This window comes from Amphiura filiformis, chromosome 7 (assembly GCF_039555335.1).
Source record: "Amphiura filiformis chromosome 7, Afil_fr2py, whole genome shotgun sequence".
NCBI lineage: Eukaryota > Metazoa > Echinodermata > Ophiuroidea > Amphilepidida > Amphiuridae > Amphiura > Amphiura filiformis.
In genome coordinates this window covers 9658800-9730888 of record NC_092634.1, presented here as the reverse complement: position 1 = coordinate 9730888, position 72089 = coordinate 9658800, and the positions used below count along the sequence as shown (strand labels likewise).

Sequence of the window (72089 nt, the reverse complement as noted above, 5' to 3'; positions counted from 1 at the left end):
AAGTCGGCAATTTCAGTGGTTTTATTTCGCACCGACTGCGCGTTCCACAAATGTATGTCAAGGTGATGAGGGGAATGTTTGGGAATTTGAGTTAAATTATTAAGGCCTCTGTTGCCCAAATAAGACTTGGCCTTGGTGCCAGTCTTCAAATTAATATTTTAACATGGTCACTTTTACACCCCATTTTGAAAGTTGTGGTCCAATTTTATCTGACACAAAGCAACTTTAAGTCCAGTCACAGACAAAGCATTCTTCAGTACACATTTGTGCCCTTTCCTTACTGGTCTTGAAATGAGTGCCTGTGAAAATTTGAATTTTATTTCAAGGCCTGCACTACGTTGAACAAAAATGACTATAAAAGAAAGCACAACTTTATAGAGTCTGGAAGCCACTCCTGTCATGGCATACACTCTCGTATCCTTCTTACCTTTAAGCTCTGAAGTTTACTGTAATAGTTACAGCATCAAAGGTTGTGTTGGGTATTGCAACTTGCACTCTGTAGATGGATGTATTCCCTCTGGCTCTGGCTGGGTACACAGGTAGACAGACCTACAGTAATTAAAAAAGTTTTTGAAGATTAACAAAGAAGGCCAACTTTGGAATCAGGTAGCCACTCCTGTCATACACCCTCCTATCACACATCATTAACCCTAATGCCCTAGCTGCTTTTTGGCGAGGGGGGAGAAGGAAAGAAGAAAGAAAGAAGAAGAAGGGAAAACTATTTTCTTGGGTGCGGTTCTGAACCACAGACCCCTCGGGTGCCAGACACGTACACAGGCCTACCTTGCCACGGGGGGTGTAGCTTTGCCGGCCAAGCTTTCTGTGACCATATGACTGTTCTCATGATGACGCAATCGCATCACGTGGGATACCTGCCTGTGCATATGCTTTGTGAAGTGTGGTTTTGTGATGTTTGGTATGGTTAAGGTTAATCCGAGAACAGTGCATACTCATGGAATAAAGCCAAGCTCACGGGTGGCATACCTTATTGTAAAATCTAGCCAAAAGAAATCTATCAATTGGTTCTTACCTAAATAAGCTCTGAAGTTTATTCTAATAGTTACATGATGTGTCTGGGTCTTGCAACTTGCACTATGTGAATGGATGTATTCCCTCTGGCTCCAGCTGGGTACACAGTTAGACCTACAGGTAATAAAGAAAAAAATTCTTTGAAGATGGATATCAAATGTGTTTTGGTTCTACGGCACTAGACTAGAGACTGTGAGGTGTGTACATGTATGTGCACGGGTGTGCGTGTGTTGGGGTGTCTGTGCAAGTGTCGGACTGGGAATGAGGTGTGTGAATGCTGTGTAGAAAATGCATTTAAATATTATAATGTAGCGTACTAAGGGGCTGTGCAATAATTATGAGCCCTGGTGGGAGGGTAAAATTGGGGGGGGCAAGAATTTTTTTTGGCGAGCCGAAAGGGGGGGTCAAGCAATTTTAGCAAGCCAAGAGGATGGGGCAAGCGATTTTTGGCACACATTCATGGGGCGTCTTTTAAATAAAATGCTCTAAATGGCTTAGGAAAACAGAACGGAAATGCTTAAACAAATTGCTTACAATGCAAATTTTCATGCTCGCTGCACTTGCAACATGTATCTAGACCATTTAAAAGTTTGCTAATTGGGATCCAAAAAATTGGCCATGTGCAAAGGGAGGGGCCAAAGATTTTTTGGCAAGCCAAAGGGATGGGGGGCAAGCAATTTTTGGTTTTGGTGAGCTGTTTAGAAAAATTATTGCACAGCCCCTAAATGTTTAGAAACAAAAATCACTTGTTTCTATGGACCCTGGGGGACATTCATGTATTAAAAGCATCCGCATGAATTGACTTTCAAAATTGACCCAAAGCGAGGATGTCGAAATTTTGTCAAACTAGCCCTAAACGAGGATTTTACTCAACTAAAAAGACCCTAACCAAGGAATTGATTTGAAATTTGTCCAAAACAAGGAGAGGCATTATAAAAACACCCTAAGCAAGGAATTGGCTTGAAATTTGCCCCTAAACAAGGAAAGACATTGCGTGTGTCGGTATGAGTGTCATTCAGTGATGAAGATCGGCTATTCCTGGCGATGTTGAAGTCGGCTCCAAAATTTTTATATCTGGTTTGTAAAAGCGCACTTCAAACCACGGCATTAACCACTAGACCATCACAACCTGCTGTACTACAAATGTATACTCATATCTTTTGCAATCTTATTTCTCATTCAGGGACTCGATCAACAATAATATTTTTAAAACTGCTGTTAAGTTCAGTCAAATGAGGTGATATTACTTTTTATAATATTGACTTCAATATTTTGCAAGTCAAGGCAGTATTTTGCTTGAATAAATACATATCACTGTACGAGTCAACTGGACGATTCTGACTATTATTTTTCGATAATATAATCAACAAGGCCGGCTGCCAGGGTCTTAGCCAGGATTTGAAAGTTACCCGTCCAAAAATTAAAATTATGTAAAAATACAAACTTTAATGTTTTAAGTCCTTGTGCGCGCGAAGCGGGCACAGCGAGCGCCTTGGCGGGAAGCCGTGAACGGGTGGGGTACAGGGGCAAAGCCCCTGTTAGGGGTCCAGGGGGCGAAGCCCCCGGACGCTCTGAGGATTTAAGCTAATTTAGGACGAAATTTTGATGTATTTGGGACCAATTTTTCTGTTCATAAATCAAAATGTTACATACAAAAATTAGAAACGATCGTGAAACACATTGCAACATCAAACATTTAGGCCTACATAAAATCTCAAAGTTTCAAACTATTCAAGTTGCCGTACGTGTCAAGGTTTATCTTAATTGCTTACCTTTTAAATTAAATCACTCATTTCTCACGAAAATAAAGCTGTTTGTAGCGTCTCAATCGCCAGGCTCAATCGGTCCCTCGGAAACCCCCTCATCGTGAGCATCGAGTTTATATGCCACGTGGTGCAATTTACTACGTGCAAAATAATGCTTTAGACGAGCGAATGAATTAAAAAAAATTCATTACAAAGTAATAAAGGTCTGTGCAATAATTACGAACTATGGGGGATTGCAAATGCAAACGACTCGCCAAAAATTGCTCTCCCCCCCTTGGCCTGCCAAAACTCCCCTTCTTGGCCTGCCAAAAATCTTTCCCTCCCCTCTCCCGGGGGCACTCAACTTTGAAGTGACGGTATGTGCCTGTCAATAGGCCCCTCTTTTGAAGTCGACTATACCCGATGACCCCTTTTTTAAAAGCCATACCCGATGACCCCCCTTTTTTAGTTGCGGCTACCCAATGACCCCCCTTTTTTGGTTGCGGCTACCCAATGACGCCCTTTTTTCTAGAATAGCATCATCAAAATGCAACAAAATATGTCGAAACCGTCAAATTTTGCTCCATTTTTTCAAAATTATGCCGAAATTTTCAAAATTTTGCTCCATTTTTTCAAAATTTTCTACCCGATGACCCTTTTTTAAAAATCTTATACTTGATGACCCCTTTTTTCAAAATATTGTACCCAATGACCCCCTTTTTTATTTTGTTTGTACCCAATGACCCCCTTTTTTAAAATAACGCTTTGTACCCGATAGGCCCCTACTTCGCAACTCCGGTAGGCACATACCCGTCACTTCCAAAGTTGAGTGCCCCCCCCCCCCCGGGCCCCCTCTGCACATGCCAATATGTGGGTTCCTAATTTGAAGAAAAGTTTGCATATATTGAACGTTCCTGTAGCGTTTCCCTAAGCCATTTTAGAGCGTGCGTGTTATTTAAAGGTGGTCCGTAAAATGTGTGCCAAAATTTACTTCCCCCCTCCCTCTCGGTTTGCCAAAAGATCTTTGACCCCCCCCCCCCCAAAAAAAACCTCTCCACCGGGCTCACAATTATTTCATTGGTTGACAATCAAATCGGTCAATGTTTGAGATGTCATTTATTACCTGTGGATTTTGTGATCGTGGGGCAGTAATCCAGGCTTCACCCAGGTGCATAATTCCCTACATAAATTAACAAGCACGTGGAGAGACTTTATTGATTCTTTTACCCAGTGGCAATTTTGTGATCGTAGTGCGCATGGGCAGTAACACAGATGCATAAAATTAAAAAGCACGTGGCGATCGAGGCTAGGCGTGAATTACTGAATACATGGTGTACCTGGGGATTTTCTTGGGAGCAGTTACCCAGGTGCATAATTCCATGCATAAATTAACAAGTAGGCCTACGTGGCGTAGTGAGGTATACAAAATGTAAATAGAAATGAAAATTCAAACATCACGAAAGTGTGCATAAGAGACGCACCATTAGACTTCAAGGGGGGGTATAGGAAGTTTTGAAAAAAAAAGTTTTGAAACTACATGAGCATGCTGTATATAAATGTTATTAACCGGGCGGGCGATGTCGGTGTGCCCCACACACACACCCCCACACACTATTTAAATTGGATTTTTGAGGAGCGCACTGGGTAAAACAAATTTGGGTCAACAATTCACAACTTCCGTCGGCAAAATTTTTTTCTTCTGTCGGTAGAGTTACAAGTTGTGCCCCCCCCTTCACCCAGGTTCTAAAACCTGGCTACGCCACTGCTGATTCGTAGCCTACATTTCTTTTTAAAATTCATATTAAAACATTCCCAGTTTCCCACGTAATTGAGAACATGGCTAAACTCACACCTTCGGCCTTGGTACTGTACGCTGCCCGGGAAATCCCCTTTGAGGTGAGGAGTATGGAGTTGAGCGGCAAACATCTAAAGCAATGTTCCAATATCTGTGGGTACAATAATGGTACAACTTAACCGCGCTAAAACAGCTTTATAATTTGATTCTGTTTGTTTACATCAGAAAAAGGTTCAGGGCCTGGCGAACTGTGATCTTTGCCGCGCGATAACAAAGGAGCTTAGTTTAATCCCGACCGGGGTTTGATCATTTTATTTTGATGTTCTGATTACATCAAAAGAAAAGATTGACGTTATAAATTTTTTTTTTTTTTTTTTTTCGGCAAAATTCTCCACAAATATCAAAACTTTCGAAATGTCATTTTTTCACAGCAACTTTGTGCGCAGGATGATCAGCATGCAGCATTGAAGAGCTCTAATCTGGTTCATGTTATATAATATACTTTGTTTACGATATGCTTCACGCAATACATGCGCCTCGACTTTGTACTGCCCGTCTGGAATATTGACTGTTGTTGCCGCTTCATCATTAAATCCTCGGCATTATAATCGCATCGGTGGTGTTAAAAATAGATCACAACTTTTCCCAGGAACTTCACGAAAATCTTTGCTGCATGCGCCCAAACTGGGCGTAAACATAGCGTAATAGTTAGAAAGCTTTGTGGAAGGGGTGGATTTCTGGGTGCTTTTGTGCACACTCGAAAATAATGTGAATGTTGCCGTTTCTGTGCCCATCAGCCCCGCCCAATACACGATGACGCTGACAATTTGGGCGTGATATGTAGATGTACGTACACCGCAGACTCTGGTAAAAATAACTTTCCCAGGGATTTCATCAATGTTTGCGAAAAAAAATAAAATAAATAGGACTGATTTGGGGGTTTTCTTTTAAATATAAATTAGTTGACAATGAAATTTTTTTGTGAAGCGGAGACATACATGTAACATACGGAGTTTGTTGCATCATTTGTGAAAGCCTTTATTTTATTTTTCTTTGGTTGTGAAACTGCCCGTCTTTTAGACGGCTTGAGAATTTTTCTATCCGTCCACTTTTTTAATTACCCGTCTTGAAGACGTGTGGACGTATCGCTGGCTAAGACCTTGCCGGCTGCTATTTTGCTTGTGACACTGGTCACTAACGGATTGCGACACGGGCCGTTGTGAGAGTAACTTTCAACCTACGACTCCACCCATGATTTTCGCTGAAAATTTGATACAAGCTCACGTTTTTAAATATCTATCATTACAGAAAAGCATACGACCGGCGTTTACTCACTGTTGTAGATATTATAAGGCCATGGGAATTAAAGTAGTAGATTTGCATCCAGAACTTTTTGAAATCACATGCAGCTTTTTTTCATTAAATTCATTATTTCTATTCTACTAGGCACAAACAAACTACCCCCATTCACGCTGTACAAAGTTAGAAGTAAAGGAGCCGGTTAGCACGCCAGGCACCACAGAGCATGCAGAGTGCATAGCATCGGAATTTTGGTGATCCCTGTCATCTTTTTTTTACCGTTTGAGACAGTATCGCGCTGCTCATTAAATATTCATTAACCCGTTCAGCGATCACGTCACATTCACGTGGTCTTAATTGGAAGCTCGAGTGGTTGGGATCGACTAGGCATGTTTTTATGAATGAAATTATGACCTTAACAGGGGTCAGGCATTAGCATATTCATTGGGTGTTTTTTTTTCAAGATGGCTGCTGGCTACCAGCGTTGCCTGGCCTGGCAATGCTTGTTGTACTGAACTACACGCCCGGGACTCACAGTGAACAACCAACACGGGTGAACAACATCATTGCAGACTCATTTTCACGGTTTTTACGACTGTTTTATCGACTTCTACATTGTAACTTGCTGATTTTATGTTTGAAAGCAATTTTTTCATGTTTCTGGTAAATAATGAAAAAAAATATGCGGTCTATACTAGGTTTTGGAGCATGCGGGCGCCGGGCGGTGGATGCAAATCTACTACGGTACTTTAATTCCCATTTTTTCATTTTCCTGGCTACTTTGGACATGTTCAAGGGAATCATCAATCATGCTTCTTTATTTTCATTATAATTCAACTTTTACTCGTTTTTTTGTTGCTTTACACAAATGTTTGGTATCTGATCCGTGGTCATGGTACGTAATTTAAGCAAAAAACGACCCATGCAGGGTCAGAATTTCGGCATGAATCAGATAATCGATTCTCGAAAAATTCTTTTGTAGCACAGAAGTTGATTTGCGAGAATCAAATGATTCCCGACAATTTATTCTGCAATTGCAAGAATCAAGATTGATGCCCTTTTGAAATATTACAAATTGCCGTGCTGCCTTGCCTTTTCAGTGAAAATCCACGGCAATTATCAACTTGCCCTAAAAAAGTTGCCGTGCCCCTTCAGATCCTTAATTCGAGGGCTGTATATGATTGAAGACAGGTGTACAGACGGCTTGACGTGAGCCTATGATTTTTTTTTCTGGGGTCTTGTAGGTGTACGCTGGTTATCATCGATGTTGAAGTGCCTATAATAGTTCAATGTAAGAAAATGAGCCAATAGACGTGATGAATAAAGATCGGATTTTTGGATTATTAGTTTATTATTTTCAACAATAATTCATACTGGCAGGCTACACCAATAAGTGCATTAGTGCAGATTGATATTTTTCGGGATACTTTTCCACAGGAGGAAGCACATGGCAAAAACTATTGCCCTGGGTGCCATTTTGGAAGGTCACGTGATTTTTGACTTCAAATACTCACTGTATTTCATATCTTATGCTTGTCGTATCTTTCCTTTGTATTATCGATAGTTAGTCCCAATTTCGCCATTACTATATCAACAAGACATTCCATTATCAAATTAAAAGACTTTCTTGCAGAAACAAATCACTGTGGCCTGATGGGATCATAGTAGTTGACCCACTTCCGCCGGTCTAACCTTGCTTGGGGAAGCGCTTTTTACTATCTTCAACAGGTTCGATTAAGCTAAACTTACGGCACCTTTATGTGGTGACCTCAATCACATGGGCTGAGTAAGAGTTGATGTGAATTATTCATAACCGATCGATACCTTGCCTCACTTTGTTGAGAGCAAGCCAACAAAATTTCCATAGGTTTGCGTGGCTAAATAAAAGCCGTGAATTTAGTGTCACCCCCCTGCTGTGTGTCATTTTAATTGTCACTGTGTGTGCTAGTCACGATTATCGCACTTTCAGTTTCCCACGCGTTTGAACGGGAATTGGATTGCGTATTTTTTCGATGTCTAGTGAGCAAATTTTTTCAATATTTTGAGAAAATGATGTCAAATTTTCTATTCTGTATTGTTTGGTAATAATGTCTTTTGCCAATAGTATGTTTAAAGTTGTAATTTTGTGTTTTTGATCGCAAAGATCGGATATTTTCGTCCCGATTCGAATTCTGGACCCTTCGCAAGGGTGCCGATTTCGCAGAACTTTGTCTTTGACGATAATTTTGCCTTTTGGACACTAAAATGCTTTCGATCCTTAATTTTGTTTCAACCGAGTCTTAAATTAGCAAGCACAATACAGTTAGTACCACTTTTATATACATTGATGAAATTTTAAAGATTTTTTTTCAAGTTTTTAACCGACGCAAATCGTTAAGTGTGTATTTCCCATTGACATCCAAAATGGGAAATACGAGTCTGATGGACATAGGAACGGCGTCCATGAGACTCAGCGAGTCTAGTGTGTGCCGAGTCAGCAGCAGAGAATGATAAGCGGTTTTCAAACATCAATAAGATGACTAAAATAATTCCATTTTGCACCTAAGAGCCTCTCTAATTTAACTTACACAGAAACAGAATCTATTAGAAACTTTCAAATGCAATTTAATTACTGAAATTAAATAAAAATAACAGCTTTAGAAATGGCTTTCTTACCAAAATCAACCTTGCAAATGTGTGCTCGGAAGTGCCTGTCGCTTGTTTACCTTTGACCTTTTACCTGTTAAAGAGAGCTCGTAGCCTATTAATGCAACGTTGGATGAAAACAACACATCTGACATCACAGCCAAGTGCCACACTGCCAAATACCTGTCTCGGATACCTGCAGATAATAGCAGCAGATGATCATGATCATTGTTTTTATGCCCATACAATAATGTAGGTGAGTGTGTATTCATACAATAATATTTAGTACTTTCTAATATAGACTACTGACTAGTCGTAGACGTAGAGTCGTAGTCTTGAATGACACTTGATAGACTGCTGCCCTCAGTCGTCAACCATCTGGATTGACGACTGAGAAAACTACGTGGAAAAAAAGTGACGGATTTTGCAACAGGATTCCTGTGGCATAGAGAATGCCCAGTTGTGTCCAAATTGACCTTTTGACCGAGTTTGTTGTTTTTAGAAGTTCAGAGCGCGATCTTGTCACAGCGGCGGCGGTACAGCGACGCTGTACACGCGGCGCCGATAGTCAGTCGCGGTGATACGGCGCATAACCAAAGTCGCATTGAATAGTTTTCAGAAGTCCGTCATGATTTGGGCTGTAAGATAATCAGTCGTCACTACGAAGCATGACAGTACATGCGAAGTGTAGACGGCTGATTGGAATTAGTCTAGACACTTGACAGGACTTCATCATGGTCTACTAAGAATTTGTATAGAACGTAGTAGAGGAACACCCTAGTCGCGCCCTTTGGTGTAGTTCCAGTACCCGGGGGGGGGGGGGATACTCAAGTTTGGTTTTGGTAGGGACGTGCCGCTGAGAATTTGAAAGTGGACCCATAAATATACCAATTTTTCAAGAAATTTGGACCCATTGATATACCAAAAGTCAAAATTTTCGACCGAATTTAACCCAAATTGTCATAGTTTTTACAAATTTTCCCAAAATTTTGGGAAAATTTTGAAAATTTTAGGAAAAATTGGGCTATTTTCCGAAAAAATTGAGAAAATTTTGAAAAAGGACCCATTCATATACCAAAATAGGCTTTGAAAAAGGGTCATTGATAGGTTGAAAATGCTACCCATATTTGCGGCACGTCCCCGTATGGTCATTTGTATTGAGTACCCCCCCCCCGGGGTTCCAGTAACTGTACGCATGCTCAGTATCTTTATTTTATATCATTAGGATGTTATTAGAAACTGCATGAGTTGCGCTATATTGACATCTGTAAGAAACATCACAATATATGTGGGCTCATTTTGGGCTTCAAGGATGTAGCTGAGCAACTGTTTCAAGGACAGTTTGGGTGTGCATGGATGATTTAAATCCCATTGTACTAGGGTTTGGTTGAAATAATTGATCTCATCTTTTGGGTGTGTTCAACACTCCCTGAGTTGGCAAAACCGTCAATCTTCTTGGGCGTAATTTACTTAGTGCAAAAGTGGTCAACATATTGGTCTGCAAATTTTCTTAATTTTCATGATTTGGATTTATCATATTGGGCTCACTCTCCTTGTGTTGTTTCTAGACTGTGTATATTTCTTGATGCTTGAACTTTGGATTTCTTTTAGGGTACTACACCCATTGCATTTTTTTTTCTTGTGTTTTTTGCATTTTGTGAAGAAATGAGAAAAAAATTGGACAAAGTGGTATATGTAAAAAGAAGGGCAAATCTTCTCGTTCTATTGATGGCATCGGTATCAATGTAGCTTATATGCTTATAAAGGTAGAAGCCAAAAAGTGGTAAGGCTTATCTACCTTTGTGTGCTGACTTGTAGGAACTTCTGACTTCTGCAGTTTGTGAAACTTTCCTCATACAGTATCTATAACAAATTACCGAGTTGCAAAACTTTTCGGGATAAAAACTCGAACGGAGGTGATGCAACTGCAAATTTCACTTTTGCAAACCTAATTATTCACCGAAGTTACGCTGCATATTCACCTCATTTTTTTTTTCAATCTTAGTGATTAAAGTCTAAAAATTAGCAAAAATACCTTTAAAAATATCCAGGGACCTCAAAATAGTGAGCATCAGTTACTATGTCCACCTAACAACTACATCGCGCCAAACATAAAAATTATGCGTCTTCGGCAGATCAACACGCCTTGGCGTCAACGCGTATCATTTAGTTCGCGTCATCTCGCAACATCGCGTATCAACACGCTGCCTCTCAAGCAAGGGGAATAATAAACACGGGAAAATCAAAATGAGTGAGGAGAGTGCATGGGTGCCATGGGTTGGCGATATGTTTCACATTCACAACTTTTGTAGCAGTTGACTATAGGAAGAAGTACTAAAACCATGATAATTACTAGGGACAGATATGAGGCAGAGCGGATAAGAGGGAGGAGAGGGATGTGAGCTAAAGGGGGAACAGTGGAAAGAATGGGAGGATAGGGGACAACACGGGGTGGGGGCAACAAAGAAGAAGTTGACTAAAATGAATTAAATGAAACGACTGATCAATCGGTAATAAATTAGGGAGTTGGTAAAATTGTTCATAATAAAAACTCGGAGGGTGGTGATGCATTTGTAAAATTGCATTTATTTACGAACCGCGAAAGACGGGTGACCGCTAGTAAGACAAATTGAATTGCCCAAAATTGAGTGATTAATACACCTGACCTGAGTGACCTGGAGTGAGACTCCATGGCTCTGTAGTATTAGTGAGTGAATGGGTCTTTCGCTAAGTTCACCCAGCTACCACTAGTGAGTTTGTTTTGCCAGTTTATTTTGTCTTGCATTTTACGCCCCTTACACCCCCATATATCACACTTTAACATAAAAACATCCTTGAACATGGGAGTGGGAAAATGTGACAGACAGATCAAAGACATGTTATGAGACAATAATATAAATCTGCCTATTCTGGTACCTTTTTGTTATTTTGTTCATATACAGGTGTCCCACAAGACTGGACTTTCTCTACCATCTTCACTTGATGACACCAAGATGTAGAATCACACTCACAGCCTGATGTATCGCCAACCAATATTGCACAAACTACTAACACCCAGCAGAACTATCCGGTACTGATTCTTCAATCAAGCAGTCAGAGAAGTCTGATCGAGGTATTTATCGTGTTTACAGCAAATCTTTCATAGGATAGATGGTTGCAGAATTGAGATTAAAAAATGGAGCATGTGGAATCTGATATTGTTAAGGACGCAGATCGTGCTCATGATATGACAACATCGGACGGACAAGTGAATGAGCAAACTGTAAACTTATCAGAATTTGAGGACATCATCTCAACCCATGGGAAGAGTCAACTGAAATGTTTACATTGCAACATTAGATTTGAAAAACAAGCAAGTCTTATCAAGCATTTAAAAACTGTGCATATTTCTCAGATAAACAACAAAGAAACATTTGATTGTCTTCTTTGCGATGAAACTTTTGATACATGTTCCGATCTTGCTGTGCATTCCAAACAATATCACTTCTTTGATGGATACAGGTGTGGCGTATGTGGCAGATATTATCAAACAGAAAGTGAAATTCAGAAACATGAAGATAGACATTATAATGAGAGTGACAGGAAGTGGTTTGATTGCATATTCTGTCATCAACAATTTCACAACTCGAGAAATTTGTACGATCATTCAGTTGAAATACACAGTATTTCTAAATTTACCTGTAGTGTTTGCAGATTGTTTTTCCAGAATGTGGAAGTGTTTCAGAGACATAGAGACACACATTCTTTAGAGGAATTGGAACAGTTCTCCGATGGTGGATCATGTGAAAAAAAGTATTTTGAAAAGCAAACTGGAAGATTTGATTTTGATGCACGCATTGAATCAGAAGATCCCAGGAATCCGCTAATGTGTGCTTTATGTGATGTCAGGTTTGGGCAAAATGTGGACTTATCGATTCATTCTAAAACTGTTCATGCTTTAAATGGGTTGGACTGTGACATTTGTGGGATATTTTTTCAAATTGAAAGTGAGTTCAAAGAACACCAATCTACTCATTTAAAAACAGGTGAAGATAGAGAATCTTTGGGCGGGGCAATGTGTGAAGCTGGTGATGAGGCATCTGTGATGCATAGAAATTCATTTGCAGATACCAGCAGTGATAAACAATCATTGGAATTCTATGGACACCAGAGTGATTCAAGCAGTCTAGCGACTCATATTAAAATTGATTTCTCTGAAGGTGAAATGGAGCCAGTTGATCAGAATACCACTAGTATGGATATCTCTCAACAACATACGGGTATAGACAGTCATCGTTACATAGCAGATGGTGTTAAAGTTACAAACAACTGTGAGGACCAACTATATGTAGAGTCATCCAAACAGAGTGGCAGATCAAGTGATGTAAAGGTTGAAGAAACAAAGCATCAGATTGGGATGGGGTATCATGATGAAATCGAAGAGCCAGTTGATATGAAGCCACTTCTATTGAGAGATGAGGTCAAGATATGTGATGAGGATGAAGACAATGTGAGCTGCTCATCTTCCGATTTGGTTGATTATCAATTTCCTGATGATGAGTTTAAAAACAAAGAACTAGAAGATAACATCAGTGGTGCTACATCAACTAAAGACATCAAAGAAGTAACTGAGTCAAATCCATTTGTGAATATGGAAGATTTAAAATGTGACCCGGAGGATCAGGTAGACAGCTCATCATTATTAGATGATGATACGACACATAATAGTCACCGCAATAATGTGGGGAGTACAAACGAAACCATCGGAAAAAGCTAAACTGTAGGCCTACACAGTGAAAGTAATGATCAAATGGATAACTTGGAATTGCAGTGTAACCACTGCAACAAGCAATTAACCACCAAAAAGCACAAGAATAGTCATGAAAAAATATGTGGACTTCAATGCAAGTATTGTGATGCCATTTTCAAAACAACCGGCGGGCGAGAGAGTCATGAAGTGCGCATCCACACTCACAAGTATATAACTTGCGATATTTGCAGTTCAAAGTTATCCAGCGAAGCAAGTTTTAAAAATCACATGAAGCGTCATAATAACAAGCAGGTATACAAGTGTGAAATATGTGCAAAAGAGTTTCCATATCTTAATAGTTTAAAGGACCATAAGATATGTCTCCACACGGATGCAAGACCTTTTATATGCTCCTTCTGTGGAAATAGGTTCAAGTCTAAACGGATGCTCGCATTTCACAAAAAAAAACACCAAGGTTATAGATTTCCCTGTCGTATATGTGGTAAGGATTTCAAGAATCCAGGTCAGAGGGCTAGACACACACAAGATGCTCACACAGGGGGTAAGAAACATAAATGTAATGTCTGTGCAAAGAGGTTTTACCATAAGGCAGCGTTACAAAAACATGAGATGATTCATACTGGGGAGAAACCGCATAAATGCCCTCTATGTGATGCAAGGTTTAATCGTAAACATCATGTGACACAACATCTGAGAAGACACTACAAGGGTACTGCATGATTAGGCAACAAAAAAAAATTGTTTGGTTGCCCTTCAAGACAAAAATTTGGAGGGTCAGTAGGTTGATCCTTTTTTTTTTTTTTTTCTTGGGCTCTTCCTCCATTTTCCCTACAGTTTGAAAATTGTGCATTTTGGACTGAATTTAAATGGAAATACTTCTTGTTTTTAATTAAATATGCATGATTTAATAAATAAAATGAGTGAATAACAAATATAAAATGTCCTTGATTCTGTCCAGATTTAAGGTTTCTACTAAAAAACTGATTGAAAAAAAAAAGAATGACCCAAGATTTCTAATTGTTTAGGTCGGTCTCTGAGGGCAACCAAACATTTTTTTTTTTGGCCTTATCTGTCCAAGTTACATGAAATGCAATCCTTTTTGAGGCAATCCTTTTATATAACAGCACAGAATTGATCAATATGAATTGACTAACTTGTCTATAATGACATGAGCAGTGACATAACCAGACCACTGAGCAATTGCTAATTGATTCATTACCACACAGTATACACAAGAGAATGGAAATTTTAAAAGCAAAATTCGTCAAACTCAGTTCAAAATTGGTATGTGAAATTTATAGTTCAGGTAAATGATTCTTTCATGTTTACAAAGCTAAAAACTATTTGCCGATGGGAATAAAATCTGTCAACCAAAAGACCCTCTTTTACCTGTTTGCAGCTCTAAAAGAACCCCTTTTACCGATACACTGTCAGCTCCCAAAGACTGCCCACCACCTTAACATACCATTCCGATGGAACATACCCACCAAATATTTATGTTATTATTGAACTTTAAACTTAACCTATTTCAATGCCTGTTTGATTTCTACTGCACTAAATGGTAGCAGATTGACCAGCAGGTTGGTTAATAACTATGCAGGAGGTTGGGTGTCATTTTGGTCCATTGTAGGTGACACAAAGACATACATGGTGGAATCATCCCAATGCCAGAGAAATAAAGGATTGCTTGATGATGACAACACAAGAGAGTATGTGTGTGCCCCCACTCTTTTACCATAATATGATTAATTCAGGCCTGTATGCAGTGGGGTGGGGTATGGCAGCATCGCACCAAAAAGCCCACCAAAAAGTCCATCCCGAGTGTGGACAATAGTCCACTTATCAGGTTAAAATGGTTCAAATTGACAAAGGCACCAGTTTCATGAAAAACCATTCAAAATAGCCCACAAAAATCCACCTTTAGGAGGTTGAAATCCATTTTTTGCTTGAAGGTGATTTTTTTTTTGGGGGGGGGAGGGGGTTGGGGAGCCTGGTCCCGACATTTGGGAAATTCCTCACCCCTCTAAAAAAATCCTGCATACAGGCCTGGATTAACTGTTTGTGATATGAAATTGGGGCTGTCAACTCTCATGCCGACTCATGCAATATTAAATAATGCTTCTTCAATTAAGGGACATTTGTCAATTTCGACTTCTGGATACCTGTTAGACATCAATTAAAGACTAGTCTTTCAATAAAATATTAATTTTAAGTGAAAAACATTGATTTTTTGAACAAATCTGTAAAAATCATCATTCAAAAAAAAAAAAATGCCGACCCTGATTTTGCAGGATTTAGGGTCGGGCGGTTGAGGGCAACACAACAATTTTTTTTTTGGCCTTAGAGAGAATATGGTAGGTTAGTTAAAATTTATATCTTGCGTAAGTTTCAAGGAATAAATTGTGAATAAAACCCGAAATGGAAAGTGTGAACATGTATTATTTTTACAATGTCTTAAGCATGTTAAGGGGTGGGGTATGAACCTTTGGACAGTATTTATTAGAGCACATCAGACATATCGAATTGCATTTTGAATATGAAGAATGTCCTTCTGATATCAAATAATTTTGATTTTTTGAAATTCGCAATCATATGAATTTGTCATGTTCACTCAAGCTTCATTTTCAGCGCGACTTGTTTTCGGGTCAGAAAAGGCTTGAAAACCTTGAAAATGACCGATTTTGCACGGTTTTGACTCTGTTCTTTTGAATGGAAAGGTCTTTTTTCATGGACGAAAAGGGTTTGTTGAAGCTTAGTTTGTCACCGATCTTTTAGTATAAAATTTATATTTATATCTTGTAAAAATCCGTCTTCATTTAATTTTTCCTGTTCCCAAGTTTCGCCAAATTTCCTGTAGCGTGATCATTTTTTAGTCCATGGTGACCGGCCTCCTCTGTGTATAAATACTCCGGCGTGTATTATTTATTATGGACGAAAGCCCTATCATTTTACTGACAATCTTTGGGAAATGCTCATATAAAATTCTTTCTGATCGGTTAAAATAAAGCACCGTCGAATTCTAAATCTCAAAATATTAACCAATACGAAGCGGTGTAATATCAGCAATTTCCATAGCGTTTGCATGGGTGCCCAAATTACTTACAAACTCGGCCACGGGACTCAGCTTCCTCCGCTCAAAATAACTTTGCTGAGATATATACACAATATTATATGTACAGAAAACTGAAAATGTGTATGTTTTTACTGTTGTTTTTAAATATTATAAAAATAAATTATTGGGGGGCTATGACGAAAAAAAACAAAAAAGTATGTGCCACAATTTCTAACTGTTTTCCGATCCAGTAACGCTTTGTGTGCGGAATTTCGTATCGAACAATAGAAATGTTGTTTGCATTGCTTTGTGTGTATTAAACAGTAGATGGTGGTCAGAGAAAATCGATAAATGCCCAGTAAATTTACTATACAATTTCACTGAACAAAATTGCATTGGAGAAATTCATATGGTAATACACATTTTATGGCAAATGATTAAAAATTGATATTTTTGATATTTAACAACAGTACTCGAATTAAACTTTATAAATCTGATGATTTATACTTAAAGTGTATGTAGGACTAGGTGGGATGAAAAGCCGACGATCAATTGAAAATTTTGACCTTTCTTATTGAAGATATGGATTTTTTTTCCCAAATCGCCAATAAAAATTAGGTCTTTTTGGGAAAAAAATCCATATCTTCAATATGAAAGGTCAAAATTTTCAATTGATCGTCGGCTTTTCCTCCCAGGTACATACACTTTAAGAATATATCAAGTTAGATTTATAAAATTTACTTCGAGGACTGTTATATATCAAAAATGTGAAATATATCAAATTTTAATAATTTGTCATAAAATTTGTATTATATCATCATGAATTTCAAAAAATATGTCTGATGTGCTCTCATGTCCCACAAAAAATACTGTCAGACGCTCATTCCAGATCCCTTAAGGTCATGTATGCAACAATATTATAAAACCTGGAACAAGTTGCCAGACCTTTTTTTTTAATTACTTCTTTAGGCTTGTAAAGATGATATAATGTTCATAAAAAATTTCAAATAATTGAATTCCTAATTTCATGGTATTTTCACTATGGGAATAAGTCGAATTTCAAATCCTTGAAAGGACAAGGGGTCCATTTTACGAAGCTTTGTAAGTCTCAAAATTGTCCATTTCACTAAACTTACGAACGGTACCCTTCGTAAGTAATAGGAATTTACTACGTACAGGGACCCTTCGTAAAGTTACGTCTAGTATTGGGTATTCGTAACTTTACGATTATTGAGTTACGAAGGGTTAAAGGTTTAGTGCAATGGACCCCTGGTCACAAACAGAGGTCAAAGGTCATTTGAGGTTGTTTGTTTACCACTCATACAGCTTGACATTTAATAGCTGTTAAAGGAGTATTTTGTGATCCTAGCATCCTCTTTTATGACATTTTTCAGTAGATATCCACGAAAAAAGCTTATTTCCAAAATTTCAGTTGATTCCGATTTTGCGTTTGCGAGTTATGCATGATTATGTGTATTACACTGCTCCATAGACAATGTGTTGTAATTTCGTTCTGGTGCACCAGAACGAAATTCAAATTGGCGATATTTTTGCTAAGCGAATTAATCTGCAAGAAATATTTGGTACATAAACATTATGTAGCCAGAGGTATCCAGTGGTGTAAAAATCTCAACTTTTTTTGGGAAAAGTGGGGGGATGAGGCTGTGGATCACGAAATGCCCCTTTAAGTCTCCCCATGGAGGGGGCACTCGATTTTGGAAATGACAGGGATGTGCAGACAACAGAGCCTTGGCACCGAAAAAGGGGGTCATTCATTGAGAAGGCCCAAAAAGGGGATCTTTCCGTGAGACTGGGGAAATCTTACCAAAAAAGGGGTTATTTAGTGAGACTGGGAAAAATTTTGGGTCAAAATATAAAAAGTTGAAAAATAATGAAAAAACAGGGTCATTCAGTGAGAGATTATCAGAAATGTTCCCAAAAGTTTTGGAAAAAGGGGCCTTTTGGTGACAGGAAAAAAAAGGGGTAATTGGGTGAAAGAGAGTTCAGTAAAACAAAAAAGGGGGTCATTGGGTGAGAGGGAGTAGAAAAATGGGGGTTAATGTGGCCGCACATCCCCGTCACCCATTTTAGTGAGTACCCCCGGGTAGGGATACCAATCATTTTGATACAATTACATCCTGTATAAAATGTAGATAACAATCCAAACTATGACCACCACAAAGAGTATTTAATGTAACAGTGTGAACTATTTAATAACACTTCAATAAAATAATAATTTATAATTTACTAAGTAATATAAGTATTGCTATCATATATTGTTTCTAATACAGCAATTATGTGTGTATTTGTAAAAACCTGCAAACAAGGACGCACATCGGATGCTAACAAGATATCCGAGGACACCCAGACATCAGTGGTTCTCTCTACATACCAGAATATTGCAAACATAGTCAAGATGCATAATAAGGCTGTGGTTGATATGGGTAATGGTTGGATAGTAAAAAGGCAAGGGAGTCTACGGTTTGGAGCTTAATTAGGTTTGGGTGTGCAAGTTAAACAGTCTATAATACCGAATTTATTAATTCGTTTTAAACAATTCATTGATGTTAGCACTGGGTAGTAGCCATTACTGCCCGTAGACAGGAAGTCTAAAAAGGTGACCTCAACGCTGTGGGTGTTCTTCCTGTGTTTTTGAATGGGACAGTCAGTAACATTGGCCAATTTTTAGACCAAAATTGTGTATTTTCAGATATTTTTCTAAGTTTGTGAGAGCATAACAAGACTATCCGTCGATGGATTTTTATTTCCGTCAGTAAATAGTTTTAAAATTAAATCTTTCGTAACATATTAAAAAGGCAGAGACCCCTGCTATATAATAAATTAGCTAGGTAAGTTTTGAGTAACCTTGATGAAAATTCCCAAAAATCACTTGGTAGTCTTGTAACGTGTCTAATGGCGCTGCCCATGGCCACTCGATGAATTGTTTAATTCGAATTAATCAATTCGATATTATAGACTGTCAAAGGGATAAGATGTAGGTCCTTGTTTGCAGGTGTTAACAAGTAGGGTGGAGGTGTGTTAATTTATGTCACATTTCAGTATAGCACAAAGTTCACTTAACTCCCAAATGACCTACAATAATATTAATGAAGTACAGCCTTGTCTATTCATTGTTGGTTTGGTACTACTGCACTTTTTTACCCCAAAATCAAGGGTTGGTTTGGCATTGCTTCATTTTGTCCAAATTTAAGGGTAAAAATAAGATTGACCAAGCTTACAGTTTGCACCAAAAAGGTTAGACTGGTAGTTGGGACTCCACTATGTTTGTGTGTCCTCCATGGAGGGAAAAATTGTGTACCTCAAGCATATTTCACCAACTGCACAACAAGCGCATGTTTACAATTGACGTGAATGCATTAATTTTATGCCAATTATGCCAAAAACTGTGCAGCCCTCACATGTAAAGATGCTAGTAAGTTCCTTGGCTGAAAAATGCAGGAGGCACACGTTTTGGTACCCATCTAGCACAATAGTTTTTTTCAAAGTGTTATACATAAGGGGTCTGGAGATCTGCCTCATAAAATTTAGACTTTTAGATTAGAGAGACAGTTTAAGGGTGTCTCATCTGAAGTTGAGAGTAATGCCATATTGGATTTCACAGTAGCCGATTCAAACCAGTGCATACCTGATTTGGGAGAGGGGGCACAAATCAGTTTACATCAACTTTCTTATGGGATTCTCTTAAGTTTTCATATCAATAGGGGGCCCCATGTCCATATGACGTAGCCCTATCACAGGGCCTTTTTAAACAAACTATATACTCCAGACATCATGCAAAATCATGAGAACTGCTAAACCCAGTGACCGCTCATGCAGGGGTGAGCGGTCACTGGGTTGTGAGCTGTCAGTAGGTTTGTGAGCTGTCACTGGGTTGTGAGCTGTCACTTGGTTTTTACAGTTCTCAGGATGGTATCTTGGAGTATATAGTTTGTTAAAAAAGGCCCTGTGGTAGGGCTAATATGATGCTACACCACTGGTTTATATAGCTTGTGCAAATTGATATCTGCCTCTGTGAAATCCAACATGTAGTGTTAGTACTCTCAACTTGAGACAAGATACTATAGGTGTACAAGTTAGGCTTACCGTAAGGGATAATGGGATACAGTGAGTTGAAGGACAAAAACAGCAAAGTAACATGCATTGGTTTGTTGATTGTCTTAATGTTTGCTGAATGCATCTTACAGCTAAGGTTACACTGTTGCAAGGATGATTTGAAATTATGAATTATAATGAAAGTTTATTTTCCAAATCTACACAGAAAATGAGAATCCAATGATTCCCATTAAGTTTCTTGGCCAAAATTATGATTGATCCTTGCACTGTGCAACAGTACTTTAATGCAATGGTTGGACATGTCTGTTTTTTCTTCAGTAGTTCTTGGAGAACTGAACCAAAGACTCCACCATGGTATCCAAATGTGAGTTACCCACATGTTGGGTAGGCCATGGGGTAGAATGTGCATGAGTTTGGGGAGTATTAGGCAGACCCCGTGGAATAAGACCAATTGCTTTTTGGAGGGCAGAGGAGACATAAGTAGCTGTGTAGTCAACAGGGATGGTTTGAGCTCCCGAGCTACTTGTTGCTTGCTCACCGATGATAACACGTGTTGGGTACTCAACATCTGTGGGGATACCCTGCAACCCAGGATGGACAAACTGTGCTTTATCTACTGCTATTGGTACTGCCTTCTGATTTGTATCACCTGCAAATTGTGTATCAGATATGTCTTTATGTTCTGCACTACTGCTGTAATCTTGCAGAATATTTTTGGCTTGTTTGAATGGATTTGGCAATTGCTTCTCCGCCGAACGTGGTTTCCTGCCCGGTTTTAACGCCCCACCAGATTGCTCGGACATTGTTGCTGCCTTAGCTGCATCACTTATTGCTTTTAATTCCTTTTTAGTCAACGCTCTATTCGCTTGCGTTTTCTTTTGTGAGATTAATGCCTTTTCCAACACTTTCTGCGATTTAGTTTTATGCTTCCGTTTCATTCCAAGATGCACCTGTTTCTCATGACCTCTGACCCCACTAATACTGTTAAAATGTTTCGGACAGAACTTACAACCATATGGGTGCAACCCTGTGTGTGTGAATTTGTGTGCGTCTAATGATGCTTTACATGTGAACTGTTTATTGCAGACATCGCACCAGTGTTCATCACCCGTGTGGACGTTCATGTGATACCGACGAGCGCCGACACTCATAAAACTTTGATCGCATCGTCCACATTTATACGGTCTTTGCCCGGAATGAATACGCTCATGTTCCTGTAGGTTATGCTTACTCTTGAACTGCCGTCCACATACGTGACATATCATAGCGCCAGTGTGTTCTATTTCATGGTATTTCTGAGCCGTCTGTGTGCCAAAGTGTTTGTCACAGTAGTGGCATTTGTAAGGTCTCTCACCTGCACAGGGATAACAAAATCAAAGAAAAATATAAGCTTTCACCTGAATAAGTTTTCACCTGCATTTGATGGGGAAAAGTGGGTATGAGGTTGTCAAATGGGTCACATATCTTAAATAGAATGACATTACTAGATTTTTTTGCTGAAGGAACTATGCCTTTGTTTCCAAATTTTGCAAATCAATGAAGGAGGTGAAGAGGGAGTTGCAAATAAATGTGTCAAGAGCAGGGCTCCCAACACAATTCTTAGCCAGTAAAATTCTTTTTGGTTTCATCAAACCACACTTTTATAAATTGCTGGTCACACAGCACATTTAATCAAAATCAGTGATGTAATGGCAAGGGGGCATAGGGCCCCCCCCAAATAAAAATCACCTCAATCAGGCTCTGTGCCCCAAGGGAAGGAAGGTAACTTTCAAATGGCAAAATTTGATGAAAAGTGTTACAAATGGGCTAAAAAGTAAATATCAATGCGGCCATCCCACCGGGCGGGGGAGACTTCTCAGAGTGGGATGCAGCCACCCTTGGCTACACGCCACTGATAGCCAGTTGTATGAATGTCTCTTACCTGTATGTATTCGTTCATGTGCTTTCAAGCTTCCCTTGCCATTGTACTTCTTGCCACAGAACTGACACACCAATAAGCCATCCCCAGTATGCAATCTCCTGTGTCGACGTAATCCTACCTCATGCTTGAACCTCTTCTTACACTTCTCACACTGGTATGGTTTCTCATTTGTATGTCTCACCATATGTCGTCTGAGGTCACGCCGACGTACGTAGACTTTCTGACAATGTGGACATGTATGCGGGTTGCCATTCACATGAGTCTTTTCGTGTTTGCCAAGATTTCTCTTCTTTTTTATCATTCTTGGGCAGAACTTGCATTTGTAAGGTCCATTTTTGTCATTTTCAGTAGCCTCATTGTTATCATCATCATCATCATTACTGTCACCTTCATAATCTTTATCCACATCATCTTCTTCCTCCGTCTCTGATTCAGAACTGTTTTCATCATCTTCCACATCCTCTACTTTTTCTTTAGTTTTTTTAGTATTGAGTTTGCTTTTCGTTTTTGTTGTCTTTGATTCTGCTTTATGAGTGTTCTCATGTTTCTTAAGTTCTCTCTTCAACTTAAAAATTTCCCCACAATCACTACACTGATAGTCTTTATGAGATTTTTCATGCAACAACCTAGCTTGGTTGCTGGAGAATGTCCTTGTGCATTGAGTACAAGGAAACATGTTTGCGATCTTGCTCCGGTTCCTTTTCCCTGATGATCCGTAACTTTCCGGCACATACCTTAACACAGGTCCTCGCTTACGTTTATTTAGTCCAATAGAATCATGCCCTGCTTTATCTTTTAAAACTTTTGCTGATCTATTGCTTGCTTTAGGTATGAATTCAGGGTCATTGTGTTTCTTTGATTTTTTTGAACTGGTAACCACTTTTTTCTTCCTTCCACGAGTTGCTGTTGTGGACTTCTGGGTCCCAGGTGGTCTACCCCTTTTCCTCTTTGTAGTAGCATCAGATTCTTTAATAATATTTTTGGATTTAATTTGTTTTTGTTTTTGACGAGTTTGGGGTTTTATGGAGACTTTCTTTAACACTTTCTCCTCTACCTTCTCTGTGACTCCTCCCGTCTCATGAAGACGATGATGTTCTTTAAGCAATCCTTTCTTTTCAAACCGTTCATCACAGTACATGCAAACATATGGTTTGACCCCATGGTCCTTCACCAAGTGCGTCTTCCATAACTTGCGAATCTGAAAAGTTTTACTGCAGAATTTGCATTTGAAATGACACCAGGTGACGGTTACAAATTCAGTTGCATCTGCATTGCTATTATCTAAAGATTTTTGTGATGAGTCTATTTGGTCAGCTGCATCACTGATATCACCCTCTAAGTTCTCCTGTTTTTGTTCATCTTTCTTCATTAAGGTTTCTTGTCTTTGGTCTAATATACCATCTTGTTGCTCTGTATTGTCAACTGAAATCTTTGTCACACTGTTTTGGTTCGTTTTGATGGAATCACTCTCATTGACCTCTGTAGAAGCCTCTTCATCATCTGTTGATGATGCTTCTGAAGACGATTCATCACCTTCAAAACAAATGGGAGAGAAAATATTGTGTTCATGAATTAAAAAGGTTTATTAAGGGGGTACTACACCCCTGTGGTAAATTTGTGACTATTTTTGTATTATTCTCAAAAACTAATAACACACTGGTAACAAAAGTTATGTATATTATTGGGTAAAGCAATCCAATTACTACACTGAAATTTCAGTGACTCAAGACAAGCGGTTCAGTATATATGATAGGAAACGAGGTACATCCTAGCGGTACCTTATTTCTGTTCATAAATAACAAACCGCTTGTCTTGGGTCACTGAAATCCAGTGTAGTAATTGATTCCTTGCCCCTATAATATACATAACTTTTGTTACCACTGTGTTATTAGTTTTGAAAAAATGCAAAAATAGACACAAATTTATCGAGGGTGTAGTACCCCTTAAAGGCTGCATGATTTAAGGCATCTAAGACATCATTGGATCAGACTCTATCAACTGATCAAGATACATAGATTTGCAGTGGATTCATCTTCATCGAATTAATACATTTTGAGGATCTGGACTATGTTACAGATCCATCGGCAAATATCTTATTTGAAGTTATAGCATACGAAATATAATCAAGTGATGGTTTCGAACATTCAATACATTAGCAGTGAATCTTCCAATGCCATTTGGGTTTGAAATCCATGGGCATGAACTCAAATTGTAAACTGTTAGTGTTACACTGGTCCACATTTTGTGACACTTTGTAAGAATCAGACTCGCAAATCAACAACAGGTAATGTCATGAATTTTAAAATAAGGGTCAACCTTTTCGGGCTGTTGATGAAGGGGGCTGCAAAATTCACCTTTTCTGCAGCCCTTGGGGGAGAAGCGGCCATGGTACACCACTGTGTTATCCTGAGGGACAGTCTTTTATTTTGAACTCTGTTATTAAATTAGCCAAAATAATTAGCCTGAATTCTTCCCAGTTTGTATCAATTCATTAAATTGCAGTGTATTCTTTCTCTAAGTGTGACCAAGGCATTGCTTTTTACTTAGGACTTTTTATGTTAAAGCCTATCATATGGCTAGCATGCAGAGCATTAAACTTCAGCATTTTAATTCATCTCACCTGATGAGGACTCATCTGATGAAGAACTTTCGTGCACTGTTGCCATCTTCACCTCAGATGACAGATGTTGACTCTCATTCTCTACTTCTGGCTTTTTACAGTCAGCTGCAGAAGGTGATGATGATGTTTTTTCTGCTCCATCTTTGTAGTTGGTAGATGTTTCAGCTAGTGGATACACATTGCTTTTAGTTTCTGTCACTGTGGGTCCAATTAAGTTTACACAAACTTGGTCATTTGTGGCATGATGAGCAGTAGTATCATTTTCCTCCTGTTTCTCATCATTTCTTTTGTCATTGGGGCTCAAATTAGAGCAGTCAATCCTGTTAACAAATAAGTGTTGATTGTCATGATTGCCAAACACCTGTTCTTTTGGTAATCCATCTCCAAAAGGTTGTGAGACAGAAGAGATATTTCCCTCCTCCATAGGTCTGTTGTTGGCTGCAGGTCTGCTATCATCATGTGAAGCAAGTTGACTATAACTGACAGGATTTGGCATATGGACATCGCACTGTACTTTGTTGTCTTTAATCACAATATTGTCACTAGGTGTATAATTAGTGCCAGGTAAAATTACACTTTCCCTGTTGAACAGATCTGGAATCAACTCTCCACTGTTCTTAATACTACCTTGTTGTGTGGGTAAATGAAGAATATTGTCATTACTATACCCCTGGTTTGTTGTCTGTATAAGTTGTGCACCTTGATAGTTTTGACCGATGTAACCGTCTCTTGTTGACTTGCTCAAATCAAGTACACTCGCAGCTTTTACTTTGTGGACGTACACTTGTTTCTCTGTGTCACCATATGATGCGTCTTGTTGCAGATGTGAGTCAAATTGCTCAAGGAAAGGGCTGGAGTGAACAACTTCTTCTGTGAATTTGTCATTGGCCTCCATATTTTTACTATAAGCTGCATTAGTCCATTTAATACTAGGAACATTCTGAAACGAAACAAAATAAGAAGAATTTACACAGTTTGCCCGGGGGGGTCACTGCCATTGTGGCCTGTACACCATCCGCGATAATCAACTTTTGAAAAGCACCCTAAACAAGGATTTAACCCTTGGCTAAAACAATACCCTAAACAGGTGTTCTCACACCCTAAACAGGGATTTTATTCCTTGCATCAAATTTCATACCCTAAATTTCATTTCAGCGTATTAGCAATTGCAATTTTGCTACCCTTTTTCCAATATTTCATGTTTTTGACACCCTAAAGCGTGTTACGCAGACAGCGTGTCGTGCTTACCCACGAAAAACTACCCTTTTTACGTGTTTTCATTATCGCGGATGGTGTACAGGCCACAATGGGAGTGACCCCCCGGGACAGTTTGCCAGTCGGGGGATCTGGAGCAGTCAGATGGGAGGGGTCCAATTTGAGAAAAATGTATAAAATGTAACAAATGGCCACAAAGTGGTCATCACATCGTGCTTGCACTACGCAAGGGGTCAGGGGTGTCTGAAAGTTGAAAGTTGCCTGAATTTGATGTGAAATCCAGTAATACCTTATTTTCCTGGGAATCTAGTCAATGCCACTGCTCATTAATTTCTGGAGTTTTTTGGCATGGGGTCCAGGAACCCACTCAGCATGCTCAAGGGCTCCTGGTGGCAGTGGCATAGTGGCACCTGGGGGAATGGATTGGATACAGAATGACACCCCATACATTCCTGAAACAATTGGGGTTAAAGGGGGCAGCTGCTCTCCCCTGAAAAGGATGCTGGCCACCTGATATTTGAGATGCCTCTTTTTATAATTTTTAGCATATTTTCATCAAATTTTGCCCCCCTTGAAAGTTTCCCCCCCCCCCCTTGAAAGTTGCCCAAAGTTGTCCCCCTTGCCACCTCCCCCGACAAAGTGCTGGCTATGCCAGTGTTGCACACCACTGCGTGAAAATTTTCACAAATATTACTAATTTGGTTATAAATTTCTGTCTTGAAACAGTCAAGGACGGAGGCCATGCATTTTAATGCGCGCAAAGCATTTATACATGGACAATTTTGAATTTCACAGCTTGGCAGCGGTGGGCACAGAATTGATATAGATGGTGCTGAATTGGTTGATAGTGGGCGCGTAAGTAAGGTGCAAAAAATGGTACACGCAAAGTTACGATCCCGAAAAGCGGAATGACCAAAGCTGCAACAAAAGTGTAAAAAAGGGCACCCATGGGGGCCACGCTTGCAACACGCCTGGCCGCTGGCATAAGACAGTGCCCAAGGCCCATGCACTCCTATTGCGCTCCAGTGGCATAGCCAAGGGGGTTAAGGGGGGGTAGAATAGTGTCCCTGACAAAAAATGATTAATACCAGGTGTTATTTTCCCCTCCCCCGACCAATAAAGCTGGTTATCTTAGCATTTTCTTTTTATGACATTTTTCAGTAGTTTCCACAAAAAAAAAGGTTATTTAGGCCTAAATGCCAAAATTTCAGTTGATTCCAATTTTGCATGATTATGTGTATTACACTGCTCCATAGGCCACTGTGTTCACTAGAACAAAATACAAATTCGACGACATTATTACAAAAAAGATACATAAACAACTATGTCAGCAGAGGTTTCCAGTGGTATAATATAAAAATCTCAACTTTTTTTTGTGAAAAGTGTGGGGGATGAGGCTGTGGATCACCAAGTGCCGCCCTTAAGGGGGCTATCATTTTCTTCGGAAGGGGGGTCCCAAATTTACAAAAGTCGGCATCAATAAAATTGCGACTCCCAAAAATTTTATGACCCCCCCCACCACTGATACGCCTACCCCCTAAACAGGCTGTATTGAAATCAGTCTTTTTGAATAAAATTAACACTATCTGTGGTCATCTTGTGACTCCCTACATTTTGGTCATCAAAAATTCTATCACCCCCCCCTATTTTTCTTTACAAAATTTATGACCCCGCACCCAGTATATATACCCCCTTCCGAAGAAAATATCTTGACTCATTTCCCTTGATCGTGTCACATTTGGTAAAATATGCAAATCGTGTCACATTTGGTAAAATTAAACGAAATTACAACATTGGCCTATATGGAGCAGTTTAATACACATAATCATGCATAACTCGCAAACGAAAAATCGGAATCAACTAAAATTTTTGGTACAAGCTTTTTTCATGGATAGCCTATCTGCTGAAAAATGTCATAAAAAGAGGATGCTAGGATCACGAAATACTCCTTAAAGGTTTGCAAATTGGGATTGCCAAAATTTGTATTACTTATTTTACAATACTGTGGTTACAGAATAATAAAAATAATAAAAGTTTAATTACAAGTTGGCCACAAATACGATAGAATCTACACAAACTTTGCGAAGAAGCTTGTCCACGTTATGCACAATAGCTCACTTAACCTCTTCAGCGGGTTGTTTGTTTACTTTCTGATCGATTGGCTTTGCGCATTCACTGCGTCTAAATGTTTAGGTCTGTGCAAAAGACTAGGATATGACGGCCTGATGACTAGGTTTCAGTCGGACTTCGAATTCACGATGTTTTCTTTCTTGAACACACGCGAGTCTTAATCTGAAGCCACCAAAATGAATGTTACATCAATGGAAAGCGGTCACTTTGAAGAAATTTTACTCAAGAGATCCAAGTGATTAGATGGCGCTGTTTATTTTTCTGGTGAATAGAAGCTGACTAGAAGCTCCCGGTTTTTCAAGAAACGCGAAATTTACACTGAAATTTTCGCGATTTTTGACTAAAAATAAAAAGTTTACCCCAAGATACGCGAGTCTAAATAAGTTTTGTGCATGTTTATTTTTTGAAAAATCAAAAGATCACAGTATTAGCTCCATGTAACTAGCAGATCCAGATTATATCACTACAAATTATGTTTCGGTGGTAAGAGATGTAAAAAAGACCTGATTTTAGCCCGTGTTTCTATAGGAGTTCAAGCGTGGAATAGCTCGGAAAATCTTAGTTCCCCAAAGGTTTCGATATGTCGTAGTGACGGAGGTGTGAGTACCTCGGGCTACTAATTATAAAAAGCCTCTCAGAGTCTCGGACTGTCAAAAATTGCTTGGCCCCCCCCCCCCTCCTCGCTTGACCCCTCATCCCCTCCCCAGGGGACAAACCAAAAAAATATTTTCCCCCCCCTCCCATTTTTCTTTATATTAAATTTCATTTATTTATTTGGGCCTTGGATATTGGATCCATGCATTGCACATAAATCCTCCCCCTAACAGTGCAACACGCACACCCAGCACAGCTGCAAGGATTATTAAATCAGGATGTGACACTTCCTAATTTGCATGTGTCCAATTCATATGTTAATAGCATATTGTTATTAAAATGATGGTCTGACCTGGCCAGAGGCGTTAATATAATAGACGTTTGATCAAGGGACAGAGTATTTTCCGTTTGTATTGGCTACCGAGCGAAACATAATTATTATGCACATTCCGACCAGACTAGCTTTGCCAGGCAGAGTAGGCCATGACGCGAAGGCCTATGTGCGAACGTACATTTGAACAAAAACAATATTATTTGAAGTTTTAATTTAAAAATTACCCTATTTTATTAAATTACCATGTAAATTAACCGTAATTTACCCACTCACAACACTGACATGAATACAAGTTTTAGTATTATTTAATAATATTATTTCCTCTATCGTTTGCTGTACAATGGTACAGGTTGGGGGGGGTTAAAATAGTTGTACTTTTAAATATTAAAATATGAGGGTGGGGGCCATAACAGTTTTAGGTGGTCAACAAAGTTTTTGGTTCACGAAAAGGGGATGGGGGGTTAAAAAATTTGTAACACAAAAAAATATATTGTCACCCCACCAAAGTATTTCTGAACAGTGAACACTCCCTAAACTTAGTTTGATTTTTCAGCAAATGTTATTTTTCAGTGAGTTTTGCTTTTATTCTGTGTTATATTATGGCAAGCGGAAACAATCAAAATATGATGTAGCTAGGAAACAAATATTATAATCGCTCCTGGGTGTCACCACCCATGCATACTTTTTAATGTAGGCCTACCGGTAGGGGCCTATTGCCAATCACAAAGTTTGAAATTGTTATTGTTTATTAGGCTACTCCCTAACAGAATACGTTTATAGGCACGCTGGCGAAGTGACGTACTTACATCGGATTAACTACCATAACAATAGATGAATACACTTTTGACTATATCGCCCGCACTCACGTTCATGCAGTAGGACCTACCGATGCATTGAACCATAGATGTCAAAGAAATGCTAATCACTTGCTTGCACCTGTAGTCTCTTTGAAAAGAACGGTATTGTATTCAATCTATTATATGATTGAAAACAGGTGTACAGACGGCTTGACGTGAGCCTATGATTTTTTTCTGGGGTCTTGTGGTGTACGCTGGTTATCATCGATGTTGAGGTGCCTATAATAGTTATAATAGTTCAATGTAAGAAAATGAGCCAATAGGCGTGATGAATAAAGATCGGATTTTGGGATTATTGAGGCGGTATACAATTAAATGTCAAAATTACGGTGCTATTCTACTTTTCAACAATAATTCATACTGGCAGGCTACACCAATATGTGTATTAGTGCAGATTTATATTTTTCGGGATACTTTTCCACAGGGAGGAAGCACATGGCAAAAACTATTGCCCCGGGTGCCATTTTGGAAGGTCACGTGAAGTGTCAAATGATTTTTTGACTTCAAATACTCACTGTATTTCATATTTTATGCTTGTCGTATATTTCCTTTCTATTATCGATATATAAAAACAGGGAAAATCTGTTCCAACTGACCAGCGGGGAACCAAAGGATGGATCCAACAGGATACAATAGTGTCACACTAGCAATGGATAAAATTAAAAACAGGGAAAATATGACACAACATCCAATGGGGGAGTAACATAAGACATATAAACAAAGTTAAAAACCCGACGTTTCGAAAAGACAAAACTTTTCTTTCTCAAGGGATAAAATAAGAGACCTGCTCTCAGTATAGTGGAGACCAGCTCTGATCAAAAAATGAAGATAAAAAGCTGCATTGACTGGAGCATTGATTATAACAGCAAAAAATAAAAGAAATTTTATCGATAGTTAGTTTCAATTTCGACATTACTATATCAACAAGACATTCCCTTATCAAATTAAAAGACTTTCTTGCAGAAACAAATCACTGTGGCCTGATGGGATCATAGTAGTTGACCCACTTCCGCCCGGTCTAACCTTGCTTGGGGGCGCTTTTTACTATCTTCAACAGGTTCGATTCGCTAAACTTAACGACACCTTTATGTGGTGACCTCAATCACATGGTGTCATGTAGTAATGTTATCAATGCGAGATTAATTGCAATATGCGCTCAAACTAGTATGCTTGGGGTGGCGCTATATGTCCGCATGAGACTTGCGTAGCGCCATGATTGCGAATGTATTTTATTATTGTAATTGACTTTTGAATGTAATGTCCGACCGCGATGTCGTAAAACTATGGAATGGGAAGAAAAGAGGAGAGAGAGGATGGAGAGAGAAATAAAAGGACTCTAACTAGTCTAAGAATTATGGTAAAACTTAGCCTGATGGTGTGATTTCATAGTTTTATTAAGAAGATAAGCCGGCAGTGAGCGTAACATGGTGGCAGCGGAAAAAGTAAATCTACAGGTACGCCATTTCCAAGAAATAGCCTAAGAAAGACTCAAAGAAATCACCAAGAAAACATCAACGAAGTTTTCGAAGAAAGAAACTGGAAAATCGCCAAAGTTTTCGAAGAAAGAAACTTGAAAATCGACAAAGACGGTATCAAAGTCGCTAAAGACTAGTTCAGCTTTGAAGAAGAAACCTTCAGTGAGTTAGCCCTAAGAAGAAAGAAGAGGACGAGAACTGCTGTTGAACAAGAAGAAAGAAGAGGACGAGAACTGCTGTTGAACAAGAAGAAAGAAGAGATCGTATAACTGATTAAGGTTTAATTACTGACGGTAAAACCTTAACTGTTGTATTGGAAGAAAGAAGAGAGCGTCACAGATAGCTTCGCTACAGAAGAAAGAAGAGAAGAAAACAGAGTAGCTTCGTGACTGTATCATCATCAATTCCGTTCAAATACCAGAACTGTGAGATTTGATGCACATTAATACATTTTCATCGTTGGAATATATTGCTGATTTGTGTTCTTCTGGAAAAAGACAGGTGAATCGTGTTTTCATCAGTGGCAGTGTTGTCTACATGATCTACGCATCGGTGTGGCAGAGTGATGTGGAAAATGGATTACGAGAGGCTGTCTTCAGGTTCTAGCCTGCTTGGATTCCTTGCTAAATGACCAGACATTTGGTATGATATTTTGACTGTTGGCCTTTTTACTTGAAGACAATCAAGAGATGTTCATATTTTCACAGATGAAAATGATCAGTAATATATTATAAAATTTAAATGAAGATTGTGCGATAGTGAAGCAAGTATTATAAATATTGCAAATGTACGTGCACAAATGAAAATACGCATACAACGAAATGTGTATGCACATATCGAAATTAAATGTTGTATACATCATGTTTAGTAGAGATGTAGGCCTGAGCTTACATAATGTACGTCAATCTTTGTGGCATTCAAAAATGTTTTGTTGTGTAAAGCATAATTGCGTTTAAAAACAAAGATAAACAGCAATGAAACATTATATTGTTTTAATTTAGTGTTATCATGCACATGGACAAATGTGTGCATTATTTCACATGCAAAAACTTCGAGCCAGAGTACAAAAATATGTGTAAGATTTTTATTGGATTGTTGTAATAAGCGACGAAGCGTTTGGGATTGCAGCAGTAGTGCGCAAGTAAATCGAGTCGATATTTCTTTAAAAATTGAAATGAAGGGATAAAGTAATATAATATGGTCGTCAAAAAAAACTGTTGTGTTTAAAATAAGATTTTATCACAAAATGTGCGTATTGATCAGGATTTCATGATGAATTTAAATTTCTGGACAAGCGTTTGGTATTGCAGCTATAGTGCGCAATTAGTCAGCGACATTTCCATATAAACATGGACATGTATAACTTAATTCATTATGTTTTGGAGAGATGGAAACTTGTGTGAGATTATCATTGGAGAAGAAATTTATCACATAAATTGTATTTGTATTTATGGCAAATCATGGGCAAATGTACGTTTGGAGAATATTTTATATAATGAATTAAAACGTGCATTAAAAACAAATGGCATGAAATTATATTTATGCACACAAAAAGATGTAAATTTAACGCGATTTAAATGTGCATTTTTGAGATGATTGACACAATCATATAGGAGTTCGGGGAGTGTCATGTAGTAATGTTATCAATGCGAGATTAATTGCAATATGCGCTCAAACTAGTACTGCGGCGTATGCGCGCTATGTCCTGAGACTTGCGTGAGCGCCATGATTGCTTGAATGTATTTTATTATTGTAATTGACTTTTGAATGTAATGTCCGACCGCGATGTCGTAAAACTATGGAATGGGAAGAAAAGAGGTGAGAGAGGATGGAGAGAGAAATAAAAGGACTCTAACTAGTCTAAGAATTATGGTAAAACTTCGCCTGATGGTGTGATTTCATAGTTTTATTAAGAAGATAAGCCGGCAGTGAACGTAACACATGGGCTGAGTAAGAGTTGATGTGAATTATTCATAACCGATCGATACCTTGCCTCACTTTGTTGAGAGCAAGCCAACAAAATTTGCCATAGGTTTGCGTGGCTAAACAAAAGCCGTGAATTTAGTGTCACCCCCCTGACAGCTGCCCATGCTAGCTTGCTGCACAGCCCATACACGCAGAGCTGGTGCATTCTGAGCTCGGTCGGAGCCAGCAGGGTTGGCTAGCTGGCTGGGATACGCCTACTGCAAACCAATTATCATACACGTATACACTTACCCAACACACGAAACTGTCACTAATTTTCCATCAAAATTAGGTCTGAATTCCACATCTTTACCCTCTTATATCAGGTTCCACTGATGGAGAAAAATTCATTGACTATTGTGAAAATACAATAATAACCTTTTTGTCGTATTTTACTGAAATTTTAATAAAATACCATTCGCTCTACGCAGAAAAAATACACCGCAGTATAACTCGGCAACGGAAGAAAAAGACAATTTTTTAGCGAGCTAGAGGGTCTTTATTATTATTTATTATTTTACAGAGGGCAGACTTCCTTGCTATCTTTTCGCCAGAAGAATCGCCATTTTGCAGATTATCCAGAAAAAAATCCTGGCTTATTTTCTGTGATTTTCCCTAAAAGGTGCGAGAAAATACACTTTTGAAGAAACAGCGAAGTAGAGAAAAATCGAAGGAATTTATCTGTAAAGGTATAGTTGTATATTAAAACGTTTATTAGGGTGAAATGCGATTGAAAACAAATGACGTCGGAGTGATTTTTTCTAGACGCTGTATATTTATTATGCTTTTCAGTGTGAAGAAAATATATTGGGTGCTGTGCTCGTACTGTTTTTGGGGCGTAGCCTTGCCCCAGCTTGTTCAAAACACTCATGCATTAATGATGCGAGCTTAATAAATTCATCCAACTTGTTGGCAGTACTTCAAGCCTTCTTTTTCATTGTTTCTTGTCGTTTGCATGCTGAGATTTTGATGCAATTCATGATTTTTTTTAAAGATAGCATTCAAATTACAGTGTGATTTGTTTTAAAAGGGCATGGGCCATGGCCCTTTCTAATTCTCTAAGTCACATACCTGTAAATATACAGGTATGCGTTGTAATAATACCTGTAGAGTTGGGTACTGCAAAAGGAAGGCTTTTTAGCCTTATAACGCCCATCCATATTCACAAATAAACTTGATGCAATAGTAGTACTAGTACTAAGTACTGAACTGAATGCAATGCCAATGGAAGGAGGGATAATGTGATGTGAGAGCAGGAATTATCAGTTTATTAGCTACTTGCAGTTCCGCCATTATGCACTATGTGCGGGAGAGCCTCGAACTGGCAGCATACATGAATGGGAATTGAACTAGTCATAACGTTCTGTGTAAGGTTACATAATTCTTCCTTTCATGTATGCTGCCAGTTCGAGGCTCTCCCGCACATAGTGCATAATGGCGGAACCGCAAGTAGCTTAATTAGGTGAAATGCGATTGTAAAAAATGATGTCGGAGTGATTTTTTCTAGACGCTGTATATTTATTATGCTTTTCACTGTGAAGAAAATATATTGGGTGATGTGCTCGTACTGTTTTTGGGGCGTAGTAATTCGGTCCTGTGCTGAAAACATGAACAATAACGTGTAGAAAAGTTATAAGGACATTGAATTGCTGGTTTGCCTCAAGTGATGGCAACAGTCATGACAGTTACAGTGGCGTAGCCAAGCCCAAGTAGGGTGGGAAGGAGGCAGCTGCCCCCCCCCCCCTGTGAAAAGTCTTTCCCCCTCTTATTCCCTGTGCCATTGGGTTACTCAAGAACTCTTCGAATTTGCACACGATAGTTACATTGTCATTGTATGCATTCGATGCTAGATTGTTCGAAATATTTACTAACGGTCAAAGCTTGCTTTGACCGTTAGAATCCGTTCCTACTGAATATCGGTCGGAACCCGGTGTATAAAAATGCATCGGGATATAAACAAAGTGACATGACTGATAAAAATGCTATGTATTGGCTTACTTCACCAGCACATATTAATAAGCGTGTCATTATATAAGTTTTATTGTACTATTACCTGCCTGTTTGCACTTTCGATGCATACGATCCTAACATTATAAAGGAAATATCAGCTAAATATTCGCAAGTTTTTCAGAGCTGGATCCGCCTGCACATGCTATTATTATTGTAGCCGTTTGCGCCGTGCTGATGGTGAAACAGTCTCAACTCTACGAGGGCATTTCACACACATAAATTGTGCTTATTAATGACTGAATAACGTTTTGTGGGGTTGAGAATATTATCGACGTAACAGGCTCACGTGATAAGCAATTAGTTTTTAGTGTTTTTAGTACAAACCTAATTTAACAATACAAAATATTGATATAGTCTTATAAAATAGTCCAAAAACAAATCAGCAGTTAATGAAGAAGTAATTTCCGATATACTGTCAGTAGCAATTAGAAAAATTTATTATTTTTAAGAGTTTTGTTTATTAATACACATGTCTAGGGAAATTGAAATTACAAACTAGAAACAACAGTAAATTTTATTTCGTGAACTGACAGTTGAATCATCGCCGATCGATGGAAAAATGGGAGCAATTTTAGTGATGAAATATCCACGCATAATTGCACTTGAAATCTGAGTATTACTGAGAGTTATGTTGGGAGCGTGTATAGTAACAAATTGGTAGGTCATGTTATGTGGAAAGTGGTATTTGAGGGTATGCTTATTGAAGCAGTAAGTGGCCTATTGTATTAAGTATACGGTGTTATTTACATGTTTATTCCGCACTGCATTCAGATACTGGGGCGCTTAGCTACGAATGCGAGGGCATCCGTGAGCAAATTCGTAGCTAGCGTTTCTCGAGCAAATGCTAGAGTGCTTTGCTATCGTTTTTCGTTCGGACAGCGGTGCAAGTTTTTTCACCAGAGGTTATTGATTCTGTGTAATGTTGAAATTTGGATGAAAAAGAAAGTTATTTTGATGAGTCAACTGAATCGTTTGAGCAAGATTTGCCTATTTTGGACAGTCTCAAATTTAGCTGAAGTGTAATTTTAGCACCTTTTTGATGCAATCGCCTGTCTTGATCGGTGTTTACAAATGTACAAGTTTCTGAACTTCCATTGCTTTACACGGTGTCATGCTTCAGCGAATCCGACTAGATTTTGAATGCAATGTTGTCTAGCCATAGAAGGGATGGTGACCACCCTGATATTTAAGTTTTTTTTTTTTACTTTTTAGTTCATTTTTGACCATTTTCATCAATCAATATTTTCCCCTTAAAATTTGCTGTGCCCCACCAACCTCACCCCTTTTTTTTTTATTACACCCTCTAATAAAAAGTGCTGGCTATGCCACTGGATGCCAAATTCCCAAAACAACTCATTATTTTGTATTTTACAAAATTGAGTTTCCAATGGACACACAAGCATCAACCTATTCCAAAATAAAAATTGAAATAAGATTCTGTCGTGAAGTTGAGCTGCCAGGAGGGCTACTTTTGGACCAATTAAATGACAGGGTTTCTGTTTTTGCCAGTTCTTGCCTGGTTTAAACTGGCAAACATGGCAAAAACTGATGTAGTCAGTCTAATATTAAAAAGTACGGTACCGGTAACACAGAAAGCTCATAAACAATACAACTTTTGATCAACCATTCAACATATTTAGTCTCGTCAAGTCCTAATATAAATGAGAAAGTTTTGAATTTGATATGTATGCCACATTGTATTTAAATTAAGCGTGCTGCTAGGCGTTCAGCTGGATGTTGCGCGTATACGGGCAACATGAAGCTGCACGCTTAAAAATGCTTTAAGCTCACTCTGCAAACATTTTAGCAAATAGCAATCCGTGATATTATACAAATGAGCGGAATCTTTACAAAATGTAAATCACATTAAATGAGGGGCCCTCATACAGTCACTCCTGTGTGAATTCAGCACTCATTTGGATATGTTACTCATTAATATTAAAACTTAATGGCTACCGGTACTGGTAATTATTTTTTCAGATCTGTGCTTCAAGAATACCCTTTCCATACCAATTACAAACATTTGTGAAGAATATCAAAATTAACTGCGTGCAGCAAGACGTGAACCTGTGTTCGGTGACTGTAAGTTGAATTTATTCTATAAAATAAAAACTCCAATACAGAAATGAAGTGAGCATGACAGTTTATTGAATTGCAGTTGTAGGCTGTTAGTCTTGTGAAAACTAGAGCTGTGTTTTACTATAGACGAATCCAAGTAGCCAAGTCATGGTCAGGATTTGGTCGGACATCTTTGGGTAGCCGCTGGCACCAACCTGGTGTTTTGAGCGTCCAATTGTGCAAATCAAAGCCGCCTAACACCTAGAGAAGATGCAAGGACGAGGAGGGTTAATAGAATAATATATATAATAGAGATAATTCCGCAGGTAGTCCCGTCGCATCTATTCATACATATAGTCCTTTTGTTCGCAAGTACATCAATGCATAGATACCGCGTGTAGTTAATCCGATTATTATGTCACTTCAACAGCGAATAGACCATGCTGTGTGTTTTGTCGAAGGGACCTGTATTGTGTTATTCTTTTGTCTGCCTGTGTTTTCGAGGAAGGTGTACAACGGGTGATGGAATGCAGTTTAAAATTTCCGCCAAGGCCGAATCATTTCACATTTTGAGTGCATTGTAGCCGACGGCTACCCAACTAAAGGCTGCTAGTCAGGTGTAGGAATGCGTGTATTTGGATTCGTCTATACTCTATAGTAGATTTCTTAACTGCTCAGAGTAACCGATGGTGCAAATGAGCATGTAGAAGAGATAATCACCATCGCAGAGAGTGATTGAATGCTTTGTTGTCATGATTGTTGATAAGCCAATCAGCATATGTAATTGTCTATAATTTCTGCATTCACACTCATAATACACTCTTATCGAGACCAGGGAGGCACAAAATTGGAAACATCACAGTGTCATACTTCTTAACAATTATGAAATTTACTCTACAAGTACCAAATTGAATGCAACTGTGAGATGAGTGCTGTATAGAATGGACTATTCCAGTTGAAATCCATACACCCCCCTATGGGAGACATGACGTTGACCTTAATCTTCCACACAGGGTGTACAAAATGTATAGATTTCAATGGAATCACCCATTCAGGTAACCCCACTTGAAATTCACACTCCCTGTTTGGCAGATTTATCCACTGATTTCAACTTGACTACCCCAATTCAAATTGTTTTTACTTTGCAGATAGAAATGTAGAAGAATGTCCATTGTACAAACCAGTCCAGATGACTTCTAAGCAGATGGTATTGACTGACTAGTAGTACATATACATGCCCTGCATAAGTGCAGTTATTCTAAGGTAAGTAATATGGATATATTATTGTATTGACTGTGAAAGATACTTCTAAACCGCGAGTATATTCCCACCTTCGAGTAAAATCCCACTCCCAAGTTTTCGAACAATTCATGATTGTTTGTGTTTTTAATATGAAAAGTGATATTTGTATTGACTATTCATGTCATACTCTATTAATGATTTCAAAATGCATTGAATTTGTATGCATTTTGATATCATTAATAGAGTAGGACATGAATACAAATGATCACTTTTCATATTAAAAACACAAAACAATCATGCAAATATTTTTTTAGTAAGTCAACCATGAATGATCCTAGCATATAGCTGTAGGTCCAGTGACACTACAAAACCGAAAAAATAAATAACTTAAATAAATTAGAGTATAGTTCCCCCCAATTTTGAAAAATGTTCACCTAAAAATGGGGTGGGACTATACTCGAGTCAGTACGGTACTTTTATTTTATTGTTTACATTGTACAAATCAGAAATAAAACTTTCATTGGTGTTGTTTTTACCTTGGTACTGTGTAGGAGGGCATTTTCAAATATGATTGCTGATACTTCTTTCTCAAAAGTAAATTGCAATTCTACCTTCGTGGCTATAGACAGGCGCGTAGCAAGCGGGGGGACAGGGTGGACAAAGTCCATGGGCCCCGAGGGTTCAGGGGCCCCGAGCACAAAAGCGAAAATTGAATAAGGGATGATAGTGATAATGGAGAGCAGGGCCGGATTTTTATACCATTGTGCCCGATGGGCCCAGGTCCAGGGCAATTTTGGGGCCCCAAAATTGCCCTATGCATCTTTCTTTTAACCCAGAACAGCATGTTTTTTGGTCAAAATAGGGCAAAATTGTAAAATTAATGTTGATCTGGGGCCAAAGTAGTCTGAAATTGAATTGAACAAAATATGTTAGTCCCCCTTTAGTTAAACCAACACTTGGCCACATGCCTTCCTCGGCACGTGAGTTCGGGGCCTCCAAATTTTGGCCTGGCCCACAGCCCATAAGGTAGGCTAAATCCCGCCCTAGTTAAAAGGGCCCGTGCTGTTCCTTGTCCATGGGCCCCTGATGCTCTTGCTACGGCCCTGGCTATAGATTATTTCTGGTCTGAAAATGTATTGCAAATTGTAAATATTCATGAATGAAATTATTAGTGAATGTGCTTCATTCATTGTCCAGGGTTGTAGCTGTAATGGTCAGAATCGATCAACAGTGGTTAGCACCGGTCAACAATCACCAGCACTAGGGCTGACCAAATTAAAAAAGTGGACAAAGAGTAGTTTGATACAAGTCAACTGAAATTTAAACCATCATGGTCACTACAGTTCAACTATTGTACATTCCAGCTACAATGACACCTCAATACTGGTCAAATTCCATTTACTATCAGAGGAGGTTCGAGTGTGTGAATGTCATGGAGCAAATAAAGCTGCAATCTATACCAGCCGCGGATCCAGAGAACAAAAAATACGGGGGGCGCAAAATACATGAGATAGAGGGCGACGAACCATGGCCGCGAAGCGGTCATCGCGTCGCGTTTGCGCGACGCAGGGGGGTGTCTGAGGAGGGGATGTGCCCCCCTCAGAAGTGAGAAACTTTTGCAAAATGAAGACCTGATTGAAGCCATTTGGTGGACCATTTTGACACTATTATTGTGCAAAATTAGAGTTTGAAAGAGCGGAAAATTGGTAAAATGGCCACGACGGCTCATTTCCCATTCGTGAACAAATTTACAATATTATTGTATAAATTCAATTGCTTACTTGATGCAGGGGGGTGTCTGAGGCTCAGAAGTGAGCAACTTTTGCAAAATGAAGACCTAATTGAAGCCATTTAGTGGACCATTTTGACACTATTATTGTGTAAAATTTGAGTTTGAAAGAGCGGAAAATTTGTGAAATGACCATGACGGCTCATTTCCCATTCGTGAACAAGTTTACAATATTATTGTATAAATTCAATTGCTTACCCGAAGCAGGGGGGGGTCTGAGGGGGATGTGCCCCCCTAAGAAGTGAGCAACTTTTGCAGAATGAAGACCTAATTGAAGGCATTTGGAGGACCATTTTGACACAATTATTGTGTAAAATTTGAGTTTGGAAGAGCAGAAAATGTGTGAAATGACCATGACAGCTCATTTAAAATTCGTGGACAAGTATTGTATAAATTCAATTGCTTTAAACATAAAGTTCCGGGTCCAAGTATAAAGAAACAGGCAACTTATTTATACATACATGAGGGGTGTCTGTGGGGGATGTTCCCCCTTTTGCAAAATGAAGCCATTTGGTGGACGATTTTGACACTATAATTGTGTAAAATTTAGTTAGTTAAAGTTCGGAAATGTGTGAAAATGAAGGCCCAATCGAAGCCATTCGTGGACCATTATTCACTGTAGGCCTAATCATTAAGTCATTACTTCAAACAACATAGGCCTAAAGTGTACGGGTGTCCAAAATAAAAGCGAAAACGGGCAGTTGTTTACGCATATCCGCATATATACGTAGGGGCGTCTGAGGGGGGAAATTTTGCAAAATGATGGCCCACTTGAAGCTATTTGGTGCACCATTTTTACACTATTTATATCATTGCTTTAAACAAAAAAAAGGGCCCGAACACAATTTGCAAAATTTTAAATGTTACACTGGTCCACTGACCATGCTGAGACACATTGTAAGACTTGAGACACACAATTAGGCCTACTAAAAGCTACTAAACCATACATGGATTGATGTCAGCATTGACTCCGGCAATGCCTAAAATAATCACAGGCGAGGCCTATAACCTCACGCCTATTAGGCCTTCGATCGACCCGACTGTGCAGTTTTTAGGCACGGGTCTACTCAATTTCGCGCAATGTAACCTTTCTCTTCTCTTTTTCTTGCTTTTCTCTTCTCTTTTTCTCCTTTTCTCTTTCTCTCCTTTCCCCTTTCCCCGTTTTGACGGGGGGCGCGCGCCCCATCTTTCCTACTTTTGCTATTTTTACGGGGGGGCGCGCCACCCCCCTGGATCCGCACCTGTATACAGCCTTGAGTTGCTAGGAATTGAACAGACCACCTGTCTTATCAAAACACTCTCAATCAGGGACTGCCTTTTGAGGAGAGCAAAAGCAGTCACTCTCTAGCACTCTGCTCCTATCTGATATAGGAGAGTGATCTTTAGCTTTCTGTACTTGACCAGTCTCTCCTTATGCTCTAAATACCTCTCCTTGAAGGCTTTAGAAGAGCTATTTAATGCTCTTCTGCAAATTCCAAAAGTCCCTGCTCTAATAAGTGACAGAGGTATCATCAAAGCTGGAATAGGTACAACACTCTTGAGAATCCTATTGTAAATTTGAGCAAAAATTGTGCTGTCTGATAAGTGCCCAAAAGTTTTTGCTTTGCGTTGAAGACATAATATCACTTGTACTTTTTTTCTCTTTTGAATTACTGTTTTCAGATAAGTGGTATCATTACAGAGACAAAAAGAAAATCTGATCTATGCAACAACAAGAGAGATGTAGCAGCCAACTTTATTCCAGCAAGAAATTTGGCATTATATCAACTTTTATAATTCATAAGGTTTGTTATGAGAGTTGATTTTTTTAAATCAGAAATACATTTGTTTTTATAATGGTGTCATAAGAAGTAGGGAACCAGTAAAATGGATCATATTGTAGCTACTACTAATGTACTAGGTAATCACAATATCCAGACTTCTGGTGGTTCCACCATTGCACCTGTTTCATCAGGAGGTACATATGAAAATCATAAAAGTATACAGCAGTGTGATGTTGCACCACAGCAAGCTCCTGTTATGTTGGAAGCGTTGTTACAGCAACAACTTGCTGTTGATAACAGCCACAATATACAGCAGCAACAGCAACACCTTGTGTCTGGTCAAGTGGAAAATGTTCAAGTTTGGAAATCACAACAGGAGGCCAGAACCATTATGCAAAATATTCAGCCTCTTGATGGGATGTCTGGTCAAGATGTACATGAAGGAAATGGTGGGGTACAGATGGCACCGCAGGAGGCAAAGAGTGTTCAACACTCCGCAGAAGGTACTAACCAATTGCCAGATGGTACAAGGTTACAAGTGGTTGAGAACATTCAAGACAGCAATCAAGAACAACCTGCCACAACATGTGCTGCCTCTGAACAATCTGCCACAACGTTTGCTGCTTCTGAGCAACCGGCTACAACATGTTCTGCTTTGGAACAGTCACTTTCATCAGTTTCATACAACCAGTGTGACATGTCGAAAACAACAAGTGACGTCATATCAGCAAGCCATCCTGATAAACCTGAAATGACGTGTAGTAATCAACATGAAACAAGAGGTATTAATATAGCTTCTACACCAGTCAATAGTTCTGTGAGTACTGATGAAATATCCATGCCTACGGTAAGCAATGTTCAAGATACAAACAATTGGTGTAGTTTCAAATGCAAGTTCTGCTCGCAAGCATTTGAAGATCGCAAATCATGGAAGTATCATACCATGGATGAGCATGGGATTCTTCCATATGCGTGCAGGTACTGTGATGAGAGATATGACAATAAATCAGATTTGAAAGATCATCAACATTTCCATAAATCCAGACACAAAGGAATAGTACCATCACAACAAAGTGAAATGTCATCACCACATGAGGTTGTCACAAATGCTGAAGATGATGCATCAAAAGGTGATCCATGTGATGTTGCTAGCGAGAAAAGTGTACAAAATCATGATAAACCATGCAAAACTTCAGATGAAGTTTCCCACCACATGAAAGAAGACACAACCACTACATCATCAATTGATGGTGGGAAAACTGTGATTATGAGAAAGAAGAAAACGGGGTGCAAAACCAAAGCAAATATCCTCCGACAGCAGAACAAGAAAACTGTTGTTGTTGTGTCTGTGTTAGATGTTTTGAAAAGCGATGCAGAGAAGATGATGCAGCAGCAGCAACAACAAAAAGGAGGTGCAAGTGGTGCATTGTTAAGTATTGTTGACCAAATTCGTACTTCTACAGGACAAAGTGAAGTGGACAAGGAACAGGGTGAAGCTCTTGACATATTGAAAGGCAACTACCGGCTACGAGGTGCCAAAAAGAGCTTACCTGCTATCGAAGATGATGATGATGTTGATGGTGAAACTGATGGAGAACAGGAACCGGGAGATGATAGCGATGAACTGTATGATGAATCCAAATTTGCTTCTCAGACTTCAACACCAAGACACAAACATAAGAAGCAAAAAAATAAAAAACATTCAAAGGGTAGCAAAATTCACAAGTGTAAAATTTGTCCTAGAGTGCTGTCTTCCAATAAAGTAAAAGTCTATCATGAAAGAGGCCACCCATATCCCATCGAATGCAAGTTTTGTCACTGGACATTCCAAAATAAATTTGATTGCGATGACCATGAAATAGGTCATGTGACTGGATCATGGACATGTCGACTGTGCTCGGAAGTGTTTGAAGATTCTCACTCATTCGACAGACACAGGAAAGTCCACCATCAGCAGGAAAAGGACAGTCAACATTTTTCATGCCAATATTGCTCAAAAGTGATGAAGTCAAAAAAGTCGCTTGAAGTTCACCTAAGAGTTCATACAGGAGAGAAACCTTACAAATGTAGTTTTTGTGATAAAAGTTATCGACATTACGAAAGCTGGAACTATCATGAGAGCAAACATAAGGGTACTTTGAAGCAGCATGTTTGTCAGTTCTGTGGGAAAGCGTTTGGTGGGAAATACGGACTTCAAGTTCACGAGCGCATTCACACCGGAGAAAAACCTTTCAAATGTGATCATTGTAATCTGGCATTTTCATCAAATGAGAAACTTAAAGTGCATAAAGATAGAGTACGTGGTCTGGCGTTTGTGTGCCAGTTCTGTGGCAAGGAGTTTTTCACAAGAGCAAACTTGAATCAACACGAAATGATCCATAAAGGAGTCAAACCGCACAAGTGCAAATCGTGTGAAGCGAGTTTCACTAGTGTCACGTCATTGAAGTATCACGTAAGAACTGCGCACACTGGAGAACGCTACCCGTGTCAGATTTGTAATAAGCAGTGTAAGAGCAAAGGTCAGCTGACATCACATTTAAGAAGCCACACAGATGAAAGGCCTTTCAAGTGCAAGTATTGCAACAAAAGTTTTCGTAATAGCAATACTTTGAAGACACATGAGCAAGGCATTCATATGGGATACAGGTATACTTGTGAAATTTGTAAAAAAGACTTCAGTCAGAGGACTGCATTAAGAACACATGATAAACTTGTCCATCAGGGTATTAAATGGAAGGATATGGTGCTGCAGAGAAAGCTAAATCGTGAGAAACGACTCGCACAAGATGGGACAAAGCAAGAGGGAGCCACAGCGCTTGATGTGAAATTTGAACTTACATCTCCACAAATCCCAACCACAGAACATAACATGCTTGAACCACAATCAGGTCATGAAGCGGTAATGCATGACGCAGGGAAGCACATTAATAAGCAGCCGGTCAAACTCTACCAACCGCGAATGATGTACCCCGTCCATTTGGAGCAACAACCAGATCACAGTCACCAAACGGATCCTGGAATGGACACTCATATGTCCTCAAGACCATCATCTCATCCCAATTTAACTATCCCAACTTCACTGCCACCAATACCAGTAAGTGTTAGCGTTTCAACCGATCCAAATTGTGTGGATGTTGCCTACCAACTTGCAACTCTTGCAAGCAATGCCCGGCACCTGCTACACATGCGTCAAGGACATCCAGATGAAGGCGCACTGCAGGTGCATGTGCCAGGTGTTGCCCCTAGTGATTCAGGGGTTGTAGATGTTGTTTTCCCTTCAGATAGTGCAGGGATAATGTATCAAACATTATGAACTGCAAACTGCACATGTATCGTTCCATTTGTTTTAAAAGGATTATACAATAATGGTACTATTTAAGATTCTGATTGAGTTTGAAACTTCCAGTTTTGTAAACGTCTATGTAGTACATGTAGATGGAAGTCTTGATTCAGTATGTTAAATAAGGGGAAAACATGTAAGATTGGTTAATATCAGAGAAGATACCTTACCCTTCCCAGAATAATTTACAACATGATGCATCACCTCGATGCATCATGTGTCGATAGGGGTCGATAGTCAAGAAAAAACATTTTTTGCAAGATGTGGATGAGCTCTGTGAGTATGTTCAATCATTGAGGTATTTTTGGCACTAAAAATATTGTCCCATTTTGCACTAGATAGCAAATCAGTACAAAAAATTGAAATTGAAGAAATGCATTGTGGGAAGTGTAAGATATTTTCTCTTGGTTATAACAAGCTGATTTCAAGACAAATTGGTTGTGATGAAATAACAAAGACGGAGCAGTCTAGCAGCTTAATTGATTCTTCTTACAACTTTGTTTATTTATTATGTTGTCTTCAGTTCTTTATTTATTAGAAACGTGTATGCTTCTTCTGAGTCTGAAGTTGCAATGGTCTGCCGTCATAAAAACCTTTGTATTCTAAATTTCCAAATTTGTCACAAAAATGTTTACAACTCATTATACATTGTAAATGGCAGAGTACCCTATAATAATGTCACATCAGGGGTAGAATTTGTTTCACCTTGTACGAATCCACTTGGATTTTGGCATTTTACAAGTGGAAAGAGTGCAAGATTATTATGCTGTTGCCAGATTCCAAGTGGATTCTTACAAGGTGAAACGAAATTCCACCCCTGATGAGACACTATTATGGTGTGAGTAGGCATTTGCTGAGTGTGTAGGCTCAATTAATTAGATTAGATTCATGCCAATCAGTTCAAGAGAATCTATGCGAGAATGAAATCTCAAATTCTCCCTAATTTATGAGTTTGCGAAGTTTTACACATTTTTTTTATTATTATGTTTGCTGCATATGCAAGTTTCTAGTAAGCTAACATTACAATAAGCAAAGCGTACTTGTAACATAAGTTTATTATACATGGTTGGAAAGCTTTGTGATATATGAAGTTAATTTTAATAACTTGAATCTGTGCCTGCAATGATATTGACCAACACAAATTAGTTGGTAGTTTATTAATAACAAGCATCGAAGCAGCAACCAGGGGTAGCGCTAGAACTAAACACTCCAGTGTCCGCAGGGACCCCCGAACTTGCAGAAAATTAAAAAGAAGGGGGGTCCGGAGTAGAGTTTGGCGAGTCCAAGTTGCACAAATAGTATGTCTACAATAGTGCTAGATTGAAAAACTGGGGGTCTGCAGGGACCCCTGAACTTACATAAAATTTAAAAACAAGGGGTCCGAACTCTATTTTGGTGGGTCAGGGACCCCAAAAAGCAACCTAGTGCTACCCTTGGCAGCAACGACTCTTGATTGAATACAGCTTTAATAACCAAAGACAGGTTATTTATTATTTGTGATTATTATAATTTTATGCAGAGATTTAATTCATTCTGAAGTTTTTCAGAAATTATTAGTACAATGATTTTATTCATGACACAGATATGTAAATTGTTCTTACCACATTGAAATAGAAAATGCCAAATGTGTTCCAGCTGTCAAAATTTATTCTTGGTGCTTGTACATAAATACTTAAGTATAAATAGATTTATTATTGTTACAACTCCTTAAGAGCAGGGTTGTCACTAGGGTGAGATATTAGTTGTGGTTATGATTTTGGAAATTGTCAGCATATTTAAGGGCTCTACACTCAGAATGCAGGGTTCGCAGGTTTTTGCTGCAGGTGGAAAAAATGCAGTTTTAAAGGTGTAGCTCACAATTTTGCTCATTTCAACACCAAATTTGATCAGTGCATTGCCTAATTAAATGACTGAGTGAGCCTTGTATAACAATAGCCAGCGTGTGACTAGTGTTCTGAGTGTAGACCAAATATTGAAATATTCGGTATGTTCAGCCAAATTTTTAGTGCCGGTCAGGAAGGCTTCAATAACGGTTAAGACTGGTCACTAGCACTGAGTGCTGGCTGTGGCCTACCAGCATAGTGACATCCCTGCTTGAGAAATGATACCAATATAAACTGGTGTAACAATAAATAATTGTATCATGTAAATTCTATTGTAGTTTGATAAATCAAATAGGTCAACAGCTAGTTCTTTTGTATAATTCTTGAGATCAACTATTCGCTGCCGTAGTGCACATTAGTAACAATTGGTTACTGGTTCAAGCCTGGGTTCATACACCTGTTCCGAATTTTGATATGCCATCAGCCATAGGCTTTGTGTTGTGATCATTTCGATCAGTGGTTCGTAACACAGAAAGTGTGAGCCAGTTGACCTAGCAACTGGCATGTTCTAACATGCACTATGCCAGCGAATATCAAGATCACAGTGTGGTCACTCAAGTTTCATACTGTACACATGCGTGACCAGAAAGACACGATAAAGGGGTCCTTTAGATGTCTGATATGTTTAAAAATGTTACATTTTGCATGCATAGAAATAGAGAAGGTGTTTTGAGGGAATCCTTGTCAACAGGATGCGGAAAACCAACAAATCGCATGATAAATGTGCATCTGTGCCAGCCTTTGAACACAATCAGTGCAGAATGCAATGAAGCATTTCAAAGTGCGCCTCCAGTCTGCCAGTGTTATGCAGAAGTGGTGATTTGTTCCGGATGCAGCAAGAACGCTTCCAATTATTGCCCTATACAGTGATACCTGAATAAAAGTAGTGGCAAGTCATTCTCCTCTATTTCTGTGTTTGCATCACATAACATTCAGTGTTTAGACCATCGATCAATTTCTTCCCATCTGAATTTAAAAACATGCAGGGTCGGAATTTTGGCGTGAATCAGATAATCGATTCTCGCAAAGATTCTCCTAACAGATTTGGCGTGAATCAAAGTTGATTCACGCAAACGCTTGTAGTTTACACTAAGGCTGTGACCTATCGGGTAATGACGTATTCGGGTACCCGAGGTTAATTTCGGGCGGGTAACCGGGTACCCGTATCAAACGGTTGAAAAAATTTTTTTTTTTTTTTAAGTTATTTATTTTTTCGGCTTTGTAGTGTCCCTGGACCTAGAGCTAAACGCTAGGAATCATTCATGGTTGACTTATTCAAAAAAAAAAAAAAAAAAAAAAAAATGTAGGCCTATGTGTTTTGAATAAATTTGTACTCATGTCATACTCTATTAATGATTTCAAAATGGATACAAATTCACTGCCTTAGTTTACACAGAAGTTGATTTGCGAGAATCAAATTTATTCTGCAAGAATCAAGATTGATTCTCGCACTGTGAAACAAAATTCTGACCCTGAACATTTTTTTGAAGCATTTGTTGGAAGAATTTTGTGAACTCCTTAATTAGTGAATATATTTCATTTTAAATGAATGTAAGGTTTGATAGTTTTGGGCACCTGAGCTTATTTTGACTGAGTTGGGTAGAGGAGAGGGGATCACATTCCTCATTGCATTTTTTAATTTTGCAAGCTCTGAGAGAGATGCTGCAATGCTTTTTTTTTGCCAAAATGCTTTTTTATTGTTGATAAAATTATCAAGTTGATCTTTTTATCACTTACTATATGTTTCACTTTCAGTTGTATTGGTTAATGTACAAGAGGCCTATAGTCAAAATGTATATGTAGTTAAATTACACGTATGCTTTAAGAAATAATATCAGTAAAACCTCACAAGCAATACAGTTGCTACTATGTTTTGTACATTTGCTATACTCATGATAATAATACTTGTTACACCATGGACTATGTAGTCATTGCTGTTGCTTCTTTTGTTGTTCATTCTTAAAACTTGTTTTTGTAATTAAGAGATAGGATTGTTGTTGATCATCAACAGTTAGTGTTTTGTTAGCCATATCCAGGGACAGGCGATTTGCGCGGAACTTTTTTTTGCGCGCAATTGCCTATTTTTTTTTCCTATGGGCAGGGATACATGATTTGCTCTGAAAAAGAGTTCGCGCGCAATTCGCGCAATTTGCTATTTTTCCGCGCAAATCGCTTGTCCCTGGCCATATCCAATCAGTTATATTACTCACGAATCTGAGCTTTTGCCATATTGGCTGATGGTTTGATCACAGATGATCTGGTCTACTGCTTGTCCCATGAAACTTGGTTGCTGACGACGCATCCTTGTTACCTGGATGTGGTTAAAGAGGATGCGACGGGGTAACAAGAATTACAGATGAATTGGTCCATCGAATAATCTGGAGGATGTGTTGTCAGCAACAAAGTTTAGCAGGAGAATTGGTGGACCAGATCATCTGTGATCAAGCCATCAGTGGTAAAATGGTAAAAGCTCAGATTTGTGAGTAATAATTTATTGGATTTGGCTAACAAAAAATACCTTTTAATTGTTTCAATAAACTTGCAACTTGAAATGCAGTACAATTGATATCACCGTATTTGTTCCACTTACATGTAGTACTTGCTGATAGTTGTTTGTAACAGTCTTGAATACTTCATCAGTTTATTATCATCAGTGTACACTTCATTGTAAGTCTTGACAGAGTCTACATGTAGTTCAATTGGATGTGGCACCAACATGGCAGCTAGTTTCAGTCAAAATTTTGAATCAAATTGAAAGAAAATTATGTGTTGATTAAAAAGTTGAAAGGAAATGCTCAAACAAAACCTGATGATCAAAAATGCTTAAACAAGCTGGTTGTTTTGTGACACATCCCTAAATATCATTAATACTAGGGGTGAATTTTCCCTGACATTTTATTTTCAAGCTCTCTTTTTTTTGAAGTCATAATACTGAAATTTTTCTCTGTTGGTTCCCATTTCAGATGCCATTGTTGGGTCACGTATGAACTTGTTTGACTCTAGCTCAGAGAGGACTGTTAACGCTTCAACTATCAGTGAGTACTAACACAAAGACACAGGAGGGACTCCATGAATAGACACACTATATGAAAGTTTTCTTCATGAACAACCTCAGATACTAACACAGCACATTCATCATGTCCACTGTACCAGAAGAACACCTAATGAGTGAGTCTGATCACCATCTGGATAAAAATGACATTTTTGCAGATCAGCAACAGCCCACAAACCCAGGTAGTCAGCAACAGCCCCCAAACTCAGATTATCAGCAACAACTCCCTAACCGAGATTATCAGCAACAGCACCCAAACCCAGATTATCAGCAACAGCCCACAAACTCAGATTATCAGCAACAGCCCACAAACTCAGATTATCAGCACCCAAACCCAGATTATCAGCAACAGCCCACAAACTCAGATTATCAGCAACATCCCCCAAACCAAGATTATCAGCAACATCCCCCAAACCAAGATTATCAGCAACAGGCCACAAACCCAGATTATCAGCAACAGCCCGCAAACCGAGGTAATCAGCATGGAATAGCACATCCCAACCAAGAACAATTTGATATGTCACCCAGTGAATTGCATCATGGGACAGTGCAGAATGAAGCACCTGTTCTTGCATCATCAGTTAATGTTGATGGAGTTGTTGTGAATAACAATCCCACAATGCATGCAGTAGATGATGATGGGCCAAAAGTTGAAATAGAAAATGCAAATTTGAACGAATATCCCCAAAACGCTGATGAAAATCTGAATCAAAAACAGATTCAGCCTGATATGTATGCATTAGATTTGTCTGACAATAACACACGTGTTATAAATAAAACTGAGATAGTTGAAGAGAGTGCAATCAGCTCTGGGCCAGCCAATCAATCGGACCAAATGAGAGAGAGCAAAGTTGATTCGGATAGTGTGTGTGAGAATCAACCACAAAATGATGATAAAGTTAACACAGTTGACATATTGCCAAGAGAAACAAATTTTGCTGCCGTCAGCTTCTATCAGTTCAAATGCAAATTCTGCAATGCAAGTTTTGATCGCCGAAAAACATTTAAGAAACATCTGACAAACGAACATGGCGTTCTTCCTTACATATGCAATTTATGCGGTATGGGATATGATCATAAATCAGATTTGAAGGATCACATAAAGGCTCACACAGAAGAAAATGCTGTTGATGATGAACAGTCTGTTGATCAAAAAACAGAATCATCGCAAATTGATTCAGACGACGGCAGAAATTCCACGGAAGCTGAAAGTTATAAAGTAACGCAAATCAACCCTGATCAACACAAGTTGCAATTAACAAAATCTTTACGTCTTCTCGCGCAAGTATCACATATGAGAGACACCAGAGAAGCAAGGAATGTGAGATCGGCTGCATCAGAAGAATCTCCGTCGCAGATAGTCCTAGAAACAGAGTCAAATGCAAATGAAAGACAGACTGTGCCTAATAAAAGAAAACGAGGAAGGCCAAGGAGGTTACCTGATGCCCAACTAGCAGCTAACAGGAGAAAGGGAAGACAACCGAGGAAAATCAACAAAACTGTCAAAAAGGAACCTGCCAAGAAAGATCTCATCAGAAAGCCTAGAAAAAGCAAAAAACATGAAGAAGGTGATATAGATGAATATGCCGCAAATGTAAATACACTTGCAAAGATTTTGACGAAAGAAGTCACAAAGGGTAACTACAAGTTACGACCACAGAGCATAGATATGGACTACCGCGCTCAGCTGCAAAGTAAAACTGAACTCTTGCCTTTTGAATGTAGGTACTGCCATATTGATTTCAAAACGAAAGCAAAAAAACTACGACACGAAAAGATTCATAAAGAATTCAAATGCAGTACTTGTAGTATCAGATGCGCAACATTCAAGGATATGAAAAGACATGAGGACAAGCACTTTCCCGACGAAATGAAATGTCACTTTTGTCAGGAACTTTTTAAGATTAAGAAAGATCTTTGGATACATGAAGAGACACACGACCAGACTGTCGTATGTCGATGGTGTGCGGCAACGTTTGATAAAAGACAAGATTTAGATGGTCATGAACGTTTGCATTTCATCTCCAAAACATCAAACACGATTTTTGAATGTCATTATTGCCAGAAAATCTGTAAAAGCAGGAAAGCATGGAAGAGCCATCTTGTTTCCTATAGCAGCATCAAAGCATATGAATGTGACATTTGTGGCAAAAAGTACAAGCAGCAAGGTTCGTATAATCTTCACATGCAGAGACACAACGACACATTTTACAAGTTCACCTGTCAATTTTGCGGCAAAAAGTACGGTCAGAAAGCGCTGATGATTATCCATGAACGCACACACACCAATGAAAGGCCATATAAATGTACACATTGCGATTTAGCGTATCCTTCAAAAAATCAACTAGATCATCACATGCAGAGAGTATTGGGTGTTAAGCATATGTGCAGTTTCTGAAAGCAACTGAATTCACGAAGCTCGCTCGAGATTCACGAAAGGATTCATACCGGGACACGTCCAATCAAATGTGAATTCTGTGAAATGGATTTTATCGAAGCGTCTTCGTATAAGTATCATCTTCGAGTTCTTCACACGGGCGAGAGATTTGAATGCAAATTTTGTGGTAAGCAGTGCAAAGCTAGGGGTGTGTTAAATGCTCATATGAGAGTCCACACTGGAGAAAGACCCTTTAAGTGCCAGTTTTGCAGCAAGGCCTTCAGAAGCGGAAACGTTCTCAGAACTCACGTGCAAGGCATCCATCTCGGTGTCCGCCATAAGTGCGATTTATGCGGCAGAGAATTTGCGCAGACTTCCGCCCTCAATACACATAAAAAGTTAGTTCACCAAGGATTAAAATGGAAGGATATACAAATACAGAGGAAAATTAATCGGCAAAATCGTGAGCGGCATGACAGGGAGTTAATAGAGAATGCGGTTGGTAAAGTTAAAAGTAAGGAAGAATCTGTCCCACAACTACATGGGAATGCAAAGTATCCTGAACAGCTTGTAAGTAAAACTCAAGTTGAAACTCTTCCTATATCAGCAGAAGCTGCTTTAACAGAGATAGAAAGAAGCATGGCATCAGAAAGAAGCATGACGTCATCTATGATGCAACAAGCACCGCCTATTATGGTACCCTCACAGATATCACACATGGTAGCGCATACACAAGCGCCAGTGATGGTTGCGCATACACCGGCCATGCTACCCCCTGCTGCTAGGCCTATTGTGGAGCATGATGACAGGCAAAGTGTTGATGTAATCTTTCCTCCTAATATTTCCGGTACACCTATGTATCATGTACTGTAAATTTTATACTCAAATTATATACTTTATCATAATATAGCATAGACATCTCAAGCATGCTAAATGCACTGTCAGTGATCCTACAAAAGGGTTTGGATATTTTCAAATGTGTAGGAATTTGCTTAGAAGTGAAGGAAAAGTATAAAAATTCTCCTTTTGTATTGACAAGGGTGAAAACAGCAGTGGCAAAAAAATGTGAAGTGTCGTAAAATGCCATGTAATGCATTTCGCTCTTAATTCATGGCGCATTATCTAGTTTAAAATAACATTTCTGCTCCTTTTTCTGAACAAAGAAAAAAAAAAAAAAATCAGTTATGTGGCAATCAATTGCAATTTCATAGCAAATCACACTGGTTTCTGTAGCAGACAACCATTGGGCTATTCCATTTGAAATCCATACACCCTATATGGAAAACATAGCCTTAATCTTCCACCCAGGGCAGTATGAATTTCAAATAAGGTAACCTAAATGGGTGACTTCATTTTGAAATCTATACCCCATGTGCAGGAGATTAAAGTCATGTCTTCCAAAGGGCGGGGTGGATTTCAACTGGAATAGCCCATTTTTCTATTGTCTTATTTATAAAATATATGCCTTTTTGCAAAAATTAATGATAAAAGGTTTGACCTTTCCCTCATGTGGAGTGATCTTAGTGCTTGTCTCATCTAGCTGAGAATATACATTAAGCCTACACTCAATTAGTGGACCTCCCTATAGTTTACTAACAAATTATAGCAGGACTCGGATGTTAAGGCTTGACAGATCCCAGGGGAAATGTACCTTGGTTATTATGTCATATTTCATGATATTATTTGAGTCTTGCAGTTTCTTCTATGGTTGATAGCATTAGTAATTATGTAATGCTGTCATCAAGATCATCTTTCAGAAGTTTCTTAGAACCTGCAACTCAGCCGATGACTTGGTGTTGCAGTTGATCATATTACTTACATAGGCAGAGGAAATATCTTGCACATCCCACAGTGCATTTCTTCCCTGTACTAATGTGCTATTCAGTGTAACATGGGTTGTTGCAAGATCTGGACGAGCTCTGTTAATTGTGGTAATTTTTGTCACTATTGACCCACTGAATAGCAAATCAGTACAGGGAAGTAATGCATTGTGGGAAGTCACAAAGTGTAAGATATTTCCTTTGACTTGTAGGATTTACATCTCATTAGAGAACACCAAATCCTCCCATGATGCACTGCACACAAATTGAGCTAGATCATACAACACATGGAATCTTAGTATTTTTGCTTTAGAACATGTGGTCATTATACATAGTACATCAACAGTGCTAGTCAGTTATATATATCTTGGAAGTGTTATCTCAAATCACAAAGTTAAAATTATTGTGTTAATTGACCTTTTTGGTAAATCACATAAGGCCATGTGTTTTGAACTGGTACACTGATAGCCTGGAGCCGTGACATTGGCGCGAAATTTTTATACGTTCTTGCCAATTTTAGTTCACATCATGATACCCTATATAGGTAAATTACATATCAAATTAAAGCTATTGATGAGCTCTTTAAAATGGTACCTTAGGTTTGCACATACCATGTAAACTTCTAAAGTTAGGACTGTTAAAGTAAAAAAATGACAGGGTGGAGCCGTGGCTCCCACACGGTGGCTCCCACACGTCAAAATTTAGAATGGGATTCTGCTAATTTACCACTAGCTTGTTACCTACCTGAAATGATTTAACTCAGCTAATTTAACTTTCATTTCATCATTGGCATGTGCATTATTAAAGATAACTGTATAATGTAGGCCTATACAATCAGTTTATTAAAGTTTAGAGGTTGGAAGTTGATGGAGCCCTGGAGCAGAATTACGACTGTTGCCTTGCAGAAAGGCAAAATGTTCATACCACAAAATTGGTAAAATCATGTTGTATGTGTTCTAGTTGGAAATTATTAATTATTAATTAATACTTTTTATTATAAGTGCAATTGAAAAATACTTTTGCTTGTCCCTACAGTAAGTTAAAAGCAATTAAGTTTTAATTTTTTGGGCTGGAGCCTAAAATGCGAAGAAAAAGAAGGACAAAAGTGCTGAGCAAAATTTGCAATAAAAAATCAAATCTGAACTGAACACTCCGGAATTATTTTGGCAAAAATCACAACAGACTGAATGTGACACTGACCTAGGCCTACATGTAATTTACGATGTGTAAGATCAATAATGCCACTATGATTATATCCGATAATGAAGAATCCGATGATGACAATATGGGCATTTCTGAGGAATTGACATATAGAGACAATGATTCGCTTACAAACTTAATTTGGAAAGACTCTGTTGTAGCACTAAAGCCATCATCAGAGTGTAACAGAGAATATTTTCTCTTTCATGTTACATCTGATGGTGTCATCACTCATCAAACTAACTGAAACTATCCATGTTTCAGAATATGGACACACCAAATTTCCGGTGCAAACGTTATTGAAGGCTATTGGCTCTATACTATAAAACCACCAGAGAAGATTGCTTTTATAAGAAACTTATGAAAGAAACCATAGTGCCCAAGGAAAGTGTTCTTTATGTAGGTATGGATTTACAAGACAGAGGAAATTCACCAGAGTTGTACCTTCTGAAGTCCGTGAGATGAATGCGAGATCATGTGTTCCATTTCCGTGTAACATACTAGATTCTCTCTTTAAATTGCCCCATTATTACAAAGGTAATTAGATTAGAGATTGTTGAAATTTCCTTTATCAATCAGTTAGAAAACATTGTACATGTGTTTTTGTGCAAAATTGTGTCTTGTAATTATTTGTGCATGCATTATCAATATCATTAAGAGTTTGAACAAAAATTTGTACATTTTTATGCGTTCCGACAACATGTTCCCGCCATGGAAAATCTATAGCAGGTAGCATAGTAAAAGTACACATTTTCTGAAAGCTCTAGCTCTATAGAGCTCAAATATAATGTTCTTTTTGATGTGGGGTATAAGATAAAAACAAAAAAATCACACAAAATTCAGAAAAAATTTCATGAAAAATCTCACTTTCTTCTTGCAATATCTCCCTAACCATTAGCCCCCCATTAAAAACAATGTCATTTTTGGATTCCTTGTGAAATTTCCTTGCAGAATATGTATACTTTTCCTGTAGTAGCATATACAATACTGAAATAATTAGTTTCAAATGAAAATTGGCGTATTTCTCGGAACAGAAAAAGTGAACTTTTCATGTCACGCTGAAAAATCTACCAGTTCAAAAGCGCGTGGCCATAAGCCTTTGCAGGTAGACCGAGATGTCGTCATTTGATGTCACGCCGATGTGCACATCGTTTAGCGAACATCATTATTGCAAATTTCAAATATGTGAAGTGCGCAGTGATGATGTGTGCATCAACAATGTACGCATCGGCATAACAACATCACGGGTTTACCCACAAAGGCTCGTGGGATTTATCGAAAAGGACAATTTGGCAAAATAACAGATTATGTGTTGGTTATAAGACTGTAAAATATTGCATGATGGGAAGGCATATTTACAGCTGTGAATTTCCAAAAGAGTATCCAGTGATTTAATCTATTTTACTTTGCAGACCAATGCAATCGTTTCTGCATATTCATTGGTTGATTGTCTATCAGCACATAACATGTATATGCCTTTTAAATGGGCTATTCCATTTGAAATCCATACACCCCCTTTAAGGCATGCCCTTAATCTCCTACAAAGGGCTGTAGATTTCAAATGAAGTTATCCATTCGGGTACCCCATTTGAAATTCACTCTCCCTGTGTGGAAGATTAATCTTCCATGGGGTGTATATATGGATTTCAACTGGAAATTGAATAGCCCGTTTTATTAAAGAAGTTCTAAACTTAATATTTGGACAGCTTTGATTTTATGCCAGGCTTAACTATCCTTTGAGTTTCCCTGATAATATTTTTGTAAGGATTAAATTTCCAATAGACGAATTGACTGGCCTACATATGTCACAAGATCTTTGAGATATCTTATCTGATGAGGTTTTAATTACTTTTTTGTGAAACTTATAGCTCCTGTTCATTCTGCAGAGGAAAAGTCAATTATAATAATTGGGTGACAAACTGACAATTACATTTTTGGAACCAACAGCATTTTTTATGATTTTTTTTCCATAGACAGATAGCATGATATGTCAGTTTGTGTAAAAAGTGATTTTAAACTTTCAGTTTCATGCAATATTGAATTTATGTGAACTTCATTCTTTTTTTTTTTATCCTGAAAATATAAATTACTCCTTTGTATATACAAATGCTAATCGTGTTTATATGAATATCATTATTAACAGATTTTTATTATGTAAGACATATGAGCAGCTTTCAGAATATTGAAATTATCTAATAGATCTATGATAAATATAATGTATGTCTGGATACATATAGCTATATTTTTCTTCCTGGATATCAGTGCACATTTCATTGGACACAGCTTCAAATAGTGAGCATTCGCTCATTGTGCTGGTGTACATACAATGTATGCACGCATTTAAAGACATCATATAGATATGTGAGCAAGCATCTGCCTTGACATCAGGGTCTTTAGCTTGGATTTGACAAGTGAACGTAATTTTAACCAAAATTGCCTGTCCAAAATTTAACCCTGAAAAGAATAACCAAACCTTTGCCTCTCAGTTCAAATAGCTATTACTATATAGCCTTGATTTGTTTACAAGTATGGTTTTGTTTTGGTTCACAGAACTTATTTAAGCATTATTTTTAGAATTTAGCATATGTTTATTTGCCTGTCCTAGGAACAAACTGCCTGTCTAAAATGACAGGTGAATGGATATGGCTATCTAAGGCCCTGCTTGACATCACTATCTCACCAGGTAGAAAAATAGTACAGTGTGCTTTAGGATGTCACAGAGTCTTGATTAACATAGATCTGACAAGAACCAACAAAATCAGTAAAAACAACATTGAAGTGTTTGATAATTGGAGGAAATATTGGCAAAATAGAAGGAATACTAAACAGTTACGTCTGTCTTTGGGATCAAATTTGAGTTAAAGAGCTGCAATTGTCAGAGTTGTACTCAAGGTGAAGCTCAGGAACTGGAGCTTGATCTGCTAATGTGGGTCTTAGGAACTGCAGGAGAGCATGAAAAGGGGACCTTCACTGCTGCACATGCCCCATTACCACCTGTAGAGGTGAGTGCCCTTCTGGGCATCGGTCTCATCAATGGGAATGCTGCGTAATATACAGGTATTATGACATTTTTCACCTTGGCAAGATATGTAATTATTATGTGTGGTGCAGAGCAGGCCCGTAGTCAAGATTTTTTTATGGGGGTGCTGATTTTGAAAAAGTGGGGGGGCAGTTTTGTGAAAAGTAGACTTTCTTCCCCAAATTTGGAACTTTTTGGACCCAAAAAGCTTTAAAAATCCAATTTTTTGGCTCGCTACACTCACAAATTAATTTTGGGACTTTTTGTATACTTTTGTTGCAAATTTGGGGGGGGGGTACATCGCTACGGCTCTGGTGCAGAGTGATTTTGTGCATGCATTATATATACAAATTGTTGCAAACAAAACCTGTTGTGTTTTTTAAAAGTTGTAATATTTATACGAATGATATAAAACAAATTACCATCTATTAAGGTGGCTGTGTACTCTCAGACATGCATGTAGTAAAAGTGCAATAACTTTGTAATTATTCGCATAAAACATATAAAAGTATACATTTTTATGAAGGCAAGACATCAATAAATCTTAATATAAATACAGATTTGGGGTAAAAACAACAACTATGAAGAAAATCACAAAAAGTGAGTTTTTGGCAATATTTGTTAGGTACATCATAACAAAAAACACTCTTTCCAAAATATTTTATTTTGTTTGTAGCTCAATCTTGAGGCTCCATTCCAAAACGGTTTTTGATTTTTTTGATATTGGCCTTATTTTTGAGATATTGACCATATAAGGCATCAAATTGAACTTTTAAAATTCACAAACGCCTATTTGCACAAAATGATGCCTAAAATCGGAAATAGACCAAAATATAAAAAATGAGAAAACCGTTTCTTGAGTCGATCATGCTTTTTACGATGATCATATTTGCTTACCTATAGATGCTGTATTTATTGAGTTATCGTGTACCTAAATCGTCATTTTACCGAGAAAATGAACATTGAAATAATGGCCGTTGAAGTTTAAAGTGGTCACATTTTGCACTTTCATCGAATCTCGCAGGAGAATGCGGCAGTTTTTATTTTTCTACCTTACATTACATAAACATCAGGTAAATCCACGGCCCCTTGAGAAGTTTGAGCGAAATCCATTCATAACTTGATATTTAAATCGGGGAAAAACTTGAAAAACCCACATTTTATCAGCTAAAACGGAGCCATTTGACCACTAGGTTTTTGTGAAATTAGCGCTCCGTGTTGTTTCCATAAGATGCGCCACGATGCAGATAAGCGTCGGCGTATGCGTAAGCGTATTTGTGCGTTAACAAATTGCGTGATACGAACGCGCGATGCGTTGTTCTTGTAGCGTGTACCCAGGCTGGTACAACAAAGATTTTCTTTCCTTTTCAATTTCAAACACGAGTGGAATAGTGAAATAAAATCCTTAAAATATTGCAGTTGGAGTTTACAAATCTGGATTTTCATTCTTTGTATTTATAAAAAACATAACAAAGTACAAAAATATCAAAAAAACTCAATTTCGCAAAAGAAACAATGTCTATAGTACACAGCCGTGTTAACTGTCTTAAATTTGCATAATGGTATATGTAGAAAAATAATTATTATGTGAAAAATGGATTGTTCCATTTCGCATGCCAGAGGTGGAAAAAAATAGGAGCTTGCTGGGAATATAAACTCAAAATTTCCCTCTAAGAAGACAGGATTTTATCAATTTATCATGTATTTCTTTATTTTCAAACCTTAAATTTCCTTCTAAACACCAAAATCCAAATCTCACAGGAAATGCAGGTTCCCAAATTCCCAACTATTTTCAGGCCTGTCATGCCAAACTGTCTCCGGAAATGGAACAAATTATCTTTCACCAACTGACTATATTTCAACCATCAGATTCAGAGAGCATTAATGTTTGTATGTTTACACTGGTATGAAAGTTTTACTTATCCAAGAATTGAATATTATGCTGCAGACTAGGCTTGTTCACTCAAATAGAAGTACATTAAACACTATCACAAAGATTAATTATTGACTTTTTAAGCATTTTATTTGCAATAACTCGATCTTACTGTCTTTTAATAATAAGTTACAAAAGTGTATAATTTAGGAAAAGTGTTACGATAAAAGCATCATTAAATGTTTTTATTGGTAAAAACAGTAAAGGAGCATTTTGTGATTCTAGCATCATCTTTTTAATGTTGAAAAGTTGACGGGAGTGAGGCTTTGGATCACAAAGTCCTCCTTTAAGGTTGGTCTGAACCCTGGAATTTCGGGCCTCATAACTTCTAAATTGTTGGTCTAAAGTATATAAAAGTATACAACATATTTAGAATGGCAAAGACTTGATAAGTTCATCTGTGGGCCAAAATGCCATTTTTGGCCTAAAATCCCCAAAATAATGTTTTTTGGCCCACTTCTTTTTCGTGCATCGTAACAAAAAAATTCTTTTTTTTTTATTAATTTTTAAAAACTAGATCAAAATATCTAGGACCTGTTTTTTCATTTTTTTTGAATTTCGACCAACTTTGAGAAATTTGCACCAAAAATGGTCAAAAAGTGCTGATTTTTCAAAAAAATCATAAAAAAAGCCAGATTTTTGCCCCAATTTCAAATATTTTTGGTGAAATTGGTCAAAATTCAAAAAATGAAAAAACGGGTCCTAGATATTTTGATCTAGTTTTTAAAATTAAAAAATCCCAAAAACCATTATTTTTGGGATTTTGGGAATAAAAATGGCATTTTGGCCCCAGAGGGGGGGGGAAGACTTTTCAGCAGGACATCTACCTCCCTTTGCCCTCCCTGTTTATGATTTGTATGTATTTTGCCAGTTTATACACAATATATACTGACAATAATTATTTAGACATTTCAGGGGGACATCTACCTCCCTTTGCCCTCCCTGTTTATGATTTGTATGTATTTTGCCACTTTATACACAATGTATACTGACAATAATTATTATAGAACAAATGTATGTAGCATTGAAATGAATATCCATTAATAATTGTGGAGTAGTATTAACCTGACCTTGCACTTGACCGTGCCAATAATTTCCTGTATGCTATATATCGTCACCCTCATAACCAAACGGCCTAGGTCATTATTACATGTTTCGCATTTTCAATTTTGATTTTCTGAGTAATAAACCCATAATTAATCAAATTTCCAGCCGCATTCTTCATTAACATGTGAAATAATCTCTTTTGATGTATTCCACAAGGTAATTAAGAATGCGGCTGGAAATTTGATTAATTATGGGTTTATTACTCAGAAAATCAAAATTGAAAATGCGAAACATGTAATAATGACTTAGGCACTTTGGTTATGAGGGTGACGATACTTTATATTGAATGGAATCAACTTTGAATTAGAAAACTCACAGAAAACTACTGAAATTGTAACCAGTTTGGTGGTGCTTTATATTAAAAGATGTATTTTATTTTGTGTTTGTCCCATTATAAAGAATGCAGGCATGTCTTAATTTGGTAAAAATACTTTCAAACACTATTTAATTACCACATTCTTTATGTGTGTACCAATATTAACATTTTATAAGCAATGAGTGCGACCATTGCACAATATTTCATAATGTTCAGGGAACGTTCAAGATATGAATAGAGATAGGAACGTGAGTCAATACCCAAAGACTGCCATATGTTCTACAGTAAATATTACAGTTCTTAAGGGGTTGGTCACCCACCTTTGCACAGTATTTTTGTAGAGCCTGAGAGCACAGCAGACACACCAAATAGCTTTCTGAATGCAAGGAAGATCCACCTGAATTTATATTTTTGATATTTAAAAGTCCTTGATGTAAACTTTAAATAAATAAATCTAATGATATGTACTTGAAGCATACATGTAGCTGGGATGAAAAGCTGTCCATCTGATGGACATGAAAATGTTGACCATTCGTATATTGAAGATACACACCCCCCCCCCAAAAAACAGTTTAAAATGTTATACATGTATATCTTTTTGGCATAAAAATGAATATATCCTCAATACGAAAGGTCACAATTTTTATGATGGACAGCTTTTCCTCCCAGCTACATACACGTACGTATCATTAGATTATAAAGTTTACTTTGAGGACGCTCAAGTGTCAAAAATATCAGTTTTTAATAATTTGTCATAAAATTTGTATTATATCGCAAATTTCAAAAAAATCTCAATTATGTGATATCAGAAGGATATTCCTTTATTCAGAATGCAATTTGGTGTGTCTGATGTGCTCTCGTGTCCCACACAAGTATTGTGCAAATGTCGCTATCTGAGCCCTTGATGGGTATATACATTCATCTTTTAGCTCAGAAATTTTTTAAATGTTGCTATTATTTTTTATTAATTTATCAATAATATCTTTAAAAAAGACACCAATACAAGGCAACAAGGGCGTAATCGCGTTTTGCATCTGTACTCTTCATTATGTAGGTTGCCCAGGAAATGGGAAACAATTAGAGAGACATTGTCACCCTTTGATTTGAAAGGTTAAAATTTCCGTTTCTCATAATTTTCCTAAAACAAGCATATAAAAATAAGTAAAATGTTTCCTATTTTTACAGAGAGGGAAAAAGAGTACCCCAAAACGGATATATTGACAAGTAAAACAATGTTACCTTTGGTTAATTTTAGATCATGAAGATAAAAGAAACCTTAAATAGTTTCCTGTTGCTCGCTGCCTGTGTTATTTTCACTTTAACCAGATTTCATTATTTTGAACAAGACCTAAAAAGAGATACACAGCACAGCCCGGACCTATGGGTGTCATCAAAATTTGAAATATCATCTGATTTTTTTTTCTTTTAGGACTACTAGAACATTCAAAAGAAATAATATTGAAAGAGTATCATAAATGTCCCCCTGAAAAATAGCAATCTTAAAATGATCAAAGTTATAATATAAAACTTGAAGTAAACTGAGCTCAAAAAGAAACTTATAATTTTTTACAACTTGTGAATCACAAGGTCATATCTTAAAATACTGTCAATCAAAATGAACCAAAATTACACACAGGATTACCTTAATATTCTACTCAAAACACATGTCAGTAACCAAGCAGTTGTCCAACTGACACAACAGCAAAATGCACTGTCATGGGACAGCTTCCTGGACTTCCTTCACTTTCACAGCCCAACATTTGGCACACAGGACAAAAATTCTGTGAGAATGCACACAAGATCCTTGCACAGATGATAAAACGGTGCTGCTTTCTGCTTTTCATACACTTTTTTCATGAAACAGGGCTGAGCTGTGAATGTGCTCCAGGAAGCTGTCCCATGTCAGTGTATTTTGCTGTTGTGTCAGTTGGATAACTGCTTGGTTACTGACATTTGATAAGAGTAGAGTATTGAAGTAAATCTGTGTGTAATGTTGGTTCAATTTGATGGACAGGATTTCAAGATATGACCTTGTGAAAAATTATAAGTTTCTTTTTGAGCTCAGTTTATAAGGATTTTTACGAAAATACCTATTTTCAATCCATTCCACAGATTGAAAATCGTAAAGCAATCAATTATCTGTAGATATACGTCTAGCCCTCTTCTTTTGTTCCATTATCTATTGTATTTCTTTTGTTCAAAGTCTGGTTAACTGTCGATTATATCAAGTAATGTGGGCAGGTCAAGATAATCTGGACAGGTCAAGATAATCTGGACAGGTCAAGATAATCTTGGACAGGTCAAGATAATCTTGGTCAGGTCAAGATAATCTTGGTCAGGTCAAGATAATCTTGGTCAGGTCAAGATAATCTTGGTCAGGTCAAGATAATCTTGGTCAGGTCAAGATAATCTTGGTCAGGTCAATAACTTTTGAACAAGAGAACTACATGTTCATATTTAGAAACACTGGCCACATTATTTGACTTTTTGGACATTTCAACAAACTTAAAATGCATCAAAGTTTAATATATTTTACACGATCAGCATAAATTATTATGCAAGTTTATGCATATTAGATTTAAATGAAGATGGTAAACAATACTTGTGTGTATTGAATGACACCAAGAACACCTTTATTGAATAATGCAAATTAGTTTGTATTATGTCTTAAAGCCTGTATAATTAGGACGAGGATGTCAATCTACCTTTGTCCCCCTCTCCCAACTAACGCAGATTCCGACAAAGTAGGTAACAAAACAAGAGCCATGAGGTCTTACAAATTAAGTTCAACCAAGGATATTTTGCACCTAAAATGCAGTACATTACAGGCCACAAGACTAGATGTAGAAAAACTACAACAATCTGCGGCCTAACCCCAACCAAAAAAGGTCGAGGAAGGTACCCAGGAATATGCGTTGATTTGGTTCAGGACATTTGTTCTATAAGTATATTAAAGATAAATATAAATTCTTTGGTGTTAACTGAGTTACCGCCATGTCTAGGTAAAACACACCCACTTTGACCTTTGAACTATTTACATATTCATTATTAATATTACGAATATTACAAATAGGCACAGTGTCTGGCATTCCCACCTTTACTAAGGAATTTGCTGATGATTATTATCCTAAATCATATAGTATACCTAAGGAGATTGATTTGGATGCTATCTCTAAGTTTCCTTGGTTAAGTGTGCCTCCGTGTGATGTCAATTTTAAACCATTTGATATGTCACCTTTCAGGCCTGTTCACATCCGCAAAGTCCTTAACAGTAAGAGTTCCACTTCTGCACCGGGCCCCGATGGCATAATGTACGGTCATCTAAAGAAGTTACCATGCACTCACAGATTTATGGCCACCCTCTTCAACAAGATCCTCGAGACAGGGTGTCCACCCCAGAACTGGACAATGAGTCTTGTGAAGCTTATCCATAAAGATCCTGAATCAGATACAAATGATCCTGGTAACTTCAGAATGATAGCCCTTACAAGTGCCATTGGGAAACTTTACCACCTCCTCTTGGCTGACAGATTTGACATTTATATTAAAAACAATGGTCTGTTAGATATTGAGTTGCAGAAGGCATTTCTTAAGGGCCTCAATGGTACCCTTGACCACACATTTGTTGTGTCTGAATTGATTCGCCATGCCAGACTGAACCATAGATCTATCCATTTGACATGGTTTGATCTTAAAGATGCCTTTGGTTCTGTGCCACATTCACTCATTACCAGCACTCTCCATAGAAATAACTTTCCGCAGGAAATTATTAATTATATTGACAATCTTTACAACACTCTCAAAGGTACGGTGGTAACACCAAATTGGTCTTCCGAGGTGTTTGAGTTTAAGAGGGGAGTTTTTCAAGGTGACCCCCTCTCACCGCTTATTTTTCTGTTGAGCTTTAATCCAATTCTGGACTACATAAAATCTGAGGAAAAACACGGCTACTATTTCAACAAAGACTCTAACCTTCGGCACATTGTGAATCCCTTCGCGGATGATTTCAACTTGGCGACAAGCAGACGTGATAGCCACCAACGTATTATAAACAACATCAATTCAACTGTGGACATAATGGGCCTCACTTTGAAACCATCGAAGTGCAGATCATTGTCCATCGTCAGTGGTAGTTTTAAACCGCTTCAATTCAAGATCGGTAATTCAAACATTGCGACAGTGATGGATGGGGATCATAAGTATTTAGGCGGAATTATTACCAAAGATGGAAAACCCGCTGACATCTATAATCGTACCCGGGATCTGCTCGATCGGAAACTTCAGAACATTGACGCAGCAGTAATAAGGGACGAATATAAGTTTTCGATCTACGCCAAATATTTTCTGCCTTCCATCCGTTATCACTTGACTGTGCACGAAATGAACGCATCTGACTTGATAAAACTCGACTCACTGTGTCACAGTTATTTGCGGAAATGGCTTCATATACCAAAGGGGGGTACAATGTCAGCGCTTTATGCTTCCGGCAGCCTTGAACTCCGTAGCATATCACATCTGTATAAGGAGTGTCACGCATCTGCGTTTGTCCATCTTAAACATTCTCAAGACCCTAGAGTCTATGAAGCGCTCACCGGGAAGCTTGATCGTGAAGAAAGATTCACTCGCAAATTCTCTATTGTGCAATATAGCCAGGACATATATAATAAAGCCTTGTCATCGCTTAGTACTGAAGCAGGTAACCATACAAATGACACTGGTAATAAGACTGGTAACAATTCAACCGAACAAAGTGAAAGGTGTACAGTAAAAATTAAATCTGTTGTGAAAAAGGTTAAAGATCTCATTTCTGAAGAGATTCGTTCTCTGTGGGACAACAAAGTGAAAACTCTGCTGGTTCAGGGCAAATTCCTTGAGCTCCTTAAGATCCAGGAGTCTTCTCTGACATGGAAGCAAATTATCTATGAATTGCCTAGGGGAGTGTTACAGTTTGCTCTGAATGCTTCCACTGATTCTCTTCCTACACTAGCCAATTTATGTAGGTGGCGTCAACGGTCCTTATTTAATGATAAGTGTCCTCTTTGTGGCAATAAGCAAACTCTGAGTCACATTCTCAACTCCTGCCAGGATATGTTGAAGCAAGGTCGTTATACTTGGAGACATGATTCTGTGTTATTCTTTCTCTCCAACGTCTGCAAAGGTTCAGGTGATAATATGCCTAGGGTCTATGTAGACCTCCCAGATCATTCTTGGGAAACAGTCACGACCATCCCTCAAGAAATTCTGCCTTCCTCTCAGCGTCCAGACCTGGTGATGTTTTGGCCAAATCTTAAGAAAATCTTTCTTATCGAGCTTACAGTTCCTTTAGAGCCCAACATTGTTAGCGCCCACATGAGGAAGGTAAACAAGTATGCCGGCCTTGTGTCGGATTTGAAAGATAAAGGGCTCACTGTTGATTTTCTTGCTCTGGAAGTAGGGAGTAGAGGATATATTTCACCTGAGAATTTGAAGGCGTTGAAGCAGCTGACTAAAATGTCTCATATAAATGTCTCCTTCAAAAACATCCGTGACCAACTCAGCAAAATTGCTCTTTGTACTTCTTTTAGCATATTCTGTTCTAAATTTGAACCCACCTGGCAGGAACCAGATATTTTTAAATTGTAATCATATATATTTCTGCCTTTTAGATGCTTTTCCACAGCTTCACATTGTATTTTAACCGAGTGCCTGGACCCCATGGACATCAGGTGCGTTTGTGGTTGTGGCGCGGATGGGTTGAATGCGTTTGATCCATCTTTTCTGCTTTCAAGTCTTCCGCGCTCCATCCTCTGAGTCCTGATGTCTTTGCGCTCCATGTACTCATTATTTCCCTTGCCAAGGACTCGCTGGTCGGGTATCCTTGTGTCTAGGTTATGAACTGCAAGTGTTTATTTTTAATGTTTTTAAACTATTGTGCTATTGTATGTGTATTCTTGTCTCGTGTATAATAAAGCTTGCTGATGAAATTAAATAATCGAGTGGGACATGACCACAAGTGAATTGAATAGAATCTCCGGTTAAAATCAATGCTGTATTGATTTGATTAAAGCACTTTCAATTGACACTAGATAAGACTCGTAGACTCAAACGCAGGACACACGGGAAGAATATTACACTGTCCCGGTGTGTTTTTATTTTGGAAAACCCTAAACTTACACAAGATAATCATATCAGCTTTTCCAGTTTGTCTTTTGGAAAATGAATTAACCAAAACAACAAATTCGTTTATTTTGGCTCACCGTATATGTAAGATAAACGGTTCAAAACAGACCATTACCATAGATAATCGGTGTCATGTTGAGGTATGGTTCGCATGTTAGTCGCTCGGAAGGCTCGACCCCTTCGGGGTCTCGCCTTCCGAGCGACTAACATGCTCACCATACCTCAACAAGACACCGATTATCTATGGTAATGGTCTGTTTCTCACCCTTTATCTACTACATACTAAGCAGTGAGCATGAGGCATGGAATAAAAATGAAGTGTGATATTCAATTAGTAAAAAAAATTTAGCAGGTGTGCCTACGCATCGGACAAGTTTCGTTTCGTCAGTAAATTTCAAGGATCGCACATCATTTTACATTGGAAAACTCATATTTTACACCCTATACGAAAAGCATTGTATTTTCTGAAAGGAAAATGTCCAATCTTTCCAAATATCCCAATTCCGTATCCCAATTCCACCACCCTGCATCTTCGCTTTTTGTACTTGATTACTCGCAACTTTATTAGGCCTACTTAAAATTTCAGAACATTAATTTTGGTATCAAATGAGACTTTCTAGTCTTTAAAATGAATGTATATTTGATAGGATTGAAACAACATTACCCTATTGGGTACCCCGGCCCAGTTCACAACACATGGCCATATCATACACTCCGAATTAAGATAACACACCACATTAGGCTACTCATGATATATAATCAAATGAATTTTCTAAACACTTATTGTTACTTTACAACAACTCTCTGATGCAATGATGAAATTCAATGTAATGAATTTAAAGAAAATACCTTGTCCCATTTAAAAATCATTGACACTAGGTTTATCAGGTTTACAACTCATATCCCTTTTGTCTGGGCATTGTTGTTTATGAAATTTACATTTCTAAGGGGGTACTACACCCCTGCCCAGTTTTGTGCCTATTTTTGCATTTTTCTTAAAAATTATAGCGCATTGGTAAGATATGTATATTATAGGGGCAAGGACTACAACTACTGCACTGGAAATTTTATTTCAGCACAGACAACTTTTGTGGAGTTACAGTCCAAAATGAGGGAAAACCTATATTTGATCAATAAATCAATAACTACTTGCCTTGAGTTGCCGAATTTTTAGTGCAGTAGTTGTAGTCCTTGCCCCTATAATGTAGGCCTACATATCTTACTTGTCACCAATGTGCTATAATTTTGAGAAAATGCAAAAACAGGCACAAAATTGGCCAGGGTGTTACAGTAGTACCCCTTTTAAACGACATCATCAACTTCAAAAGCATGCGTGGTGTTCATCTGTTCGTTGCTAGGAGTTTTCAATCTTTGTGCAAGTCTTAAATAATTGTATAATATAATTTGAATCCCTTTTGGATTTCAGTTTATACTACAGTGAGATATTAGCCTAAACATGCTAAATGGTGAAGGAATATTAAATTAGTACAGGCCGTAGAGGCCCACTATACAGGTAGATTGCGTCAAATGACTTTATCATCTTGGTAGAAAGTGTCAACTCCCCGGGTGCGACTCTTGGTACAACTTGACTCGCCAATTCCCTCAAAGTATTGTCCAGCATATCCAGTTGATTAAACAAGTGATAACAACGTATTACAGCTTCTTGGAGTTCTCTTTTGGTAACATCCTTTATTGTTTTCGGATCGGCGAATTCCACATCTTCAGGCCACCAAACTGGAATTTTCGCATGCTTGTAAATGTAACTTCTGTCGACCATTCCCGGATTAGAGTTTGGTATCAGTCCAGTACAGGTTAAGAATATTAGTCTAGCTATTAACTCCCGAAAATCTTGCATAGATTTGGGCGGATTTGACCCGAGATCTGGCAGACAACCATCACCAAGTATATCACCGCGTGTTGGTTGGCCACTAGCTTCCTCTTCTTGTAAGATCCTGAAGATATGGATAAGATATGGACTGCGATATGCAATTTCTTTCAGTTGAGCTTTCGCCTCCGCTTTGCCTTCTTCGTATTTACTCGCTGGAAAAGTAAACATGTTGCCTACAACTTGCACCTGAAGCTTTGAGACATCTCGCTTGTGTTTTGACCAGTCGGAGGATGCCATCATGATGGTAATTTGTCGAAACGAAAGTTTTCAGTCGCCTTTAAAATACCAGAATAGAGTGCCAATGATACAACAGTCTGACAGCATTAAATGAGCAGCATATGCATGCAACCCCTGCAACAGTCTTTATGTGATTAATGATATGTGATTGTGAACTTCAGCAACAACAAACCATGCTGCATGCATCAATCGATCTTGATTTGATTGACTGGTTGATATAATCATAATTGACAAGCTAATGATCGATCTTCAACAACTAAAATTATAAGGTAGAGATCGATTCTTTGCTTGTCTACAAAGGCATCGATCTACTCGTTTATACTTTTGATTAATCTGCTTACTCCGTGTTTTAATAAGATTAGCTTGAATACGTAAGCAAAAATTAATCTAGTTAATTAATCTAAGTAACAATTAATCTAGTTATATGCAGTTAGCAACCTGGACAACCGATTCTTTAGAAATGCCTAGTCGCGCTAAAAGTCGATCGATACATGTTAAAATCAGCACAATTCAGAGATACACCTTTTTGCTATGAAATTAATTTTCTCGGTCAAATATAAAGCAATATTTTTTTTTCTTCAGTAATGTCAGTTAAAAACTTGGTGCTTGATATACATTTTTTTTACAAATCCTGGTGTTAAAATTAAGCATCAAATTGTGTCTTTTAGTGTGATATTTTTGATTTTATAGGCCTTCAGTTCGCCCGCGAGCTTTTTACGGAATTCATTTCTATAACTAATATAGTTTGCTAAAGAAAGATATTTCCCACCTCTGTAAAGCACATCGTGTGGGTCTATATATTATAGTTTTGTCAGAATTTCCGTTTTTGTTTTACCCTTTTTCCCTTCATGCTCCGAACATGTCTAACTCAGTACTTTTATCTCGAGAGCAACCAGCAGAAATAGTCGATATTTCCTTTGTTGTTTATCCAGGTCAATTTTCCATTGAAAGCAAATTGCCCGACCAGCGATTTGGTAGCCCAAATCCCCAATTGAGTGTTCTGGTTAAACATGATCAGTAGGAGCGCTATAGGCCTGGGAATTTCTTTGCTATATTGAAGTTCTAGCAACACTGTAGCCATGCCGGTATTCCTATTAAACGCAGGGATATCGATCCACAATGCTAGTATTAGCCTTAGATTTCACTCGTTGATTTTGAAAAATGGTCAGCCGGCAGTAAAAATGGTGAAATGAAAACGCAAATTCTGACAAAACTATGATATATCGTTCACGGTGATGTGCGTTAGAAAGTTGGGAAAAATCCTTCATTAGCGAACTATCTTACTTTGAAAAGCTAAAAGGTTGATCCAAAAAAAGGCTCGCGGGCAGAGTTTAAGCCTATCAAAATCGAAAATCTTACACTAAATGACTAAATTTCACGCCTAAGTTTAACACTAGAATTTGAAAAAAATACAGT

General features: G+C 38.1%; 3 protein-coding genes and 1 long non-coding RNA gene across 4 annotated transcripts; 3 read left to right on the top strand and 1 right to left on the bottom strand.

The window, feature by feature from the left end:
* Positions 1–20664: 20664 nt before the first annotated feature.
* LOC140156723 (uncharacterized) lies at positions 20665–25828 on the bottom strand. The gene is made up of 3 exons (XM_072179660.1): positions 24911–25828; positions 22291–23823; positions 20665–21723 (listed from the first exon to the last, which is right to left on the bottom strand). Exons 1-3 carry the CDS (start codon positions 25803–25805, stop codon positions 20684–20686), a joined length of 3468 nt encoding a protein of 1155 aa, XP_072035761.1. The 5' UTR covers positions 25806–25828; the 3' UTR covers positions 20665–20683.
* A 7955-nt stretch (positions 25829–33783) lies between these two features.
* LOC140156255 (uncharacterized) lies at positions 33784–38779 on the top strand. Its single transcript, XR_011859499.1, has 3 exons — positions 33784–34169; positions 37471–37572; positions 38697–38779. It is a non-coding gene; the product is annotated as an uncharacterized lncRNA (long non-coding RNA).
* Positions 38780–42255: 3476 nt separating this feature from the next.
* On the top strand, positions 42256–53898 carry LOC140156721 (uncharacterized). The gene is made up of 2 exons (XM_072179659.1): positions 42256–42363; positions 50529–53898. Exon 2 carries the CDS (start codon positions 50703–50705, stop codon positions 53013–53015), a length of 2313 nt encoding a protein of 770 aa, XP_072035760.1. The 5' UTR covers positions 42256–42363; positions 50529–50702; the 3' UTR covers positions 53016–53898.
* On the top strand, positions 43177–46183 carry LOC140156720 (uncharacterized). Its single transcript, XM_072179658.1, has one exon. The coding sequence runs from the start codon at positions 43181–43183 to the stop codon at positions 45653–45655; it is 2475 nt and encodes an 824-aa protein (XP_072035759.1). The 5' UTR covers positions 43177–43180; the 3' UTR covers positions 45656–46183.
* Positions 53899–72089: the final 18191 nt, after the last annotated feature.

What these genes read in the sequence shown, in the direction of transcription:
- LOC140156723 (XM_072179660.1), bottom strand. Translation starts at nt 25,805, where the DNA reads ATGGAGGCCAATGACAAATTCACAGAAGAAGTTGTTCACTCCAGCCCT. An exon ending in ATCAGATGAGTCCTCATCAG is followed by an intron (nt 23,824 to 24,910) that starts GTGAGATGAATT and finishes TTTGTTTTGAAG; the next exon opens with GTGATGAATCGTCTTCAGAA. An exon ending in ACATGAACGAATACATACAG is followed by an intron (nt 21,724 to 22,290) that starts GTAAGAGACATT and finishes ATCCCTGTGCAG; the next exon opens with GTGAGAGACCTTACAAATGC.
- LOC140156720 (XM_072179658.1), top strand. Translation starts at nt 43,181, where the DNA reads ATGCCTACGGTAAGCAATGTTCAAGATACAAACAATTGGTGTAGTTTC.
- LOC140156721 (XM_072179659.1), top strand. Translation starts at nt 50,703, where the DNA reads ATGTCCACTGTACCAGAAGAACACCTAATGAGTGAGTCTGATCACCAT.